At 38.4% G+C, this 72,089-nt stretch overlaps 1 protein-coding gene across 1 annotated transcript; it reads left to right on the forward strand.

Annotated features, from left to right (window-relative positions):
- The first annotated feature begins 25,275 nt into the window (after positions 1-25,275).
- On the forward strand, positions 25,276-39,263 carry MAP9 (microtubule associated protein 9). The gene is made up of 11 exons (XM_054382944.1): positions 25,276-25,329; positions 26,256-26,373; positions 27,580-27,999; positions 29,105-29,361; positions 30,142-30,200; positions 30,712-30,868; positions 31,993-32,082; positions 32,779-32,937; positions 33,387-33,532; positions 33,982-34,114; positions 39,141-39,263. Exons 1-11 carry the CDS (start codon positions 25,276-25,278, stop codon positions 39,261-39,263), a joined length of 1,716 nt encoding a protein of 571 aa, XP_054238919.1.
- Positions 39,264-72,089: the final 32,826 nt, after the last annotated feature.

Genomic DNA, 72,089 nt, shown 5'->3' on the forward strand with positions numbered 1-72,089 from the left:
TCTTTTACCTAGCCAGCACAGACACATATTTCTGACTTGGTAAGCAGGAATGCTGAAAGCATCATTGAGGCAGTGGCTTCTGAATTTCAACAGAAAATTTGTCCAATCAGGAAAACCAGCTCCCAGTACCATTAAAAGAGCTGTAGTAAGAAAGACCCAATATTATCATAAGACCCAATATGTTTCTTTCAGCGGGAAGCTGTAAAACCATCATTTTACATGAAATTCCCTAAATAGCCTTGCTGATGATATTTTTCTCAGTATTTTTTTAAGAGGAATTTCAGTTCTACATGCCAAAGGAGATGGGTTGCTGATTAAAGTTGTTTGATCATACACCAGCAGACTGAAGTCCTCTCACTGCCTGCTCTAAGTGTGGCCACACTTTCTCAAACTCATAGCTCTATTATTTTTACTTCATCCATAGCCTTGTGTAATAAAAAACTAAGTAATTTGTCTGGTATGTTTTTATATCACTATGATATCAGTCCTCTGTTTTCACAATTTGATTTTCAGTGTGTCATTTCCATGTACATTACCCTTTCACACATTCCAAAGTGACCCCCAAAATAATTATGATGAGATGCTCATCCTAATATAGAACTGAAACTGCATTCCCAACATGAAGCTGCTTTTAAGTATATATTTAATGGAACAGCTTTCTTTGAAAACAGTAATGCAGTAATTTATTTGGCTGGTACTTTACTAATGCTACACACATCTGTTCAAAGGAAAAATTTATGTTGGAATAATTAACAATACATTGTCACAACTCATTAGGATCAGCACACGAAACTATTGCTGTAGGCAACACAAGTGTCACAAGTCAGTGGCAAAGGCACATCAATCCTTCTAATCACAGGAGAGTGAAAGATGAGATTTCTGCTGATCACAAAGAACTCTGTTAGTTTAAATTTAGTATTCATATTGATTAAAAGATTTTCCACTTTAATCTTACTTAATCAGATAAAAAGACTTGGTACCATGTGTACAAAGCAGCATCTAAGATTTCCGGTAAACTGCTGCTTAACAGAATATATGCAGAATACATGCAGAATACAGTTCTCATTTCCTTCTCATGGGAGTAAATTACATTTGTAACTACGACATTCCTTGAAAAACAGCAAAGCTCATAATAAACTACATATTATGCCTTTTTAATATACATCATAAAAGTAGTGTGAACGTGTGGTACCTTTTTATTCAATGGCCAGAATGGTAACACTGAAGGCAGTTAAAAACTGTCCCTTTACTGAGGAGGCAGACGAAGATAGGAATAACATGATTAATGTGGCTTCCTCCAAAATGTCAGAATGCTAGGTGCAAGAACGCATGATTATAACTTGTGCAGTTTGATTATATTTTATATTTGTGCAAGGGTTTCAGGACTGTATGAACAGACAGCTCACCATCTAACTGGTTATTCAGTCTCAGAGCTTGCACAAACAATAACCTGGATTTATTCTTGCAGAGGACTGAGGTCATGTCTACACCAGAGATTTCTGGCAGGACTATGAGCTGATTACAGCTTGCACATATTTAACTGGAAGGACACGTATGCACTTGCTGAACTTTCTTTGCCAGTGCTGAGTGTCCTTCCCTTACGTTCCATCTAGACAAAAGATACAGTCTATATACTTTCTACTGAACTCAGCAACTCTGCTGAGCACAGTTTCTCAGGATATCTCAAGAAGTGTGTTGTGGGATAGCAACAAGGAGCTCCGGTTGGAATTTTCACAATTCTTTCTCACAGCCCACTATGGTTTTCCTATTCTTTTGATGTTCACATTTCTGGTTTAGATTTTTTTTTATGATGCCTCTTCATCTTTGTTCAATCTCTCAGTCAAGGAAAGGTCCCCAGAGAGATAGATAGCATACCAGATCCCGCTTACAGACAAAATTTCCCTGCAGACTCTACTCCCAAGGTAGCCAGTGGAGCTGTGGTAGACACCAGGTGCAGTGGCTGATGATGGCAGTGCATGAAAAGGGCAGAATATTCTAGACGTGTTTATCAATGCTGCACAACACAGCAGCAGGAAGCAAGTGTTACAGAATGTGCCATGTTATATTGCAGTGCACATCTAGGAAAATCATCAATGACCTCCACTTTCACAATGGCTGAAGTGTCCTCTGGCACAGAGGCCCTGGTGACAACAGATGGAGGTTGCTCACTTGCCAACCCTCAGTCCAGATGCTGACTCAGTAGGAGCAAGAAGGGCCAGGGAGTTTGCATATAATCCCTCTCTTAGCATTGATATGTGTCCTCAATCTGCTCTGGTATAGCACAATATCTTCACAGCCTTATGGATGCACATCCTGCTTTTTTTTTTTTACATCCAAAATTTGCTCCGTTTGACCAAGATAGTTACCAAAGCTTAATGAGGTGGAGGGTGGAAAGCCCAGCATTGGATCAGATTGTCAATCAAGTAGGCCAGGACTGGTGGCAACTGGAACAGGCATAATTATAACAATGGGACACCTGAATTTTGGAAGATGCAAAAGTGTAGTGGCTAACACAGTTTGTCTCACTACATTGTGCCTCTGAGTACATAGGAGCAGAGGAATAGCTACACTGACTCAGAGAAAAGGTCTAACCAGGCTTGCACTTCTCTGAGAGTGTCCAACAACAGCTGTTGAGAGAAAAAAAGACCAGACAAGTGATGGCATTTCTCCAGAACACTCTCCCAGCCTCAGGACTTCCTAGGTCAGAAGTTTTCACATTGTATTTCATAGTCTTTGATTAAACCCTTTTCCAGTAATTTTCCAGTAATGTGTGCTTTTTGAAACCATGTAAAATTTTAGTATCCATAACAAATTGTGGTAAGTTCTACTATTTTGGGGAGAGCTTCCTATGGAAGTACATTAGTGAGTTTGCTTTGGACAGGTAACTAATTTAATCTGATGCTGATTACATTTTATACTGAAGGCAACAGCAAGAAATTGCTTACTATTTACTGTTTCATGGCCATGTGGGACTTCATAGTCTTTTATGATAGCATTCCAGACTTATGCAATGTGGATGCCTCATGAGCAGCATTCATTAGAGGGGGTAAGTATGTGATACTACAGCCTTATAAAATATAAAATATTTTCCACCAAAACCAATAGCTATGCAACTCTGTGACCTACATCTGTGGATTTAAAGAGACAGTGCTGATCTTACATATGTCTGCTTCCTTGGCTTATACTGACTAGCAATAGAAAACCATTTGACTTTTTTCTGAACAGGGACAACAAAGCTGTTGAATGTGTATCAAACAGACCTACAAATCCTCAGTGACTCATGGCTAGCCTGAACTGTAATGAATAAATTTTCTTATTGCTGTTACTGTATAGTGCATTTTCCATAATATTTGTGGAGTGAAAACTAACCTAATGGAGAAGTGTAGTGTAAGGACTGCTGGTTTTGAATAACCCAACACAATCAGAAGAGCTCAACAAGACTGTAAAGATGCCTTTAACAGTCAGTCAAAACTGCATAATATGCTGCTTTTCTCTGGTTGTTTACATATCTGGCTTGGATTTTTCATAACTTGTAAATACCTGTCATGAATAGGGTAGAAGGGATATTAGAGCGTGTAAATAGGAATGTCATGCTCGTTAGCTAGTCCATGATTTGCAAACAAATTTATATCAAATTGTGATAAACAGTGTGTAAATTCACTTTAGAGCTTATGAACCTGAACATTAATACTTATCCTCCCCTTCTCTCCCTTCCCCCCCCCCAAACTTACACAGGCATCTTAATGTGTCTGTTTTCTGACACATCCTGTATTTTTTCACACAGGGCAGGATATGTGTCCTTATAGTTATTTGTCTTATCCATGCAAGTTCTGTTACACACTTCTAGACTTTCCACAGTGTTCACCATTCTTCAAATATTTTTGTACCTTCTGCTTTTCTTCAGCCATTTTGTACATTAACCCTTCATGCTTTTCCTTGGATTCAAGCATGCTCATCTATTGTATCATGCATTCCTTCTGATCCCTACTGTTATGTGGGACAAGTGCTGGGGATTAAGGGTGTCTGTTTTTTCTGATTTTCTTTCTAATCAAGATCACTTAGTAGGGAGCCCTGACTTTGAAAAAGACAGAGAAGACGTTGAATAAAATGTCATATGAGGAAAAATAAAAAACACCTCAGTGAAAAATTGAGAAGGATTAGATTTGCTTCAGGGCTGTTTCACAATTCAAGCCATCACAAACATGAAGGCACTCCTGAAAGCTTTTCTGAGAGGTGTTTATGGCAAGGGAAAGGACTCCCAGGGTCTCTGGAGACATACTGGCACCAGACTACTAAAAGAGAAGTAGGCAGAGGTGATTTCTGACTGCTGCCTGTAGTTAATCTGTTCATAGCTTGAATGTGGGTTTTTGCCACAGATCCTGTACAAGATTGTCCAATACAGACCTACATGTTTTGAAGTCCTCCTGGTTATCTGAAGAGCTAATGTACTCTTCCCTTTGCTTCATAAATTGATTATTACTGAGTGCTTCCAGGAACCATACCTTGCAGTCAGAAAGGGTGTCCTCTGTCACTTCTGGCAGTGGTAGTGGGGATCCAAACATGGCTGGAAGTTTTTTTGGCAGCTGGGAATGTTACGGTTTGGAGAGAAGCACCAGATTATCCTTCACGTTTCTTCATCTCAAAGTGCAGCTCAAACAGGTGATGTTGTTTCTTGTCCCTGATGGCTGAATAATTATGTTGTTTGCAGAGTTAATTTTACTTTGGAGATAGAAAGTTGTTTTAACCAGCATGAATTTTAGACAAAAACTTTACATGCAACCTGTTTGAGAAATTTTTATAAAAATTTCTGCAAAATCCCATAGTCCTAACATACAAGCACAAAATAGGATTATTTGCCATGCTGCAGATCATGACTGATCCTCCAGTCCTGTGCTTTGTATTAGAAAGACCTTTTATTTTATGAAGACATGAATATTCCAAGTATTTCTTGATTTTTCTTTTTTGTGAAAACTAGATATAATAGAAAAACTATCACATTGATACTGGTCTCACTTGGTTTAGGAACTGTGCAGTAAATACTGTAAACAATTAGCAAATCAACATTTTTATTTGTTTTACATGATCATGCCCACAACATAATGTGCCAGTTTGGGAATATTGTTCAGAAAAACACTCGAGGGAGGAATCTTGGCAATGACAGCTGTATTAACAAACGGCAACAATAACGCATATGCTTTTACATAATTAGGATAATTGGCTTTATTTTTTAAAGCACAGTTTTGTTCTATGGATTAATTGAAAGAGTAAACATTCAGGTTACCTTAAATTATTCAACCCTTGTAAATCTGAACGTATCTTCTCAGTATGCCCATAATATATAAATGTTTACCACAACCTCACTGTGGTAGCTGCTGAATGGAGCCTTTGATAATCTGGAAGTACTATTCAGCTTCAGCTCTTCTATATCTCCTCCACTCAGTTTCCTATTGTACCCCATTGCTTTCCTGCCTCTTCCTAGCAAAGATCCACTGCCTGGCCTTCTGCTTCTCTTCTGCTTCCTGCTTGCTGATGCAGTGATTCACCACCTGGTCCAATCTCTGATTTACAAGTGTGTTAGGTAGCCTACAGTCAATGAAATGAAGCAGTGAGAAGGACTGCCAGGATAAATGAAATAAACTTGTAATTTACCCATCTTTAGAATCTAAACCACAAAAAAATCTCTATTACCCAAAAGAAATTTGGTGGTAATATTTCTTCCTTCTATGTGCACTTGTACTTCTGTTTGAAATAAACCTGTAAAAATAAATACAAGTAAAATAATGAAGTCAATAAACTTCCCAGAAAAAGAAGGATACCACCTAACTTCAAGGAGAAATGGATACTGAGAAAGAAAAACTAATTAGTAACTTTGCAGTTAAGACTTGATTTTACACAGAAAGTGGCTCCACAGTGTAACATTAAGAGATCTGAAGAAAGGATGTCAGAGAGAGGCAGATGCATGGAAGTGAGATTTTAAAGCAGAACCAAGACAGCTGGCAGACAGAAGAAAACATATCAAAGCTTTCTGTAAAAATTCCGGGCTTGACACAGGAGTCAGTGCAAATCAGTCTTGGTCCCTTGAATTTAGTGGAACTATATTCTTTACAAAAGCTTATTGTGAGCGCATCTGCCCCTTCTGCTACAATTGGATGGCTAAGAAAAGAGCAGTTGGGCTGACTAGCGATAAACTTAAACATGAGCCGTATTTTCTAGGCAAAGTCATAGAGGGCAATACATATGTCATTTCCCTGTGTAACTATATGTCCAACCTTTCTTTGGCCAGCAAGTGGCATGACAGGCTTTGCAAAGGTGCTTCTGCCAGTGCATCATCTTGTAATGAGATTTTACCACAGGAAAAAGAAAAGCTAATTGGTATTCTTTTAAAACTGCTGGCATGCACCCACCTATAAACCAACTCTGACAAAATGTTGTATGCTTTATTTCTGGATCAAAACATCTCTAGGCTTTATTAATAAGGCTCCATCTTCAAGAGTACTTGCACTCTATTTTCATTCCTACTACATACTTACGTTTTATTTTTCCATTCTTGTTAAGCATCAGGCTGTGACAAGAAGGTACGGCATCCAATGGAGCTTATTTTTGTTTCCTTTCAAAGTTTATATTTGGAACTTTATTGGGAAGAGGGACTTGGTTTTACTTGCTAGCTTTGTAATTTTGACTGACAGCTGGGGTGACTTTATGATCCTCAGCATGTGCATGCATATCTCCTGTTATGTGTGAGTACACTTCAGTGGTAAAAGTGCACATTAAAACTCAAGTCTTGTGGAGGTCCTCCTTCTTCTCTGTACACAAAATACTGCTTGTATATATGCTGTCCCCCTCCCACAGCAAGATAAAGAGGCTTAATCTTCTCCTGGGCTCTGCGTAATCTTCTTTTACCTCCTTAGCTTTGCTCCATATAATGAAAGTGACATCACAGGGTGGCTTTTTGCCTCTTTCCACATTACTTTCAAATTAAATCATGTCCTAAGTTTAGAATGTTTAGAAGGATTTTAATTTTTACTTGGCAATTTTAGTTTGCATACATCATTTGTATCTTTTTCTTGGGATTTATATTTTTAGACCAGTGACCTTTTGGATCTATGATTCATGCTGATTTAATTTTTTCCAGCTGGTACATTTTTACTTAAGCTGATACAAATGTGGTGAAACCGCTACTTTTGCAATGAAACCAGCTATTACACACCTGTGCTCTTTTTTTTTTTTATTTGGAAATACTTAGATTTCTTTTCTTCTATTTTCTACTTTTCCCCAACAAGTCTGTAATAATCTTTGGGGAAAAAAAAGCACATGTACAAAAGTGCCATCAGGAGCTATTCCGAATCAGATAATGCCATTTGATTTATGGTGGAACTACTAAAAGTCAAACACTCCTTCTGCTTATTAATGCAAGTAACTAAGTGAATTAAATATTATATGCATCCATCAGACTACAATAAGCTTGGAAAAAATAATTTTGTGATTCCTTGGGTTGTAGTCTACACACATCTAGTTCTTAAACCCACTCTGAATATTATCAAGCATGTCCATCAGCAGCTGAGCATTCAAAAAGATAAATACAATAGCAGGTTATTTGTCCTCTGAGGAGCAGACCTGAGCTTTTAATGGGTTTCTTTCACAAAAGCCTGTATGTATAGAGTGTGGGAGTAAAGAGCATCTGCATGCTTACACTATCAGGCATGTTACCTTCCCACATTCTTATCTTGTCACGAGAAAAAATTGCATTACCATCTTCAGCCCTAGTCCCCTCCCTGAAATCTTCCACTTCTACAAAATCCACACAGGCACACAGACTCACTCATTGTTTGAGAATTTGGTTCACCCTTAACTTTTGGAGAAGAGGCAGGCTTCACTTCCATTTTACTTGTATAGTCAGGAAAAAACAAACCAGAACAAAACAAAAACCTCCTTGCTCCCATATTTTTTTGCATTAAATGAAAAATTATAAATAGTAGCATGAAAAAGAAAAGAAATAAAACTGTAAAGTAATTTGAAAATTAAGGTCTTGGGAGAAAAAAATGGAGTCTCTTGGTTTAAGTTAAAAAGGCAACATCAAAATTCACAATCATATTACATGAAAAACGTTAGGAGAGAAAAGTAGCCAAGAAAGTTTTTAAATTTTGACCCTCATTGCTTATTTAGTGTAATCTGCGGCAAGCAGCAAAATCCATAAGGAAGCAGCAAGATACCAGCCAAAAAAAGACACAGGTATTGATACAGACAGATCTTAGAAACTGAAATTTGAATGTGCTTTAAACATTTCTGTTTGCAATTATATTAACAACAGACACTGGAATTTTTTTTTTCCCAAATGTTCTCTCAGCTGAGTGCAAGGTTCTTAATGGGTTTGTATTTCTCATAAACTCTTGTTGTTTGACATGCTTAGGCTTGTCCATTACTTACTCCACATGATCCACAAACCCAAATAGAAGGCTAAAGCACAGACACCCATTGCAGCCAGGGTGTAAATTGTGTATCTTTTTGGAGGACAATGGTATTAAATAGTTTTACTATACAGAGTTCCAGATATTTAGCTCATGGGAGTGAGTCTAAGTGCACAAAGAAGTGTTGGTATTATTTTCTGTAAAAGGCTACTTGGAATGCTTAAGAAGATGGCTATATAAATCAACAAGTAATCAGGAAAGACTGTAAATGCAAAGACATCAGCTGGCTGTTATTTTGAAGGACACTGTCACTTGCTGAAGTATATCTGAAAATGTAAGACACTCAGATTTTATATGCATTATCAGAATAATGTTACTTTAACTACTGGTTAATACCTGACTTCCACCATTAGCTACAGTACCAGAGAAAACAAGAAAACACAGACGCATTGTTTTGAAAAGTAGAATCCGTCCCCTCTTATTTGAGTGACAACTCACATGCTATAAATAGTAAATATCTGACATAAATAGTTTGCTAACCATCTATGATCTGAATTTTTCTGGGAAAAAATGTTCAACAGGTACATATGAACAATGGTTGCACATACAGAAAACAGAATATATATATTTCAGAAAGCTGTTGGGCCAGCTTCTCCTGTCACTCTTGTATATGTCAGTGTTAATTTTTTCCATGGATGTGCTGCTTACATCTGTGGGATCACCTTCAAAGTGAACAGATAACAGAAATGGCCTTAATTTTTAGCAGAACAAATGTTAATGAAGAAAAAAGGAGCTGTCCTTCATTGTAGTAATAATACTTGCTACAGACTGACTGTGAGCTTGCACGGCTCTGCATCACTAAAAGTCTTAATGCAATTACCATTTTAATTAAAAAACAAAACAGGTAGTACAATAAAACGATTTAGATTAGAAGGGAGTTCCAGAGGGTTTATAGTCCAAACACCTACTCAAAACAGGATCCAACTTCAAAGTTAGGCCAGGTCAATGTTAGATCAGGTCAAAAATGAAAATAACCTGGTGACCACAATCATGATGGTCCTCTGATACTTTAAAGTTATATCAAGTCCAAATACCATTTAAAGCACAAGCGTTTATTTGAATGATTTTAAATTTTGCAACCTGCTTTTATCACCGTTGTCAAGATTGACTAAGCATTGGCCCTTCTCATAGAGAGAAGATGATATTTAATCTTGGTTCTCAAGTTTAACTCTTAAAAAATTCCAGATTTTAACTGTTGAGTGTGTTTAAGAGGGCTTCAGTATGGACAATGCCAAGTAATGCAACTTAACAAGAGTATTGCTTAACACAAGAAAAGGGCTTAGACTAAATACTAGGGCAATGTTTGGAATCTAAACACCAAGGTTTCAGGTTCCATGTAAAAATCCTAGAGATTCATAAATATTTCAGGAGTAAAATGAAACTAAGATGTAAAAGTGGAATGGAAATAAACAGAGATCTTTACTGTGTAAATAGAGTACCTTAACAGTACTAGCAGCTTGACACTCGTGCTGCTTAGAGCTGTATTTGCTGTAAAACTTGCAGGAAAGATGGAACTTTAGAGTTTAGTGAAATATAGTAAAACACATTAGCTAATAAAGAAGAGATGACAACATTAGTATGAATGACTCAGAATGATCATTGGTGAAACAGTCAATATGAAAAACTTCCTAAAGTAACATTTTAAAGATAGGAATACAGAGAGTCAATACTTTAAATTTGCACTGATATTCTCAGTTCATATCAGTTTTAGTATCTGAAAGAATTGAATTACAAGTGAGGCTATTTTAATTTAATTATAGAGTATCTCTGTCATAAAATCTAAGCTGGAGAGTGGATTCTGCTCAGCTAGATAATTCCAAATGAATTAATCAGTAGTCCTACAATTAATTACTCTAATTAACAGACTAGGCCTTAATAGCCACTTATGCAATTGTTTGCTGCACACTGGGGAAAAGGGCTCTGCAGGGTTGCTGCAGATCCACAGCACAGATGGATAGGAGGAGATAAAAGTGTTGGAGACTGAGTGCAAGGGAGCATTATCCTCCTAGCAGTCTCTCAGAGGTAGGGTCATACAGGAGAGGTACAGTCCAGCAGGCAGGCTTTGCTGGAGCAATACAAAGGCAGGAATAGTCTTCCCAGGCTGCTCTGGGGCTAGTACAGCAACACATTAGTGACTGCTATTGCTCATTTGCAAATTGATGAATAACAATCTGGATGAATGTGTTGGTAAGTGATAGCATTTAGTTTTTAGAAAAGAACTTGGGGTCAGATGTCAAGATTCTTGTTCACATGAAGTTTAAAAGGGTGTTTCACCAGAACAAATGAGAGAGCACACCTTAGTCGTGCATATTTAGACCTTTGGTGTTCAGAGTCCACAAAATTTTTTTCTGTTTACAGCATGCAAAAAATGTATACTAATGGTAGAAGAGTTACCAGTTCATGAAAATAAAATTCAGCCTTTGTTACTACTGTGGTTTAGTGACTTGCTTCTGATTAGGGATTAGAAATGCTCAGTAAGGCTCTCGCAGCCATTAGAGCTTTAACTCCTTGCATTTTATGTGACATGGATTAGGTGCTACTATTCTTGGATTAAAGAAAAATATGTAAGGACAGATGACAACTGAGGAAGAGTAATATCCAGTTTCCTGTATCTGGAGTAAATCGAGGAATTTATGTCTCAAAAGAGAAACATTTTATGTCAGTGTGAGTTGAAATTCCCCACACACACCGACAATAACCAGGCTAGCTCAGTCTGGAAGCGAATGAAAGCTGTATTTACAAACAGAATCTACAATCTATGATGAAATGCAATGAATATGTACAAATATACAAAATTCACATCATTTACAAATATATGCAATCAACAGAAAAGCACAACCAAGCTCCCTTTGCTTCCCCACAAGGGGACCTTTCCCAAGGGGCCTCCCTCCCAGACCCCCCTGGCAGAAAGCAGAGTTAGCTAAAGCAAAACGTTGTTAACTTAGCTCGCCAAGGTCAGTGTGTTATCTTCAGCCAGAAGAGAAGAAGAAACAAGAACCAGACACCCCTGCAAGCTGCCCCCACTGCAGAGTGCAGAGTGCCCACTTTGTTTTGGGTAATAGTTCTTAAACATTTCTATCTATCCAATGGAAGTGTTTAGAACGATCATTATTTTGCTTTCTTACACCCCATAGTGACTTATTTACACTCTTTAACTTTCTCTGCTTGAACTTTGCAAAGGAAAATTGAAGAGACAGTTTCAAACCATCACACATTTCTATTTCTCATGTTCTTATACAACTTACATTGCACTTCTGTTTGTGGTCACAATAAAATAAAATCCCTTTAAAGGAAAACTTTCAAGTAGATTTTTAAATGAAAGATGTTCATTTTTGTGTCCTGAGTTTTCAGTTCTGTCTGGGGTCTCTACTTTCTGTTTGCAACCAGTTTGCTGGAGAGATGTTCAAATTCAGCTATGCATTTTTAACATTGAAATAGTAGAAATAATCTCCTGGCATAGCAAAAAAATTAATGGTTTTACTATGTTGTGGTGAGGAGAAGAAATTAAAGGTATAGCCTTAAAACTATCACATACTAATAATATTAAGGACTGAAATTTCTCCTTGTTTTCTATTTGTGGTCAGCAGGAAGTGTTCTGTCTCTCCTAAACCTTGTATTGTGGCTTCCCTTATTCCTAGTACAAACAGATTCTGTGCAAATACCAACGCTCAAAAGAGTGGTGAGGGGGTGTAGTGCAAGAGTCACTCCACAGATCATTAGAAGAAGAATTCAGAGGGCTATTAAATACAAATAAAAAGCCAGTAGCCACAAACCCCTCTGAGATATACACAGCTATAGGGTGAGAAAGCTTTCTGAGGAAATAGTGTTCTATATGCTTGCCATGTTCTTTAGGTGCTATCAGTGACTGAAATAGGATGTTGAAGTAGATGATCCCTTGATATAATCTGATATTCCTACCATTTTATTACCTCAGCTGCACTAAATGACATGGACTGTATTGAACAGTGTGCAGTTAGGGAAATACTAGAATTCAGAAGAGCAGCTGCATCACTAATCACATACATATCCCTTACCACATACATGAATCTACTGTAAAGACCAAAACTGAAAATTAGTCCACAATCCAATATTCAGTTTTGCCAGTATAAATAGATTGGAAATAACCAAAACTCATATAGTTGAAGGGATAGATCAAGTGGTTCAATTTCTCACACTCTAAATCCAGAGAGAGAGTTGTTTTGCCTGTAAGGATGTTTTAGATTGATGTGTTTATTCCAAGCCTAGCAAGTATTTATTGAGAAGGACATTCTGCAGAGAAATACAGGTTACAAATATACTGCGTGGTGATTACCGAGTATGACAGGTGGACAGAAAGTCAATTGCCAAAAAAGTATACCTTTAAGATTTGAGAAGGAGTTTTTATGCCTCTTTGATTAGTAGAAGAGAGATTTTATTTAAAAACAAAATACAAGTTCAAAAGTTCTCTTGAATTTGAAAAGGTAGCAGCTATTCAAATGTCTCCAATTAATTCTACAAAGGCATGACCTCTTCCACATCTTTGACAAGTCCAGTTCCCAGAAGAAAAGCCTACATGGCCTCATGGCTCTTCATAAGAAAAACATCTTGGGAAGGATATGGCTGGCTGAAAGATCTAAAAACCTGTGTGGGAGAACAAGGCAAAAACAGTAGAAAGAGTTGTTTGTAAAGTCAAATGCTCTATTCCTAAGTTCACATGATCCTGGTAATACATTCTGACATCCTGTGCTGTAGAGGCAGATGCCTTAACTTGCCAAAAGCGGGTAAACCAACACATTTCTGGACTCTGCTGATTATTAAGAACATTCTTATTATCTAATGCAGGTAAAGTTCCTGTGCATGAGCTGCACCTTGTTTTCTGGAAGGAATGCAGTTCTGATCCACAGTTTATACTTAAAACAGAAAACCCTGAAGTAACTATGACTTTCAGAAATGTGGTTTCTCTGTGGACTACAGCCAATTACCTGTAGTGCGATAACAGAGAGGATGTATCTGTCAGTGTCTTCCTTTATTACAGGCTGTTTGAAAAACTGATGAAAACATTCCTCATTTTGAGTGCTCACCACTTCCAATACTTCATTTTGTTAAGAATGTCTTTGCTAAATCTCACAGGAAAATGACAAAACACTGGTGTTTAGAGGTTCCTTCCAGTAACTGTGATCCTGCTTCTTGGAAATAACTGGAAACACTCTGTTGTCACAATTAATGAACAAAGGAATGTTTTCTTAGACCCTGCATATGTTTTGATAGCAGTTACAGAACACTAAGTTGTCCCTTTCATGTGCAAGACAAAGTTTTACAGTTCAGTTCTTTTCTGATTACCATTTCTAACCTAGAAAACAAAAGTATTATACTTTAAGACTTCATTCCAGATGAATGTTTACCTAGGTATTTCCCATAAATCTAAGGACAGCAGAATCCAGATACTTTAAATATAATTCTCCTCAGACCATGACAGCACTGACATCTGCCAAAAACTTGAATCTTAAAAGTGTGTATATTCCACCAGTCCTCTTTAATAGACTACGTTTCTCATCACCTCAACATAACTTTAGAGACTGCAGACATCACAAGAACCTTTAGCACATCATTAGATCTTTTCACACCCCATTAAAAGAAAGGAGAAAGAATCTGGACATCTGAAGCCTCATCTCTACCCTTCAAAAATATATTCTACCATTTTTAAATAAGTGAGAGTTGCAAAATAAGAAACAGTAGAGGAGAGAAGTTAAATTAAAAGGGATTAAGTACTACATCTGAGTTCAACACACTTGGATGGTTCCCCATGGAATATGCTATGTTTTTTGTCCCATGTAAAAGGAAGCCAAAGATAATTATAGAACATGGCACTGGGCAAGCAAATAAATCAATCTTTGCACTGCTGAATTCTCACATTGCAAATTAGCAGCTATGGGTCTGCTAGCGTTCTATTACAACAAAAGGATACCAAATGTAAGTATAGCTGCTTATTTTAGGATAAGAGGATGTATTCCAAAAGGAAATGTCCCCTTCACAAGAATTCATATCCATGGACTAAATCACCACACACAATACTGTGCATTAGAAGGAGAACCCAGTATATAACACCACAAAACCCCACTCCCAGTATCTCTGTATAATCTGTATATGCAACACATGATTTCAACACTGGAAATATAATCTCAGATACTGAGGCTGACATGGTATTATATCCTGTATATTATAATGTGTAGTATAATGTGCATTCAGTCATCTATGTATACATAAAGGGATTATGTGTGTGTGTGTGTGCATAAGAGAGAGAGAGAAAAAAAGAGAGAGAAAAACATGCAAATAGTCTTCCAAGGATAAATTTCTACAGCAGATAGCACTAAAAATTCCATGTATCTGAAACTGTGAAAAAAATCCCATACAACCGTGGCACACCCCAGAACCTGTAGCATAGAAATGGTGCAGTCATCTCCATATGCACAGGCCAGGTTGATTTGAAGACTATTTGAATATTCAAATTTTCAAGTTTAAGTAGTCACATTGGACATTAGCTTGTAAAAATGCATCCACTTGGAAAAATTGATGGCAAACTATTGTTTTTTCTGTTTGCCAGCAGCAAGTATTTTCAGGCAGAAATGGGAAAACTCAACATCCAAAAAAATTCCAAATCTGTGTAGAGACTGTTTTTGAGGCTAAGTACTGTATTCTGCAGCATGTACTCTAACGTTCAATTGCAAGACTCTCCTGTAAGGATCATTTTCCTTAATTTAAAAGCCAGGTAAGATTTACTTGCTCCTAACTAATTTGGCTGCTTGTAAGAATCATTCCTTGACAGCATCACACTTTGAACATATGACATCCTCTATAATGTCACCAGCACTGTCATTACAGGCAGGGAAAGCCACCATCTGAAAATGAAATTTGGGCCAGTTACTTTTTCTCTCCCCACTTTGAAGAACTGCAACTCATATAGAATTTTAACTCTGTTTAGTTATTTAGCTTTGTTTCTGCCTACTTGGCTGCTCTCAAGAGTCGGTGGGGTGGCACCGTGACCTTGAGGGATGATTCTCATTCCAAAACACTGCAGGATTACTCCATTTTTTTTTTCAAACTAATGCATTTAGCAAAAAAGAACAAAATGCACCTCCCCTACTGCCACTCACAATCATACTCAGATGCTTTACTTCCTTCATTTAAATGTCTAAATACCTTCTTGGATTTTATTTATTTTTCTACATGTTGCATTTAACTGCAACACAGGATAGGTTTCTCTAGCCAGCTAGCTTCTAGTACAGCTAAGGTCAGCTGCTAAATACATATGCAGAGTTATCAACAGGATTTGTACAGTGTCTGCAGTCCCAATTTCATTAGGCTTTTTATCCGTATTAGGTAAGATTAAAGCTAGCTAAGATAGCTAGCAGAGGAGGTGTTGAATTGTGTGAGGGCACCATTTGACTCAGAAGCACCTTTCTATGCTCACTTAACAACTTTGCTGTGCTAAACGATTCATTACACGGTATTAAACAACAGATAAAAGAGATAGGAACTCGATACCTGAAGAGCCTCTTCTTACTGAGATAACATAGCAGGAGAGAACTAAGAAACCCCTCAGCATTGTCCAAGCTCTGCCCCTTCGCACTGTAGTCCTGTAGCTAAAACCAGTAGTGTAGAATTAGGCCAACACTCAACTTTAAATATATCTAATGCATGGATTAGCATAATATGAAAGCCACTACCTTTTATTGCTCTGAATCCAGTTTTCTTAAGCACATATAATGGATGTTGTACTGCTGGAAAATTTTTTTTCAGGGTTGTTTTTTTTTCAATGAGCTACACACTGATTGGATTGTATGAAAAAGTGGAACAGGACTTTCATAAAGGCCTTCTTTCAGCAGCTGACCACTCAAATTAGAACAAGGATTGATAAAGAAATAGATTGGTTTGGGTAGATGCCCACTGATTTCCAAAGATCCCTTGGTGATTTTAGAGAGAAAATGAGATCTCTAATAGGTGCTCTTCCACAGTAAGCCATTAGCATCCGTCAGTGCTGCCTCTACTCAAAAGTGTAAAGTGAACTGTACTTTTTATCAGCACTGCCTGAGTTGCATGGTGTTTCCCAAGGCAATTCAAAAATAGTAAATTATTAAGAAAGGCTGAGGGACTTGGGTCTTATTAGCCTAGAGAAGAGAAAACTTAGGTGTGATCTTATCAACGCTCATAAATACTTGAAGGGTGGGTGTCAGGAGGATGGGGCCAACCATTTTTTTCAGCGGTGCCCAGCAACAGAACAAGAGGTAATGAGTGCAAACTTCAACATAGGAAGTTCTGTAGAAACATGAGGAGGAACTTCCTTAAGCTTATGGTGGGGGACAACTGGAACAGTCTGCCCAGAGAGGTGGTGGAGTCTCCCTCCCCGGAATCTTTCAAAACCCATCTGGACACAATCCTGTGCAACCTGCGCTAGGCAAACCTGCTCTGGTGGTGGGGGGTGTACTGGATGATCTCCTGCAGTCCCTTCCAACCCCTATTATTCTATTTTTCTTTGATTCTGTGAAATAACTGTGTGTTTCAAAAAATAAAACAAAACAAACAAGAAAAAGAGGCAACAATCTTGTCTAAGAAAAAGACTGCACAATCCATTTAGTGATTTACTGCAATGCAGATGGATCTCACATCATTAGCAAAAGAGTTTTAATGAAACATTTCAACTTTGAAACACTGCATAAAAATATCAGCATGTAATCACTACCTCATCTTGATCTGCCTTCCATTATTCTTCTAGAGAAAAAAAAAAAATGTTTTGATACAAGACAAAACACAGTTCCCAGCTGTATTTTGTCATGAAACGGCTTTCACAGCTCACAGCTCTACCATCAGGAAAAAGATTCTCAGCAGCTGGGTAAACACATTCTGCTTTGTTGATGCTGCCTGTTAATTGTGCATCTAAAGCTTGCCAGCGTTACAGAACTATAAAGCTTCAGAAAATACCATTGGTGAGAAGTGCAGTTGCTATAGTATGGATAATTCATAGGCAACAGATGAAAAGGATCATGCTGGTTCTTCTGATGAAGTATTCCAGGACCTGTTTTCAACACAGAGAGAAGTGATTAAGTAGATAGGAAGGCAGTTCAGTGCATAGTTAATTATTGTAGTATAAATGTGTGTGTGTGTGTGTATATATACATATGGACTTATTGACAAGTTGCAAGCGGTTTTTAAACCATTTGTTTTAAATAATATGCTTTAACCTCAGGAAAGAGTAACTTCAGCATCAGCCAGTGTCCCCTTAAAGGTACAAGTATTGAAACTAGGAAAGAAGTTAACTTTGGTCATGAAAGTTCATGTTGCAAATGGTATTCCAGATATGGTTTTAAAATACAATATTCAAGTATTAATCTTTGTTTGTAATGCTTCAGTGCATAGGGTTTGTACTTAGAAATGCTTGCATGCATCTCAAACATTCAGAACATATCTTTGTGGCATAAGGTGTTGCTGGCAGGAGATGCCAGCATTACTGCTGACTGAATTGACTTAAAAAATGGAAACAGTGCAGTGCTTAGCATGATTCTACAGTATGGAAACTAAATGGCTCTCCTTCACACTTCCCCAAATAGCCTGTGTGTACCTAGATAACTGAAAAGGCAGTCTCCATCAGCTAATCTCAATTTACATGTGCATGAAAGTGTACTTAGAGGAGTCACCATCCCTTTCCTGAAGAGTACATAGTAAAAAATACTCTGACACAAAGAACTCAGTTGTCCCTGCCATTCCTGTGTGCTCTCTCCTCCTCATTGTATCCAGCCCAGATCCCTTCTGCATCGAGGTGCCACTTCTTTTTTCTTTACTCCTTCCTGCACTCTGCAAGAGGCCCTCTGGAGAGAGCTTTCGCACTCAGACCATTGCCCACTCTCCACGTGTTTCTGGCATGCCCATTTGCTTCTGTCCAGGATTTTCTCCTGACAAAACTGGCTGAAGAGCCCTGGCACAGAGAACCAGTCTTACGATATCTTTAGCTAATCCCCTAAACCAATGACTAATCAATTTGAACAAGAAACAGAAAATGGGAAGAAAAGATCACTCAAAGTGCAGATTTAGGCTGATGACATTTGCTGTTAAACTGAAGCTAAGTAATCTTAGCAGCTGAAAAAATTCCAATCAGTTGCAGGGCCTATAAACTATGTCACAAGACGGAAGGAAGGAAGCATGAAGAACAAGCAAAGATGAACTGTTAAGCTCCTTTTGCAAATACAGAGTTTGATTTAATGTTCCAGATTACTAACTTTCATTATTTGATTCCAAGTGCTGAGGTTAATCGACGCTTTTCCTTAACAAGTCTGAATAAAACGTTCTTTCCATAGCTCTTGTAAAGATGACATAAAAATACACAGTAATAATAGTAGGGAATGTCGACATAACCCTTAATCCACAAGAAAAATATCATGAAGTAGCATGGCCCCCATAGGAACTACATAAAATCAGTAGCTTGCATTTTGCAGGTCTCTCTGGTGTTACCACTGCAGTGCTCAGTCAGCAGCCCCAGACATGACCAGTGGACATGTGCTGGGTGGCCTAGGAAGAGAAAAAGGGCACATATATGTCCTCCCTTAAAATGGCTATTTCTTAAAAGAGCAGTTGAGTACAGTGTAGCTGAAACAATGCAAACTAGGGCCCCAATCTACAACATAATCAGTGATCCACCCATTAATATGCTAAACAGACATCATGAAATGCCCAACTAGATGTTAGTCATCTATTTATTTCTTATGAAGTGGGTTTGATGTAGCTCTTTCTCTATATTATCATAAATGCATACCTCGTCTGTTGAGTATGCAGAAAAAATGCCATTCAACGGCTCTTTTACTAAAAAAAAACCAACCTAACAACAAAAAACAACAACAAAAAGGCAGCTGTAGCAACTGCTTAAATCTTCTATCAAGCAGAGAAATACCCTGGATGTTCTAAAGATTCTTCTGCTTCATGTGCAGCACTGTGTCTGAGCACAGGCTGACTGAATTTTTTTCACTTATTAAGGGCACAAGTCAGTGAAAACCAGACATACTAGAAATCCTCCAAAACTGCAACACCATAGAACTTTTGCATGCCTTTATATCACTAGTACAGATCCTGAGACTTCTATCTCTATATATTAAAAGGGAATAATAATTCCTATTCTCAGCAGTGTAGCAGGGAAAACTGATAACCCCCTTGAAGACTAGGAAGTCCTTGGATATTGTAGCAGTGAGCTTCCTGCAGGTATACTGATAGACAACCCAATACATTTGGAAAACATAAAAAATATCATCTTATATGGTCAATTATAAATTAAAAAATATTAAGCAAAGCGGTCAGTGTGCTGTCTTTACTTTTGCCACATTTACTCAGCTGACGTAACCATATATCTTTACTTGCTGAAGTTACTTGCACCATAAAGTTCTGTCTTTGTTAGGATACTGGTAGTAAAATCCAACCTGGCAGCTATATTTTCCTTTAAATCTTCCTGCTCCATTGCAACCAGAATAGCACTGAAAATTAAAAGGAGACAAGGGAGGAATATAGATGTAAAGAGCAGGAGCAGACATTACTATCGTCAGTGAGAAATTAGCCAGTCAATCTTCCTGACCACAAAGCAATTTAATTTGGCCTCTTACTGCATCCATTTTTCTCTGATTAATTTTAATGATGTCAGACTTCTTGTTCCCTGGGGCTAGAAGTCTGTGGGACATTGTCCATGTCTTTAATCCAAGGTTCTGTGTCTGCCTCTGTGGTGATCCTGCAGGTGGAAGCAGCTGGAGACCTGACACTTTTCAAATACACAGGTGATAATCTGACAGGTTTTCTTCCCCTCTCTCTGAAAAGTGCCATAGCACTGAAGGCCTGAGTTACTGCTCAGCACTTAGCAGCTGTTGGCTTTTTCTGACAGTATTAATACAAGATTAGACACAGAGATGTTTTGTGAGACATGTTTAATGAAATTGCAGGTCTGCAAGGTTTCTATCAAAGATGTTTATTCAGCCAGACCTTATGTCTGCAAAACTTTGAAAGAATGTATCTATATACAAAAGATAGTAGCCTTAGTCATTTGCACACAAAATGACTCCACTTGATGTGAAAAATTTGCATTTTCTGACTCCCCTTACAGGAAGTCTAATCTGCTGTCACCAACACATACAAGCTCTGTGTTTGAAAACTCATTGTCTGTTACTATGACCAAGCACAACACTGAGACAGCTGTGTCTCATTCCTGCGTGTTCCAATGCTTTTCCTTAAAATCAAGTACTATCAAGAAAAAAAGGAAGCTTAAAAAAGAAAGCCCTATAATAACTTTAATAAAGAAAGGAGCAGTTTCTCCCCACCCCCCAAACCCCCCCTTTTCAGATCTCTACCTCCATCTGCTGCTTCTAAGTCTAATGCTCAGAAATAAATTAACAAGTCAAGAATACATGTATTCTTCATAAACTGCTGTATAAATTAAGTAGTTGTGAATTTATTCATCTTAGTCTCTTTACTTTTGACCCAGTTTGTCAGTCTGTTATCTCAATATATATGTTTACTTCTATGTCTATTAATTTTATCAAATTCAAGTGCCCTGGTACTATGTCTCTGAGGGCAAGAATCAACCATGTGAAGCTTGCATACCTCATTATCATGACAGTATCTTCTTTAACTACTTATATATCAGGATCAAGGTGTAAAAGTGAGAGGATGATTTGATGCCAACATGGATTTCTCTCTGATTTCCATGACACCACATTTTACGAATATTACTATGTTAAATGTATTAGGAATGCATTATTGAAAATGTAGCTACTTTCTTCTGGAAACATGTTAGGAAACCACTCTCCAGTAATGTAAGAAATATTTGGGGTTTATATCATTAGACTTTCTGCAACAGCAAATGATGAAGAAGAGGTCAAGATAAATTTTAAGCTGATATTTCAATTTGACAGTTTCTAGTCCCAGATGTGCTTAAAAATATAGTTATTTTGTAATCTGTTGAAATATAACCCCTCTTCTCTATGTAGGAACCAAGATGTGTTAATCATTGAATAATGACAGTTTCTTTTAGGAAAATAAAAAAGAAACTTATATTTTTAACCTTAAAAGGGGGTTTTCCATGTAAATAAAGTAAATAAATAAATAATCACTTAAAGACTATTTTATAGTACAAATGCAAAAGGAAAGGGGAGACAGATCCTTGATTTTGGTATTTTCCTACTCTTACCTACTTAGCTGTTCAAACTAAGCATTAGTTTAACCGTTGTTTTTTATTTAGAAAAATTAAGTCAGATAGTCAAGAAATACACCTACACCTGTCTTTTCAGAAGTGACTCAGAGGTACAAAAAGATATTTTTAGATGGAGTAACCCAAATCCTTCAGCTCTTGCAGAAGCAGCTGTGGAATAATCCAGGGATACTGGTAGAGGACTGCCAATATGAATTAAGTTAATTAAGGTGAGCTGTCAAATCTTTCCCAGTTAGACTGGCAGTGTCATAATTTGAACAGGTTGTTCTCTGAGAAAGAGTGTAATTTACTCAAAATAATATAAGTGAGAGGAACAAAAGGCTGAAGTCCTATTGTGTATTTCTCTGTGGCTGTTTTTGTAGTTACCCCAGAGCAATTTTAAGCTGGTTCAAACACCTTTGGGCCTCTGAGTAGCTGAGGTAGGACAGGACACATTGCAGGCTACAAACTCACCGAGGAACACACACAGCTTTTTCTGTGCTTAGACAATGCTGACTGTTTTCCCAGCACAGTGATATTGGTCTCTCACCATCTAAGGTAGCAGAAGTCAAGGCCAGCTCAGACAAGTCTGTACTGGATGACTTGCAATGAAGGCATCCCCAGCATATCTAACCCTAAAGGCATAAAGTAAAATATATTTCTCATTTTATTTCCAGATAAGCAAAAACCAGAACAGTATCTTCTGATAGGACAGCATAGCCCTGCAAAATATGGTACATTGTAATAAATTATTTCATGTGAACTAAGAGGGAAATGTGAGAAAATTAATTTTTAATGTTTGTACTTTAAAATGTCTGGGAAAGTGACCCAGAGGTAAAAGATCTCACTGCTGTTTAAAACTGAAGAAACTACTTGATCTGTTGACTATGTTGCTCTCCTAAACCAATGCAAAAACAAAGAGCCAGATGCACGTGTAGCTAAATGGCTAATTCCCACTAATGTCAAGGACAGGTATAGCCATTTGTGAGTGAAGACTATTGAACCCAACACCAAAAATCACTTTCTACAGGAATATACACCAACTCAGGCATTTTGTCACACCATTAATTCTCAAGCATAACGATTGACTTTGGGAAGGAATATCAAAGAAAGCAGAATACCCTTTTTGTCCAGTAAGGGGGTTTATATATCTTGGCTTAAGGTGATTTACAATATATGAGTTTAGACTTTTTTTTTTACCTGTGTCATTTGTTTGGATGAAATCCTGAATTCAATCATACAAACTCTAGACACGTGAATAAAGTAAACCACTTTTAGAAGTAATTTATATGCATAGGAGACACCCATCTGACAAACTCATCATACCTGACTTCTTTCTGAGTGTAACACTGTTCTTGCAGGTCAGAATTATGTTGCAGCATGATAGGTAGTAGAAACCTCTAAGTTTATTTTACCCAAACTAATATAATTGCTGGGATTATTTAGAGCATTTTTCTTGATGTTCTATATTTACTTGAGAGAGAAAGAGCAACTTTATGGTCAAGCCCATCCAGTTCATATTTGTAAAATATTCATGAGTTATTAATCAAAAATCAGATGTTGGGGATCATTTTCATGCTATAAAATCCTCTGGGTTTTGTCCTCAATAAGCCTTCTTTCTTATTTTTTAAGTAAATCTCTTAGAATCCTTTATATTTATTCTGAAAGCCCTACATTCATATTTAGACATAAATCCTATTCACCTTAGTGGGTCCTGATGGGAATTTTGCCTAAAATAAGACTAGAAGATGGAGATCTGATGTTCATGTGTTCTGACGAAAACATCTTCATACATTTTGAGTGCTTCAGTGCTAACAGTATTGATTTTTTTTACTTTCCCCCACATCCTACCAACTCAATACACTGAATAGTTAATAATGCAGGTGATATGACACACCATTGTCTGACTTATATAAACAACATAACTGAAAGTAAATCTTCTTCCTTCTGTATAGCTTATGCAAGGCTCAAACACTGATCTAAATGAATACAATGTCTTTCAAAAAATCCCATCTAGACCAGCAAACAAACAAAACAAAAAGCAAAACCCCAAACAAACAAAAAAGTACAAACCAGAAAATAACAAAACCAAACAAATAAAACCCCCAAACAAACAAAAAAACCAACAAAACAAACAAACAAAAAAAACCCACCAACTTTTAATTGCTAAAATATTTTGCTGCCACCTGCTGGAATTTAATAAAACGTGCATTTGAATTGTTACGCACATAATTTAGCCTTCAACAGCAATTGCTATTATTACAGAGAAAGAATTCATATGCTTCCTCTTTATTACTTTTTAAATTCAAAAGAAATATGTCCAATTTCACCTTCCACAGAGAGATGTAATAGCACAGATTAAAATTTAAGGCTTTCTTAACTGAATAAAACAGAGGAAAAATATTGTGCATCAAGTGGAACTCTGAACAAATGCCATGGATGATCAGCAGATCAAGTATTATTTGGTCACAAAGAAATTATCGATAAAGAAAGTAAGGAAGTGCTCAAAGATAATCATCCACAATTAATTGTTACTTTAAATCCAAGGTTACATGGGGCCTCTTGCCTTCAGGTGTGCTGTGGTCTTCGTATAACAGCACAGCTTTTCAAATATAACTCTACATAAACAAGAAGTAAAAAAATCCTAAGGCTCTGTCCTATATATTCCCTTCCTGTTTCTGTCAGATATTCTGCACAACATGTGAAATTGTAACACACATTTCGGGGAGCATTAATTGTATGCAAATATAACACCAGTACAGAGAGCATGTCAGAAATTCTTTATTATCACTAAAACAACTGGAGTACTATTTTAGAAAAGGAGCGATTACAAGCATTTAAACTGGAGAACAAACAGGAACGTCCACATCTGTACATGATCCTAAAGCCAACAGTATTCTCTTCATGTACAAGATCAATATTCCCAGAGCATCCTGGGGTTTGGTTGCCTCCATCACACCACCTTATACAGTGGACAGATGACCTCTAGGACTGCCAGCTCTGCAGGGATGTATGTTGCTTGGCAAAGCATCTGTTCAGCTGGGGCTTGGGGCTTGCCAGGTGTGTTGCACAACTGCCTTCTGGGGAAATAAAAAACAGGAGGTGCAAGCACCAGGTTGTTTACTTCTATGTTACTGTAATTCCTACACCTCTAAAATCTCATTTAAACTAATGCACAAGTGCTATGAGATTTTTTTTTTTCCCAGAAAGCATGAGCTTGTTCCTTATGGAAGGCATTGCCCTTGTCAATACTTAGATTTCAACTGCAGCTGGTTTCTGCCAGGCACATGAAGCCTGACTTTGGCCCAGGTAAAAAGTCGCTCCGCAATGGCAGAAGACCTCACTTTTGACGCACAAACGTATCTGTCACTGCTGTCTGTGCACGGAGTCATGGAAAACAAAGGGCCTCGAGGTTAGGGGCAAAAAGCAGCATAAAACCTAAGGTCAGGGTGCCACGGCTGCTCGCCAGCCTGCCACCTGAAGGCGGAGACGCTGTGGCGGCAGTTCCCTTTATCCGGTGTTCGGCGCGGCGGCGTTGCCAGGCACCGGGCAGCGCCGCGGTGGGCGGGCCTGTCGGAGGGCAGCTGGCGGAGCAACGGGCGAGAGTGAGAGGCCGCCGCCATGTCGCGGGAAGGCGCCGGCCGGCGGGCGGGCAGGAGGCGCAGTGCGGTGCAGGTGAGCGGCGGCTGCAGGCCGTGGGCAGTGGGCAGTGGGAGTTCTCTGTGGGGCCAGGAAACTGCGTCGGAGGCGTTTGTCTGCTAACAGGTTTCCGCGACTGCAAATGCAGTAATTTGTTGTTAAAGGCAACGCAAATGAAAAAGCCGATTTGAGATCAGAATAAAAACTGTGAAGCAGGTTTTCGTTTCTGTGGACATGGGAAGCTGTTCCCGTGCATAACGTGGGAACCCAGTCGATACAAGAGATGAGACCCCTGGCTTCCCTGTTCCTAGCCCTGCAAAAATGGCTCTGGCTGAAGCACCTGCTGCAGCCAACAGCAGGTGCCTCGGGATGAGCATTAAGGCCCATGTCAGACAACCTGCTCTCAAGCCTTTAGAGGTTTGTGGCTTAGGGTCTTCCAATCTAGAGATTCTGCTGCTTTTCTTAACGTATTATTAATACATAGGGGCAGTTAATTTCTGAACTCATGTAAACATGGGGTGTCCATGATGTCCTGCATCAGCGGTGGCTTATGTGAAGTTCTTCCACCCTTTTGGACCTACCACCTGCTTCAGGTTGCTGTAGTACAGCAGTCAGTGAAGAGATCTTCCCACTGACCTTGTTTTGTGTAAGTGTACAGACCTTTTGTTGATTGGAACATAAAAAGGGGGAAAACATGTCATTACTGACAAAAATGGAAGGGTGATCCTCAAGATACACATCTTATGAAGAACTATAGATTAGTACTACATGGAGTTTGGTGGGTTTTACATAGCAAAACCGAGGGAATTATGATAGAGTTAAAATGTCGTATTGTGCTTACACTTCACAATACCTTTTAGGTAAACAGGTTAATATCTGTTACACATTTTTACTTATGTATGTGTGGGAGGGGGTAATTAGTGCTGAACTTGAAGAAGTGAATTTTTCCTTCTGTGCAAAAGTTATTTGTGAAACCATTTCAGGATGAGCTACAAGAAGCAATTTCTGCTCATGCAGCAAAAGAGCAAACAGCTGAATATTCAGATGACTTTGAGAGTGATGAAGATGGCATGTTAAATGGTAAGACAGAATAAAATATTTTTTTGTTGTATTCTTCCCTTTCTTAATTCCTTACTAGATCACAGAGAATCTTTGGGAGTCAATATGTTTAATGTTTCAAGATTTCACACTTTAACAACTTCTGAATCACTTAGTTCTCCCCTTCTAAGTTAGGAGCAGAATTCCCAGCGAAATTGGTACTGGTGCCAACCTGGTAGACCAAATGCAGCCTGTATGGTTCCCTGCAGTTGTGGTGCCCAATTTTCCTCCTTAGCCATATTGTTTACAGTGAACGTCAGTGGGGGCAGAGGGAAAGCCATGCTGCTTTCTTACTGTTTTTTTTTCAGTCTGGAAAATCAGAAAATAAGGGCTGCAGAACGCACTGAAGTGTACTTAAACCAGGAAGAGGTTTTGTCTGCCTGTTTGTCTTGGGTCAGGATGCCTTTGATGTTTGATAATGTTTCTGTTTAATGTGATTGGCCAAATGGCTCTTCTTTCTCCTAACATGGTGATGCATGTTAAGGGAAGTATGAATCTCAAATATAATAATTTTTTTAATGGACTTCCTCTGGGTCATTTTTCATCCACATCTGACACATCTTTTTAAAGTTTGTGGAATGCTTTGATTTCCCTTACTGATAACATTTTTTTAAATAGCTATACCTGCATTAAATGTGTTACACAGCTATCACAACATTCTTTTTGTTTTCTTCCACAAGCGCTTGACCTCTGAAGTAAGGTCAATTAGAAATAACTATGGGAAGATAAAAATGGTTTTGTTATACATGTGAACCTTAGCATTGGCACAGATATCCTTTGTGAATCTTCTAGTAGATTTCACATGGGACGGAAGTGGAGAGGATAAAAGTGGAGGATGAATTCTGGTAACCAGACATGCTTAGATTTCTTGTTGACATGCTGCTTCTTCTTATGGCATCAGAGACATAGATTTTAGAACGTATTTTAAGTTGTGAGACAGACGAGTTAACCAGTGAATATTTGAAGTATTTGTTTGAGATTGTGTCTGTGGAAACAGAATACAGAAAAGCAAGTAGAATAACAACCTAGTTTGATTGCCTTGCAGAGTTCAGTGATGCAGAAAGAAATGCTCAGAGACTTAAGTCAGAGAGTGTTACATGAAATATACTTTTAAAATATAGAAGAGTTTTTATGTCTTTTTTTTTTTCACTTGTCTCAAATGGAAGTTGATAACATGCTACTTTTCAGGTGCTGGGGAAGAACTTAATGAAAGCAGTTTGGGTGCTGAAAGCACTAAGAAATCAGTTGTGATAGAGAGTCCTCTCTCAGATGATGATTCCTCACAAAAGGCAGATTTGGAAAAGGAAGCTGCTGATGACTTGCCTTTATCTTTTCCTGAAGAAAAGCTTCAGCAAATAATGCTTTCAGAAAGTGAAAACACAGAGGATGACAGAGAACATGATGAAGAATGTTTGGACAGTCAAAATGAGGGTGATGACAGAAAAAATAATGACGAATGTTCAGCTGCTGAAGTTCCATGTGATAATGGTGGAAGTGACCACTGTACTGACTTACCTATTCATGAACTACAGAAAAAAAGCAATCAAGAGGAACACAAACCAATACCAAAGCCACGAGTGCACAAAACAGGAAGTGCTTCAGCATCAGGTGAAAAGAAAGCAGCTGGATGTTGTACTTGCTTAGCCACATTACAATATTTTAAGGTGTTGTAATTTGGGTTTTTTTCATGTCTCTGGTGTGAACTACTTTGACTTTGAATTATTCAATATTCTTCAAAAAACAGGCCCACAGGAGAGGGAGCTGCAGAGTTTCCCCTCTGCATAGCACATAATCACACAGTCTGTAGAATCCATGCACTCTTTAATGGAAAGATCCTTAAAACAGTCATCCCTTCTCTATGACTAGTGAAATTGGACCACAGTGTTCACAAATACAACGTTGAAGTTGTGGTACTGAGATACCATAATGCTGTAATGTAAGCAAAACATCCTACCCAGGCTCACTCTATTGTACACTATGCAGAGAGAAGCAGTCTTCCATTTGTATCTTCACCAGTAGATATCTGAACAACAGAAGCAAAAAAAATTCTTACAACAGTGCTGTGTTAGGTACATGCCTTCTTCTACATGTATGAAAACTGACTTTCCAATTGCAGATAAGCCCTTGAATGCAATTTCAATGTATACAGAGATAATGATAAATGGAAGAGATTAGTTTGTAGATTGTCTGTGTAGAGATTGTATAAGAACCTTTATAACTTTCATTAAACTTTCTGAAAAAGTGGCTGAAACTATATATAGCTGTTTGTATATGGCCTCACTGTGATAAGGAAGCTGTGATATGATTTAAATGGCTTCTTTAACTGAAAACAGTTGAATCTATTGTGGTAGAATCATGTTGCATACTAAAATGTCTCTAACTACGTAGATGTCAGTAGAGCTCTTGCTGTGATTGTAGTGGTTTCTGCTCTACAGCCATGTTTGGGTGGTAAGGCAGATGGGAAGTTTTGCCTTTGTCATGCTCTTAGATTCTATTTAGAACTTGTTGCTACTCCAGTCTTATGTTCAAGTACAATCCAAGTGAATACTCTTCTTACTAGTTCATGTAGTTCTTAGAAGATAGTATGCAGAAAATGCATTATCAAATTCAGCAACATGTTTCATAATCAGATGTTTTTGGTCCAGAAATAGCAATACTCAGAAACAATGACATTCTTGTTAATGTGTCTCCTCGATCTTTCTTCTTCCATTAGGTCAAGATCAGAGCAAGATCAGCACCGGTGACTTGAAACTGGAGGGCAATAGTAGAAAATCCCCTTCTGCAACAGAAGTAGTGACGACCACAGAACATGAGAAAACAAAGAAATTAGAGCTGCCAACAGAAGAAAATTCAAATGAAACACTGAAAATAGTGGAAGGGCAAATAGTAACTGATACGATACAAGAGGTATCAGTGTGTGATTGGTCCGAACATGGGGAGGCAAAGAACACTTCAGATGACTCTGTCAAGGTATTATTCACATGTTTTTTTACCACAGTTTAGAACAATGTTCTAGAAGCACAGTAAAAAGTTTTGTAAAGTTGCTTTTGGTATCTTGAATAGTACTCTGTAAAGTTAACAATTTATCTCTGGTTTGTAGAACTTTGCTTACAAATTCTGTATAGTTTTATGGAAGGTGTAGAGAACACCTTTTACACAAATCATTTATAGCAGATAAGGGTATTGTGAGCTCAAATGTCAGATGTGAGGCTAGCTGAATTGCAATAAGCCATGTATGTTGGTAGAGGATGGAATCAGTGTGACTTGGATAAGATGCGAAGCACTTCATGCTTTATCACAAGAAAGCTGTAAAAGCTACATATATAGTTTCTAGATACAAAAAACAGTTAAAAGAATGTTGATACAATAACAGGGAAACCTACTGCCCAGCTGGGTTCATTTTATTCCTTTGTGCATCTAAACTATAGACTGTAGTTTTACATAATACAAGAAACATTTCTAGGTGCCAATCCAAAAAGATAGAGGCATTCTGAAAGTTTGGTTGGTTTGATCTGGGAGTTTTTTTACTGTCTTACCCTGTACTGTAGTCCTTCTATATTAGAATGGCTTTCTTGCATATTTTTCTAACACCATAGAATCATAGAATACCTAGAGTTGGAAGGGACCTATAGGGATTATCAAGTCCAACTCCCAACATCCCTTTTGGCTTGTAGAAATCTCCTTCATCTTGATCTAGTTCTGTTGCTTGAAAGACCATATATAATTTTATTTTTCCTTCGTATTTCTTAGAAATTAAGTGAAACAAAGGAAAGAGTTCTGCAAAACCCAAAAGCTTCTTTATCTGGCAGGTAAGAGAAGGATGCTATCTATCACAATCTGTATTGTAACTGACCTTCCAGTGCTGCTTTACTCTCGTTTTCTGTTGACATTGTCTTTACTTCTGAGAATCTCTGACTATTTATGGAATAATATATGGCATGTTATTACAACCTTTGGTCAGGGTTAGATCAGATCAGAGTTCCAGCCTTTTGCCAGTGTCTCTGATGAGTGTGTGCTACTGGATCTACCAACGAATCCAGCCCATGATGTCTTTAGGGGTTTTAAGCTGTTTTGTAAATGAAAGTGTATGGAATTTGTAAGCTTTTTTGGTCTGGGTATTTTCAGTAGTGGCAGTAATCAAGCCCTCTGAAGAAAACAGGCTTCTTTCTCCTTTTGGTTTTCCCTGTTCCCAGTCAAGTGCATGTAAAACCAGAAACACAGTAACTTTTGGTATGCACTGTAATAAAAGGAACACTACTTGGTATCATCTACAATAAATGGAAAGTTTTTGACTGTATTTTTGTCTTGGTATTTTTATAGGTCTTCTGCACCGCTAAAGAAAAAGGCAAAAGCTGTTCCTTCAGCTGCACCTGTTTCATCTCAGTATCTGGGAACGTTAAAGGTGTTGGAGGATAAATGTGTGCAGAACAGCACAGAACTTAACAAAGCAGATAGTTTACGAGCAGCTGTTTTCCAGGTAGATCTTAAAAAGAATCAAAACCTGAACAAAAGAACCAACCAACAGAACTATGCATATGAAAGTCCTCTTAGAGGAGTCAGCACCTTTTTTTTCCTTTTTTTTTTCATTCTTGAAATCAATGTTTCTGAGTGTATTCCATACATATGCTTATGGGTGTAATAATCCTTTTATTCTGTTAGCTATGCTTTTTCATCAAATTATGAACTAATAAGCTAGATGACAGAGACATGCTATAATTCATCATTTATTGCATCATTATGTTCTTGGACAAATACATTATTTTCCTTTATTTCTGCTTTTACCTGTTATGTTCTTTTCCTGTTATGTTCTATTGAGTTGGCTTGCAGGAAAGGTGAAAACAGTTCTAGTATTCTCTCCAAAAGGATAATTTATGTGGAGTCTGTGTAGAATTTCCTTAGTTTATGCCTTCCAACAGATTTTTGCTACCAATCTAAGTGAGAAAAAAACTAACCAATGATGTTCATATTAGTATGTGGTTTAAATACTTGTGATGTTTCTAGAACAGAATTTAGAACCTCTAATCCATATTTACATTGTCTCTAATTTTTAAGGTAACATAGTCTTTATTTGGGACACTTGCATCTCTACGCAGCATACCAAATGTATAATTAAACCTTGAAAATGTAAGCTTGATTCTGCAAATGGCTCATAACACTTTATGGACACCTGAAGTCTCACTCTTCCCAGTTGGATTTAACTCTCTTTAATGACAAGTATTTGCAAGACAATAAATTGCATCGCTATGTTCCAAGTGATAAGAATCTTTATTCTGCTCTGTTTCATGTTTGGGGGGGTTATTTTAATGCTTACCTTTTTCAGTTATTGATTTGGGTTTTTTGGGGTTTTTATTTAAGATTTGGTTTTAAAAGATCCTAAACTTTTTCATGTTTTGTAGCTAGGATTTTAGAACCTTTGACTTCCTTGACCACAATGTTTGTGGGATCACACATTAGTCTTATGGGGTGGTTATCTAAGTAGCACATGGAATAATTAAGACAAATTTTAGTGGTCGTTATATTGATGCTGCTTTAATAGTATTTGGTTGTTTTAACATAACTTTTTAAGTTATACCCTAAAAAGTCTTCTAATGATTCTTACAGAATTGGCTGGAAAAGAAAAGGGCCCTTCTACTGGAATTAAAGAGAATTGAAAAGAAGAAGGCTGAAAATCTAAGGAATGATACTGAAAAGGTTTGTGTACATCTTCTTGTTTAAAAAGAAGATGACAGGCTATAATTCTTTGAAGCATGCTTACCTCTGCCTTCTGCCCAGTTACATCACTCTGCTATTCCAATGCATCTATTTTTTTTCTAAACAGCATGAGGTGAGTTGAAACAGTAAACGACATGTCCCACTTGTTACAGTTGCTGTGTAGTGTGTGTGGCTGATCCTTCCCTACACGTTTATATGAGGTATGGTGAAAGTGCGCTGCTTAGATTAATTTCCAGGTTTGCTTAAAGACTTTGGGATGATCAGCTCTTCAGGTGTTAAGTTTAATTTGTCATGCTGGACATGAGTTTGCTCCCTGTCTCAAGAGATGCTTCTCTACAGAGGATTGTATTTTGAGTAGTACCATTCAGAAATCTTAGATTTGGCCTTTAAGTGTTTAATGTGTTTCACTTTGAAGTATTTAACATGTACTTCATGTTCTTCTGTATATGTTTTGCAGGAGTGGTTTGTCTCATTTTAAGTTAAATTAAAAATTAGGAAAAAAAATGCTCTATGGATTTCAAAGTTAATTTTGAGTATTACTTGGAATGTTGTCTGCAAATTAGTTTCCATTTCTTTATTGCTTCATCTAATTCTACATTTGACAAGGAGTTTAAAACATAGTATTTCAATGATGGTTTTAGATTTAAGCGTAGGCTGTTCTTTTCAATCTATAAGGAAGCTGTTAAAAGAGAGGAAGCAATTGCATCTTTTGAAGCCTGGAAAAAAAAGAAAGGAAAAGAAGCAAAGAAGTTAAGTGAACAGAAGAAGCTTGAGGAACTTAAAAAAAAGAAAGCAGCAGAACAGAATGAGGAGAAAACAGAGGCAGCACACAAGGTGATGTGAAACATGTACATGAATATGCATTGAATGTGGTTAAGGAGATTTGAGGATAATTTTGATTAATCCATCAAAAGGTGAAAACTAGATTCTAAATGTAAGCATGGTTATTTTTTGGAGAAAGCTCATATTAGGTTCTGTTCTGTTGGAAGTATGTAATGTTTACATTTGCACATCAAGAGGCGTTTTCCCATATTTGGCTTCTATTAACTGAATATAAAATAAACTCCATATAAATACATTGGCAAGGAACTACTACCTTCTGGGAAAAATATTTTATTCCTTTTTAGGTGTAGTGATACTCACTTCTAAGCAGTGCCACAAACAAACATTCCAGAACTGGGATGTGTAGAAATTACCAAAAAAAAAATATACAGAATAGGCAAGTAGAGTATTGACAAAAAGGTGAGGGATAAGATTTCTAATGAATCAGTGATTTTCTTTAGGCATTTGAAAAATGGAAAGAAAGAAAAGTGGAATATTTAAGAGCACAAAGCAGAAAGGAAAAACAGTCTGAAAGAATCAAAAAGAGGAAAGAAGAGGAACTGATTGCAGAGAAGAGGAGGAACAGCATGTCAGCAGTTGAAAAATGGTACTACTCCACTGGGTTTTGAAATATCATAGTTTCCCCACTATTTGCTTATAAGTGCAGTAGCTCTTCTGTGAGTGCTTCATGTGCTTTTAATTGGGAGACAGTGGCATGCTTGTGACCTGGCTCTTCACTCCCAAAAAACAACCAGGTATATCAATAAGAACAAGCTGTACGGCTTCTTTCAGTTTATGAACTTCAATGCTTACCTCTCCAAAAGGCTTCTAAACCTGGTACAGAAAAGTTAGTAATATAGTAGATGAAATAGTAGGTTCATTTATACCTTGGTGATGTAATACATAACAGTGGACTTAAAAAAATTTTAAATATACATTCTAAATCTTTTATTAAATGTGTAAAATATCTCTTTTAACTCAATTTGGTTAATCTGTTGCAGATGCAGTATTTAGTCATTGCATGATGATTTCCTGTTTGTTCTTCTCACTATACAGGAATGAAAAAAAGGAAGAATATACAAAACAGAAGAAAGCAGAAAAAGTCCTAGAGAGAAGAAAGCAAAAAATACAACAGGCAAAGAAGGAAGAAAAAGATAAAAAGGCTATGGAGGAATATGAAAAATGGCTGGTATTTTTTTTTAACTTTGTTTTTTGCACTTTATCAAACTCAGAATGATTATTGTGGTAATGAATGGGATTCCTTTTGTATTATAATCCTCATGTGGCTTTCATGCTGTTGTGAAAGAGGCCAGGTGATGGCAGTACTACATAGCTAGTCCCCCAAAGTTCTTGAGAAAAAATTATGATAAAATAACAGTGGGCTTCATATTTAGCATACATGGGAAATATATTTCCTCTAGCTACCTGATGCAGAATTTTGAATTCCATAATTAGTCTTCATTTTTTGACATTCCATGTCAGGAGCAACCACCTCTGAAGGACTGACTCACCACAGCACAAAAGCTGCAAAACCAAGCAGCATCACCAGCTGCAACTGTGAGAGCATATACATCAAAGGAAGCATTTTGAATAGAGACTTGTATATCTTAAAATTGATAGCATCACTTATAATGATGTTTGAGATTATTTCCATTTCTTAGAACACTGATGTTCCCAATTACACTTTTCCTACGACAGTGTATTTTAGTCATAATTATTAATCAGTAAACTGATCTAGTTTACTCTGGTCCCCACATTAACCAGTTTACTCTGTTTTTTTCTGTGTTACAGAAAGACAAACTAGAAAGATAAGTAATATTCTTAGCACATATTGTTTTCTTAAAGGTATATGACTTGCTACTGAAATCACCCAATGACACAGTCGTTCATCATACTGACTTGCAAGGTCTTAGTTTGAGGTGGTTTCTTCTGTTGTCTCTTTCCTTGTGATTTCTGGCATGGGTCCTGTACGTATCATATGTTCTCTTGCCATTTATAAGAATGGGATCTTGCAATTCAGCTGGCTTAAGGTCCTTACAGAGATTGATTTGTAGTGTCAACAGCTTAACAAAAGGATTTCCAGAGTCTTGAGTGGGCTATTTTCTGAGGGGAGGGGATAGATGAGAACTGAGACAAGCAGGCATGTAACTGTGGGACAGATTTTAAAAGGACAATCATCCTTTATTTGGCTAATTCAGAAGTATGCAGTTACATAAAACAAGAGCCTTCTCTGTGTTTTCAAAGTTTTAGTCTTAGATTGAAGTCAAAATTTTAAAGATCTTTTTTGAACTGATCTTCTGTTGGAATAGCTCTGATTTCTATAGTCATCAGTAAGAAGTGTTTTTCACATTGGTAAGAGGTGTTTTCTCTGTTTCTTTTTATTTCCAGCTGTGTTTCCAGCTGTGTTTCCAGTTTTTTGTCAAATGATTGATGTCTAATTTTAGATTATTTTTCATTTAGTCGATGTTCCTGGTTTCTAGTGATGGAAGTATTATGCTTTGAGTAGCATCTGATACTCTGTCCCAGTATGCTTTACTTGCTGGAATTATCCTCAGTTACTGTAGGTATACTGAAGCATGAATGTTACCTCTACTCTGCTCTTGTAAGACTCCCCTGAAGAACTGTGTTCATCTCTGTGACCCCAAGCTTTAAGAATGACATCAACTTGCTTGAGCAAGACCAGAGGAGTGCCATGCACGTGATCAGGGATCTGGAGCACTTCCCCTGTGGGGATAGGCTGAGAGAGTTGGGGTTGTTCAGCCTGGAGAAGAGAAGGCTCTGGGGAGACCTTATAGCAGCCTTCTAGTACTTAAAATGGGTATACAGGAAAGATGAAGAGGGACTTTTGGCAAGGGCATGTGTTGAATAAGACAAGGGGTCATAGCTTTAAACTGAAAGAGGGTGGGTGTAGATTAGTTATCAAAAAGAGTGGTGCCACACTAGAACAAGTTGCCCAGAGAAATTGTGGAGGTCCCCTCCCTGGAAGTGTTCAAGGCCAGGCTGAAAGGGGCTTGGAGCAGCCTGGTCTAGTAGAAGATGTCCTTTCCCATGTGGGGGAATAGGAACTAGATGATATTTTAACGTCTGTTCCAACCTAAACCATTCTATCATATTCTGTGATACCAGTGTCTGCACTTGTCATTGAGGTGGACCTATTCAGAGGAGTAGAACATGGAGGAGAATCATGCAGAAAGTTTTTAACAACAGATAAGTAGAATTTCCTAGATGTGTTATATTCTCCACTTTATGTGGTAAATGTTAATCTAGTATGAGTTGATGAGAAGTAAAGCTGCTCAAAGATCTCAAAGATCAACATAGTAAGGTCAAATGCACTAGAATTTTCAAATTTTGCATGCTCAACACCTATTTTTGGCATTCTATAGCCATTTAAACACATCAGGAAATGATGTACTTACTATACCAGAATTTTAATCTGGCATTGCAATGTTAGAAATAAGGCTGTTATTCTTTTTAAATGTTGTAAGGATTCTGTAGCATTTAAAACTCTATTATGTGACAGTCATACTGCTAAGGAATGTGATCTTCTTAGAATTTTGCATGTGAAAAATGTATTAATCTTACAAGACTGTTGAGTAGAAATCTTCCACAGAGAAATCAGGCCATACGATCACGTTGATCTGACATATGACAAGCTGCAGTTACAAATTTCATCTTTCACTATTTCTGTTACTCTTCTCCTGTTAATGCAAGTAACATCTTGCTTACTATTTTAGGAAATATTTGTATGTGTTACGTCTTGTGAGAATATGCATGGTGGTTAGGACTAAGAAAGTTAAAAGCTCTGTGTGTGTTGAAGGCAAGGAAGAAGCCAGTAAGTCTTCATGTCAAATTGATTCTGTTAAAAGGCAGTTAAATTAACTCGGGACTCTTTCCTTGGCACTCGCATTCATTCATGAGAATTGTTTCTTCAAACTCAAACGTTCAAACCTGAGACTTGATTTAAAAACCCAAATCAAGGTTCGTTCTTTTTCTGGGTATATATTTATATGTTTTGTGTTGGATTTGGACTTTTCATACATGAGTCTGTTGTGTGACGTATTCAGTGAAGAGTGCTTTATAAGTTTAAAATAAGCACATTTCTTTGTAACATGATTTCTCAAAGAGTTGCAAATTCCTCTACAGTAAATCCTATGTTTAATGAGTTTTGAGTTACCAGTCCTGATTTGTCTTTGAATGTCAAATACAGATTCAGATTCTAAGATTTGTAGAACATGATTAAATTTTGCTAAAAATCAATTGGCTGGACATGTGCAAATACTACGAAATAGGAACATGGATTATACATATGTTCCATTATAGAGCACATTATTCCCAAGCTTGTCTGTGCTGCTTGCATGTATCTTCTTGTATTTTTTTTAAATATCCCTGATAATGCAGACTCCTTTCCCCTTAAGGTACTAATCAGTTCCCTTTAAGAATTCGTGAAAAAAGTACCTCTAAAGTTGTTCTAAATACATAAAGCCACCAGTTTTGTTCATCTGAGGAAGATCTCTATGAAAGGAGAAAGAAAACAAAAGTGAACTATGACAGAGTCATAGTCTTACAGGGCTACAAGCCCAGTATGTCTCAACTACTACATGTAACCCAGAAAGATAGGGTTTGTGCAGAGAGATAATATTTTCTGTTATATTGTGATGAACTTCTGTATCACTTGTTTTAGTAAAGGGCATTACTTCCCTGTGCAAGCCTTGTTTTTAATCAGTTTTACTAGTATCGACCTGAAATAATTGTGTTTATTTAGCCAGACCAGAGATTTCTAATTGAATTGGATCTTCAGATTTATGCTAACAGAGACCTAAAGGGCCCAAATTAAAATCATATTGATAGGGTTGATGTTTCAGTGCATGTTACGCTTTCTTGTACATCACACATAGACCTAACATTAGTACAGTTTGACTGCTGCTTATGTGTAACAAGAGGAAAAGGTCAAGCTCCCTTTTTTACAATAACACTTCTATCCCTAATTACCAGTCTACTCCCTTGGCTGTTTCTACCCCACTGTCTCTTCTTATTTATCAGTGACATGCAAACACTGCTAGGATCTTGGGAATCTGAGGATATAGAGTGTCCCTCACAGGGATAGGATCATGGATTAGCTGAGAGTGCCACTTACCTTACAGGTATCTTCAAGGAGCAGTGCTTCCACTGCAGTGCAGTTCATACATGTAAAAATATGGTGCTTCAAAATACTGCCTCGTAGGCTGTAATAGAGGAAAGGACCAAGGTTGAATTTTACATAATTGATGATGGTTTTAAGCCTGCATATCCACATTGCATCTTTGCCACCAGGGATATGTGTGCCAGTTGTTGGTCCTAGGCATGAATGCACTGTTCGTGTGCCAGAACGCCAGCTGCTCAAGGACCCTTTATCCACCTCTCAGCTGGGGCACTATACTTTATGCCCTAGTCCATAATGTCAGCCCTAGTTCTACCAAAATAGAAACTACTTTAGGTCAGTGATGTTCTCAGACATGCACCTCAAACCTGCAAGTGTGACACGAGGAAAATTTTGACCTGTAAAGAACTCTCCAGTGCACTAAATTGCTAATGCAGATGCATCTTTAGATGAAGATTCTGGCAATGGTGAAATGACAGTCATCTGTGCAAAGAAGACTGCTTATTTCATACAGAACAATATAAAAATTAAATAATTTGGAACTATTTTTGAATGACAGATCTCTTGAAAATTGCTTGTTGATCAGGCACATAAAGAATATTGCACGTGTCTTGCTTTTCATTCATCATTGTAATTGCCCATTGCTGTTTGAAACAACAGAAAATATCATCAGAACTGTGCAGAAATTTCTTTATAATTAAATTGTTTAATTCCCAGTTAGCTCTATTACAAGGCAAGTGTGATTTAATAACTACAAACAATTACAATGATGCATCAATGTTCTCGTGTAATGAGAACATGATATTTAGCACTGTGATTTAGGTATCCTCTTAAAAAAGAATTAAGATGAGATTAATTGCATACAAGAGAAATACAGTACCTAGTCCAGTAGGCCTTCTCTTGGGCTTTTAAAGGGAATGCACTAAGTTCCAAAAGGCAAACCTCCATCGCGTGTTAACTTTTCATTTTAACGATGCATAGCAATAGTTGTAACTTTTCTCTTGGTGGAGTTGGGCTTTGATTGTTTGTTGATTTTCTTTTTCTTCCCCCCCCCCCCCCCCTTAATTTTTATTCTCAGGAAAAGAAAGAGAGGAGAGAGCAGCTTGACAAGAAGCAAAAAAAGTTGAAGGCTGCCCATGGAAGTGAAGTGCCTCCTCCCTGGAGTCCACCTGGCAAAGTCACATATTCAAGGAATTACTGAGCAGTCCATTGCCTTCTGTAAGAGAAGATAGTATGCCAAGTTCTGACAATGGGTAGTCATTGTTTCAGTAACAGCTGATTTTCACTTAATCCATTATTGATTTTGCATCCTTCATTTTGAGTTTATTTGATCCCTATAGTTTAACTAGATTAGTTGTCCCTTTCTATTGCTTTAGAAAATGTACTAATTTTTTTAATTCCACATTGTACTTAGTTTTGCTAAATCCTGTGTTACTTTGTTCCTTTTGGGGTGAAAGAGTATATCCATCATATGTGAGGCTGGACTGGCATTTTTTTCAACCAATAAGTAGCAAAATGATTATTTGTAAGCTACTAGGCCATGCTGCATGGGAGTTAAATCTAGAAAAAATGCTTTGTGAAGGCAGGGGGATGAGGGGCAAGGAACAGAAAAGCAGTCTGCAGGGGCAGGATGGTAAGAAGCCCCTCCAGCAATGTGGGGAAGCAGGAGGAAAAGAAAGTTGGAGCCAGACCAGGTGGAGTGGTATGAGATATACATACCTGTGAGCCAGCTTAGGTCTGCTGCCCTGGCTGACTGGATGCTTGCTGATGGCCTGCTAACCATGGCTGACCTGTGATTCTATCCGAGCAAAATCAGGACTGTGGGCAGTCTAAGAGGTGGGGTAAAATTACAGATAGCAGCAGAAGTAGCACAGTTAGAACACAGGCAGAATGCTGTGAAACTGCCAACTCAAAACTGACCCACTTAAATTTCATGGAATAAATGTTTAATAAATTCAGGCATGCAGGCTAGAGTGATGATGGGCATCATTGCTCCTCTAGGGTTCTAGCACTTGGAGCCTTGAATTCAAGTTTAGTCTGTTAAGAAACTATAGCTAAAATATCATGGGAAGATGAAATGTGTAGTAGACAGCAGAGTTTTCTGTACAGCTGTCATGATCAGGTCAGGAGAGTCTGAGGCAAAGCATGCAGCCTGTGAGGAGCAAATTGTCTGGTTCTTTATTTTCGCATTGTCCAGTCAGAGCAAGTAAGAATCTTTCTATTCTGACGGACCCACAACTGAGAATTGCAAATGAAAACTATGATAGAGCAGTGACAGAGTTAGAAAAGGGTTTGTCATGTGCCTGTGCCTAAACTGAATACTGCATCCTTAATGGCTTTAAGCCTTTAGATGATCGTGTAGAAATCTTGTGACAGGAGATGTATGTGGGAAGATGTTGCTGACATCTTTCAAAGGAAGGATCTACCCAGCACTTGCATAAATTCACAACATTTCAATTAGAAAAAGATGTATAAGGTCTGAAGACATGGAGAAAAATGTTGATGCAAGAGTTTGCTTAACTTTTATAATAAAATTTTGGGAGCTTTGTCAAATTCTACTTTGTAAAAACTTGGACATGCACGATGCAAATGCTCTAGAAAAAACAGCTGAGAAATACAAACATGTACATTAATTTATAAAAACTTGTATAAATCCTGTTCATATATTTATTGCTGAGAGAGGAAAAATATTTTGTGTTTAATAAAGTATATTTTAGTCTAATGTCCTCAATGTTTTAATTGGATCCTAGGATACAGATCTTTATTTAATGCATGTGGATGAAATAGGTGATGTCCCTAACCACAAGGCTTTGTTTATCACTGATACGTGGCAAGTAGACAGGGAACTATCCTGCTGAAGTCGGAGCTTCTGCCAGTACAGCACTCTCCTCCAGCTCACTGACAGTGACTGGTGTACTGCCACACCAATGAAAACAAACATTTATGGAAGCAGGGGTTTCCAAGTCATAACCTGGAAGATGATCAGTATCTCATTTTTCCTGAAGTCTTTCATTTGAAGTTACTGCATTGGTGGACCAAAGGGGCAGGTTCATGATAATTTTTTTTCTATTCCAATTCACTCAGTCTGTGTAAGAATGATTTTATGTTGTTATCCATCATACCTTCTTTTTCTTCCATATTTACAAAATACTAGATCATCTTACCTGGTATGTACGTCATGGACTGCTGCATTTCACCATTTTGTGTTGAACTGAGTGACAAGGATGAAATAATTTGGATTGTGAACACTGCTGTCTGCCTTGGCTGAGCGAGCTGGACTTGCTCCAGTATTTCTCTATCTTTCCTGCTCTGCTGAGCCCCAGATGCAGTCTCATACCCAGATGCCATCTCAGCCATGCCAAACAGGGGAGAACAATCACTTGCATCGATGTGCTGGATACACTCCTGCTAATACAGCCCACGATACTGCTGGCATTCTTTGCTCTAAGAGTCCATAGCTGACTTAACATTCCACTTCCTGTCCTCTGGTACTCCTAGGTCTTTTTCTGCAAAGCTGCTTTCTACCCTATTGGGACTCAGCCCACCCTGTTTCATGGGGTTATTTAACCCTACATGCAGGACATTGCCTTTGTTGAATTTACAAGTTCCCACCAGCCCACTCCTCCAGCTCCCTCAGAAACACCCAGCTTGGCTCCATGGACTTAGCTGTGTCCATTTCACTGAAGTGCTCTCCTATTCTGTCTTCCTCTGCAGTGCTTCAGTACCTGAGGGCAGACCTCACCAGTAAAAAAAAACCCAAAACAAAACAGAAACAAACAAAAAAGGCATCAATTATCTCAGCCTTTTCCATGTCCTGCATCACTAAGTCACCTGTGCCCCTGAGCAGCAGGACCATATCTTTCTTTCACTGTCAGTGTACTTACGGAAGCCCTTATTACTGCCTTTCAAATCCTGTATGAGCTTTAACTCCTGCTGAGTTAAGACTTTAATAAATCCCTCCACACTTACTCAAGTAATGTCTCTATGTACCTCTTGTGTTGCAAGTACTGTCCATCATCTGTGTGCTTGCTTACTGTCTGACCTCAGGCAGGAGAGCCCTGTTCACGTGCAGTAGCTGCCTGCCACACTTACTCAACTACCCACATGTCAGAATGGCCTGTTCTTGTGTTCTGACAAAGATGTTCTTGAAGGTCAACCAACTCTCCTGGGTCCCTTTGGTCCAGGGCAGTCTCCTGTGAGATTCTTCCAAACTAATCCCTGAACAAGCCATCATCTTCCTTCCTGAAGGCCAAGGTTGTGGTTCTACTATTTATCTTGCTTGGCTCTTAAATGCCTAAAGCTTCACAAACTGAGTTACAGCAGCCAAGCATCAGCTTTTTCAACCCCCTGCTAGTTCATTCCCTGTAACCATGCAATAATTAAGTTTAAGTCTCAAGAACATAGAATCAGTCAGGGTTGGAAGGGACCACAAGGATCATCTAGTTCCAACCCCCCTGCCATGGGCAGGGACACCTTACACTAGATCAGGTTGGCCAGAGCCTCATCCAGCCTCATCCAGGGATGGGGCCCCAACCACTTCCCTGGACAACCCATTCCAGGGTCTCACCAATCTCATGATGAAGAACTTCTTCCTCACTTCCAGCCTGAATCTCCACACTTCCAGCTTAGCTCATCAGAACTTCCAACTTCAGATTTTCACTAAACCACTGTTTTGTAGATTTTTCTAAAGGATACTAAAGTAATTGCAAAACTCTTAACCTTGTTATTTCAACCTGGGGCATGGAGAAGTCTGCCCATATTAACAGCATTCAGGCAGGTAAGCTATGTTTTCAACATAGTATATAATTCTAGCACTTATGCTCAAAAGAGAAGTGTTAAAAGCCCTTGCAAAGTGTTTTTCTTCTGTACTACCACTTCATTTATGAATAATCTTCCTGTGATGCTTTTATTTCTGGGTAGAGTCAGACTAGAACAGTGAAAAGTTTTTCTATTCTTTTTTTAAATTCTTCATTTAAAGAAGCCAGAACTCCCATTATAGGTTAATTGTTTTTCATGAGTGGGAATATAAAATTTAAATATATTCGTTTTCATTAATATAAACTAGGATGTCCAGTCAATGATGATAACAAATGATAGGAGGATAACATTGTTTTCAAGCATCATTAACTCTCAACAAGTAGAATGTTCCACTGTTTAACTGTTTTAGTGCCCAAAGGTATCATAGACATGAACTTAATAACCTAATTGATTTATATCTTCCTTTGCACCTCTTAACATAGTGTAATACACTGGGGACCTATCCCAGACATCCTCAATCTGTTTCACTTTCTTGAAGAAGCACCTGCAGCATTATGGAGCGTAAACTACTTTTTTAGCAACCCTGAATTCCTGTACACTTCTTCATATTTCTAATACTGAAGTATAATGAAGATGTACAGAGGAAATTTAGCATCTAGCCTAACAGGCTGGCTGTGAAACCCTGCTCCCATCCTGAAGGACTTCTAGGAGAAGTTATGCTCCATGATCCACACAGGATGGTATCTACTATTCCCTCCACACGCCAGAAATATATTTTCACTGACAGCTCTAGGTAAAATATGAACAGCAGTTAACTCAGCCAATAATTATCCATCAAAGATAACATTCTAAACCTCCCAGATTTGACTTTTGTCTAAGTAGACCCTTGTGACAGTTTTTGTTGCTTAGCTTGTCTACCACTGAAGGAGAATGCTGTCCTTGACTGAAAGGGGAGCAGAAAAGATTATACTGCAAAACTCAGGGAGCAAAAAGAAGACATTCAGGCTTTTATGTAAACTTTTTTTGGCTGTCATGGTGAAAGAATACCAGTGAGAAAATAAAAGCAATCAGTACTGTCATTACTAATGTCATCATTTGTAGAAACCTTAGTGGTTATGAATGTGGTGCTGAATGCTGCACAAGCGAGGTATAAAGATGACTTGCCACAGAAGGCTCTGCATTCCAGAAAACACATAATAGAGATTTAGTCAAAAACAGGAGGAGACTGAGAATGGTCTTGGGAAGGCAGCTTCAGTTTCAGAACAGCAGCCAGAGTACCGTTGTATCAACAGCTCCTGGCAGTTTGATTTCACAGTCCAACAGCTACTGTCCTTGCTTGCTCTCTTGCCTTCAGCAGATGAAGCCAATGTGCTCATTTTCCCCTTGACTCTTCTCCTGACCATATTGTCAAGCATAGTTAGGTTTCCTTTCTTCTACTGTACCAAATTTCCTCTTTCCTGTGTAAGACACCAAGTAATTCTGTCCATTGTTGCAGTCATATAGCACCTCCAAAAGAGATCAATCTATTCAAAGAATGAATCTGCTGTCAGTATTGCTGTACAATTTGCAGTATTATTATAGTATTAAACCCTAATATCAGCTAGATACTTGTTTTCCCTTAAACAGATGGTAGTGCATCAAGCTGTTAAATTTCACTGCAGCAAAAATTACATTCTGCTTAAAGTTTCTATTCCTCATGTGAATCAATAAAATGTAGGAACACTGCACTAGAGAAATGCTCTTTGGAAACAGCTATGCATTTTTAACCTATCCAAAGAAAGGGCTCATGATAATAACTCCTGATTTTCAAGGGCAAACAATGTTTTTTAGCTTACCAGGTATCACTAGAAAGAAAGATTATGTGCGAATAATATCAAGGCAATGGTAGGTGGAAACAACAGGATTAATAGCTCAAGGCTCAACGTAGCAAGTGCACATTAAGTCTTTCATAATGCCTGTCTACTGATTTGCAAGTCAAATATCCTTTATGCTGTTCTCTTTGTGATTCACATTCACCTTTTCTCATGCAGATATTTGTTTTAAATAATCCTGTACACTGGTTAAAGCAGTCATAAGAGAAAGAGCAGAGAGAGTTTTGCCGGTACATGTAATCCTTGCTGTCAATCTATAAATTACATGTAGAAGTGAAATTATAACATGGGCATGGATGTAAAACAGAAATTGATAAAAAAAATGTAATTGTCAAGACTGTATGACTTGAAATTACTGCCATGAGGGGGGGAAATTAAATGTGCAATCCTACAACACCTGCTTAGAGCCTCTGCATTGAAGGCCACTGGACCTGGTTTTCTGGGTTCATATAAAGGTGTGCCAACAGGCCATGCCACAGAGCTGCAATGACATCCCTGGCTCCTGCACTGATGGGGTAAAACAAAGAAAAATGAAGTTTGGCCAGTGAGGTTTTGTATAGGCTCCACTCTGTTACAGGCTGAATGACTTTTCTGAACTGCCAAAATCTGGGAAAATGTCTCTGAAAACGCTTCTGCCACAGATGCCAGAAGAAGAGTTACCACAGGCAGGTTGTATTATTATAATGGCTAGCAAGGCTCTATTTTCATCAGTTTAAACATTTATTCCTTAAAAAAAAAAAAAGTGTGGCTACAGTAAAACACTCCATGGGTGATAAATGAGTCTTACCCATCTTTAGCAAAACAGGCAGCCAAGCATTAGCACACATCATAAAGGCTTCAGTTTCTGTGTCCTATTTTGAGCTAAAACTAATTCTGTTCAATGATCTTACTTTTTAGTTTGGTCTCTTCTGAGTCACTGAACTTTCTGCAGCTGACAACATGTTTTTGTAGACAGTATCTGCTTCAAGCAATGATAATCCTTGATGTTTGCATCTGGGAAAGAACAACCCCGTGTACCAGTATAGGCTGGGGACTGAGCTGCTGGAGAGCAGTGCGGAGGAGAAGGACCTGGGGGTCCTGGTGGGTAGAAGGATGCCCATGAACCAGCAATGTGCCCTTGTGGCCAAGAAGGCCAATGGAATTCTGGGGTGTATTAGGAGTGGAGTTGTTAGTAGGTTGAGAGAGGTTCTCCTTCCCCTCCGCCCTGATGAGGCTGCATCTGGAACATTGTGTCCAGTTCTGGGCCCCTCAGTTCAAGAGGAACCTCAATGAACTGCTTGAAAGATTCCCTTGCAGAGCCACAAAGAGGATGGAATTGAACATCTCCTTTATGAGGAAAGGCTGAGGGAGCTGGGGATATTTAGCTTGGAGGAGACTGAGACGCAACCTCATTAATGCTTACAAGTGTGTGGAGGGCGAGTGTCAGGAGGACTGAGCCAGGCTCTTCTCAGTGATGTCTGACAACCGGACAAGGGGCAACGAGTGCAAGCTGGAGACTAGGAGGTTCATGGGAATTTCCATGGAAAAATGAGTGCTGGAGACAAACCTTAAACAGGGTTCAAGGTTTCTGCCTGTCCTGTGCCACCCATCTCACTCCTACCCTTCATAGCCCTTTCCTCTTTCTCCATTTACCTCAGTCATGGCTTCACTGTCCTGGCTCACAGATGGCTAAAGCCCTGCCTGCTGGGGAGCCTTAAAAGCAATCATTGTACATTTATAACTAACCCAGTTGCCTCAATGAGTGGCAGCACACAGCTGCCCTCAGGGGTGGGCATGGAGCAAACAAGATGGCAGCAGGGAGAGGCAGTTCTGGGCTTGGCAGAGCCTGCTGCGGAGAGCCTTTTTGCTGATACATATTTATTCTGCTCAGGTACCTTTTTTCCTGACTCTCACTAGAAATATTCAGGTATTTCTTGTGGCCACTGACCCCAAGAACAGAAGGTTTTTCTGGCCCCAAACTTTTTGAATGCAATTTAAAAAAAAAATCCCAACAAAGTACACTACACTTCATTTCATTTCTAATATGGTGTATGTTTCAGTCTCTCCTGGGAGCCTTATAAATATGATTACAGTAAATATTTCACTTATGTCGCATTCAGTCCATTACACAAACCCTTGTGTGATCTGAGACCCAGACTGACAGGGCAGACAGGGTTGGCAATTTTCCCACATGACTGTTCAAACAGGGCTAAGTGCTACTTCTGGCTGGTGTTCAACCAGTGAGGAACAGAGCACTTTGGGCAGATCAGTAAACCCAGATCCCATGTTCAATTATGGATGGGGAGTGTTTTGACTGAAACTCTCAAAACAACTTTATTTACTTCTTCTAAGAGGGAAAGCTTTGTAAATATATATTTCTGAATTATTTGAATTGCCATGCAACCTGGAATAAATGTTGTTGTCTTCCCTTCACTGCCCATGGGAAGCTGATTTTTGGCTGAGATTCACTTTACAAGCTAACGAGGGAGAATACATTAAATGGCAGTAACAAGGACAAGCCACGGATGATCCATTACCACTCCTTGGAAAGCAGCTGGGAGAGATCTCATTCACCTGTGCCTGTACCTGGGATGTGGAGTGTCAGTCTTTGCCCTGAAGGTCTCCTTACACTGGTGGGATCCTGCAGGTACCTCCTGCTCACTTTTGTTTAGCACTCAGACTTAACAGTTGTAATGCACACAGCAGTTAGCATCAATGTTTTACTTTAAGGAGCGTCCAAGGCTAGACCTTGGAAACCTACGCTTCCTTGAATATGGTTGCACTGCCATATTTGCTAACGAGTGTGCACCAGGAACTGTTTATTTTGATTTCATTCATGCTTTATTTTGATTCACTGGAAAAATAGGTGTTTCTTCAGGCAAATAGCAAAGAAAGTTTATGAAACTGTACTGACAATGTTCTAGATATGTGTCCAAAATGTTGACTCCTGCATCTAATGGGGGTTGTAATATAGTTTAACTCAGCTCTTGTATCCATGTGGCCTCTTTAGTATGTTTGCTAAAATGCTAGGAACACAAAGTTTGCTGAAACAGCTTTTTTAAGGGAGGGGTGTGTGAGTGTGTGTGACCCAAGCCCATAGATGATTTACAGTGCAGCATTTGGAAACTCTAAAGCTGCCTTCAGGGTACTGCTGAGAAGCCTGGTGAAAGAGCTGGCACGCTGATGTTTGGTTTCACCCCGGTGAATCCCTCAGGCCAAGTTTGAAGGTGCTCTGCCAGCTATGTTGTCTGTGAGGGATCCTAACATCCCACCAAGAGCAGGAATGGAGGCTTAAGAGAGATTACCTACATACGCTTTACAGGGTCATTTGTGTTCGGTAGTAGCTGGCAGATTCACACATGTGAATGAGGGACAGGAACCTGGGGAGGTGGATATTCCTAGAAAGCCTATTCAGATGATGGGGAACAGCTGCAGTAGCTCCTTGATGGTATCCCAGCTGTGGGAACTGAGAAGTAACAAGAACTTTTCAGCTATACGTATGTTCAGGTATAGTCTTAACTCTGAGTTTCACTCTTCGTGCTGGGAGTTTTGTGGTGTGGATCCTGATCACTCCTGACCTGCCTCCTCTTTCAGCTGGGTTTTCCTTGCTGGCTTAGGACAAAAGTATCTTGCTTGACATGAGTGGTATGGGAGTCCTAGGAACAGGAGGAAATCTTATGGGCGATGTCCAGGGAACATGTATGATGCCAGTGTTGCATAAAGGAGATGTGAAATGGAGGCTAATAGAAGGGGTCATTGAGGAATAGGATAAGCAGCACTAGTGAAAAGTATGGAGTGGATGTCACAAGTCCTTTTTATTCATTACTACCTACATTTTTTTCTGGTTTACACTTCTGCCAGCATTAGAGCTGTATATCTGGCCACTGTAGTTAGTAACAACTTTGTATTTCTACAGGAATTTCCCTGAAGGGAAGTAGGTATTTAAGTAATATTGCAGAAAGGCAACGAGTCTAGGATTTTTGTGGTGTTCCTCCTGAATACATACTGTTATTATTCAGTCATTGATTTTCCAGTGGCATTCCTGTATTCCAAAAAAAGGAAACATATAGATGGAAAGGGGACAGACTATCCATGGTAAAAACCTGGGAAGTGCTGAGAAGGAAATATGGTGAAGTAAATCTCACAGTGAGCCTTGCCAGAGGGAGTACTTGCTATGAAAGTACACAAATTAAAAGGACAAATAAATGTAGCAATAAAGGAAGTTTTAATTAAATGAAAGTATAGAAAAAGAGAAAAGCTGAATTCTGGTACCTAAAAGAAAGTATGAAGAAAAGGTTAAGATTAAATTGTTGGTATAATTTAAAAGGTGGGTGACACAAAATGGATTAAACATGACTAAGAAAAGATTGTGAAGCTATCCACTCAATGGCAAAAAGCCAGAGGGAAAGCTTGGCCTGCCTGTGCTTGGTGGAGAAGCTATAGTGGCTCCAAATGTTTATGTCTATTTCCCAGAAACTGAATTATTTTATTATTTCTGCTAATTAGATGGCATTTCATAATCTATTTTTGCTAACTGTGATGATATCAGATGGTCATGATTTGATTGTGATGTTCACATGTTCTCAAAAGTGTGGTTCTTTGACTGCATAACCACGAGCCCAAAGAATCGGCAGTGAAACAGTCTCATGGCAAACGTAGTTCGAACAGCTAAAAGCATGCTTTACAATTCGAGCTAGGACATGACACTATTAAATTACAGCACAGCACCCTGGGAGCTGGCACAGGCACTTGAAAGTAAGATTCCCACTTGCTGAGGTGTTATTTAATAGAAAGCTTTAAAATCAGAAAGGTTGGAAAATCTTCACAGCCAGGGGAAGTTGAGCGCATGTTTGTAAAGTATTTGGTAAGACATGACCCGAGAGACAGCGTTCCCTTTTAAAGTGACTTTTTTACTCCAGTGGGTAACTTACAAAGCAGGACTGTCCTGTAAGGAAATGAGAACTCTCAGGATCTTCACTGGAGATATGTCCTTGGTCTGAGATCCAAAATGGGCCTCGCTATTGATGAATGAGTCCAGACCACACCAATGAAAATGACTGAGCAGAGCCATGACACAAATAGCATCTGAAGGTGTCTCTCCTTTGTCCTTTACCTCTTCCAAGAAACTTGGAAGCTGCACACCACTCTTTAAACAGAGTCATAGAATGATTATGGTTGGAAAAGACCTCTAAGAACATCAAGTCCACCCATCAGCCAAAAATACCACGGTCACAAAACCATGTCCTGAAGTGTGCATTAAAAATTAAATCTTTAATCATGTCAGTCATAATTCTATGGGCAGCTTTCTCTGTGGAGCTCATGCACATAGTGTCGCCACATAAAGATGCTTTGGTATGGAAGGACAGTGGACATGATGCCTTGTAGACCTTGGGATCCAAACTGAGAATCTGCATTATTCTGAGTGCCCCTCTCCCTCCCGCTTCATCTATTTTTGGAGCTATCTAGTGGCAAAAAGTGAGCAGGCCAGGCTTCAAGAGGAAGCCAGCAAGACTCAGTGCACCTAAGCACATCACTTTCTGGCATTAAAGGTGTCAGTTTAGGTGATGCTTTTCATTTAGAGCAATTGAAGCAAATTATCTGCTAGTCTCTGCTAGCATCTTCAAGTCAGCTAAATTCGTGTTGTTCTTGACTTTGTCATGATTTTCTCTACCTGTCACCCTACTACCTTCAACAGAAAACGTGTCACTGGTCTCAATGCTGAGCATAAAATAACATGTACCTCTTTGAATATGGCTGCACAACAACTTCTTGATACTTGCATTATCTGTGTTAAAGCAGCAGGAAACTAAATTAATGCAAATATCAATTCTCAACACAGCACAGGTGGATATGTGATATCACTGTCCAAGGGAAAAAAGGTACATTTCTGACACCTCCCTAATTGTTATGCTTGTTGTCCTGTTGAAATTGAAGGCACCGATGGTGTGCAAGTAAAATACTACAGGTATTTTGAATCTGGGTGAACTGGAGGCAATGAATGAATATACAAGGTAATGGGAAAGCTCAGGGCACCTGACTTGTCTGTGTCCCTCTCTTCCAGTTAACTTTTAGATAGATGCCTAAACATAATACCAAAACTATGAAAATAGCTACTACTTAAAAGTCGTTCCAGGGAAATATGGACATCAGGAGAAAATTTCAAACAGCTAGGTGCCATCATGTGTTATATTCTTCCAAATAAAATACAAATTAGGCACAATACCATTCTGAATGACTCTCTAAGTAGAGGAAAACATATATATATATATGGTACCTTTAAACCAAATACCAAATACTTGAACATGTGCAGTAACAAACCCACAATTCCTACATATGTAAAAGTGTAGGCAAAGGAATCACAGAATCACAGAATGTTAGGGGTTGGAAGGAACCTCAAAAGATCATCTAGTTCAACCCACCTGCCAAAGCAGGATCACATACAGCAGGTCACACAGGAATTCATCCAGGCAGGTTTTGAATATCTCCAGAGAAGAAGACTCCAGGTTAGCTTTCCTGGTCAGGCTATATGAGATATTTGACGTTTATTAGCTGCCATATTTTCTTTTTCAGTTGTAGTGTTTAAAGCAACAGCAGTGCTTTATTCCACCTAGTGTCACATGAGCTTCAAAATATATGTCTGTAGCCATTTCTAGACATAATAATCAGTAGCTGTCACCTGGATGATCTAATATGAGAAAACCAAGAATCTAGAATAGCAAAAAATGAAGAACCTAGTAATCTGCACCACCGAGGTGTATCCAGGTGTCTTATTCATTTATGTGATCATTCCTACAAGAAAATCCTGCCAAAACATGCACATTACAAAAAAGCAAGAAGGACATTTGTGTCCAATTTTCTGACAGAGAAAATCTGCCCAAGTATTTCTACATGGTGTAGCCAGACAACTGAATTCCTGGTTCAATTTAATGATTAAATGATATACAACAAGGATTTTGTCCAGTCATGTCTCTTCCCATCAGCTGTGTTTTAGGGAGGTTTAGATGTGACTGACAGTCTGGAAGATTTTTATAAAATGTCAGGTTCATGTTTGGAGGTTTGAAAATAATTTGCCTTCTGTCAGATGCTGAAGAGCAAAAGTTCTTCCTCTGTAGCTCATACTCTGTTTCTAATCAGTCAGACAAAAAAAAAAAAAAAGTTTAAAGGGTTGGGAGTACAGTCATCAGTTTAATGGAAAGCTGTTCAAACCACAGTAGTAGAAGTAGTAAAGAATATGATTCTAGGGGAGTGAGTAAAACTATGAGGGGGGGAAAGGGAAGCTCTTTCTACAGGACAACTTTAAATTGTCTGCCCTTGAAAATAGTTTTTACTTTATTAAGGTTTTATGAAGAGGAGAAAAACAAATCAGAACATGAGATGGTGGAGTCTAGCTGGTTAAGTATGTTTTGTTCAAATGCAAAATACCATTTTACTACAAATATGTCTTTCTAATTGCTATAGGGTGTTTAAATGTAAGGATCTTCAGACTGATTGAGGGTGAGCTCATGCTTACTGCAAGGAGTATTGGCTAGTTGTACTGCCCTGTTGTTCCTTACTAGTCAACGTCCGGACCTGAAGAGACCCTTGAATTCTGCTTTAAAACAGCAGAGAATTGATCTCTTTAAATTTATCTTCAGATTAGAGCTCATTGCTACAAGGGTCAGGTCATCTGATAGGCCAACACCTGCAGATATTCACTCAGATCAGTACTGATCAGTGCTGACAAGCGATCCGTTGAGCAGGCAGCTTTCACAGACTGTGCATGAAGCCATATGGCACAGACTTACGGAGCTATGCAGATATTCAGTCTGCACTCAGAGTGGTTAATGCTGAGGTCCTACTCTCAGCCACAAGTCATGCAAAGTATTTCACAATCATTTACACTCTGGCTTAGGGCCAAGAAACATTCCCTGAATATGCTGATCTCTGTTCAAAGTAAAACTTTTACCAAGAGCAGGTGAGATGTGTTACTATCATTCTTCAGGAATATGTCTTGATTTATATCATGCAGGGTGATAGCTAGTTCAGGGAAGAACCCCAATGGCTTCTCACCTGGTCTTGATGTTCCTGTTTCATTTTTTTGTTCCTCTTTGTTGTCTCTCTTCCAGTTACTTTTCTATTGTCAGGAGTTTATCTTTCAACCATTTCCAGTTGTCAGCCTCTAAAATGACAGGTACTGGAATAGTTAATGCTTACACCCATAATTTACTTGGGCTTCAGAATGATTTTTTTTTTTTAAAGAGAGCAAGGAAGATTTCAGTACCCAGTCATTTTTCAAGCTCTCTGTAGGAAAGTAGAGGTGCAGTAAGTTATACCTGATTTATATCTGGAATGTTGTTTCTAAAAAGACTTGAATTTGCACTAGTGTGTGTTAAGCAGGTCATAAATACTTCCTGGAAAGGAGGGATGATTTGAAACATGTTGCAAACCAAAGAGTCTCTATCCATATCAGCTTCACAGAACACCATATATCTGAAGTTGGCTGCTGAGCAGATTGCAGTAATTTTTTAAATGCCTTTTAGTTGCAAAGAGAGCCACAATAAATGAATCATGATGTTAAAATCAATGCCCATCAGTTATGTGAAGGAAGCCTTCGGGCAAACCTTGCCCTCTGTTAAGATGTACCAGAGCTTAAATTTTCTCCTGCAGACAGCGCTGGAGCATGAGGCAGTTGCTGTGTTTGCTCTCCCCCTCTTCCTTCTCTGCCAGGTGGTCTGCAGCCCCTCTGCAGCAGGGTGGAAACCTATTGTGAGAGGCAGAGCCATGAGAGGAAGAGCCATGAAAGGGATATGGGAGGAGGAGGAGAAGAGGTTCATGGGGGGCAATATCTCAGGGGTGTTCCTGTGGCTGTGGTGCTGCCCCTCATTTGCCTTCACGAGAGTGACTTGATGTCCGGTGTCGCTGCACTCCCTGCCATATGACTGATGTAGTTCAGGATTTAGATGGTGCTCTATGAGAAGGTGCCTTGCCATCATGTTGACATACCTGGAAGAGGCAAGGGAAAGAGGCTTACCTCATCTTTCTCATTCACATGGAAACATCCCTAGCCTTGTAAACAGAATGAGATTAAATTTATGTAGTGAAATGCTGAAAATTAAATTCTCTCTATGGTCAGGGTAATAGTGTAATGCTTCATGAATGTTCAAAACTTAATGGAGCTTAGTCTTCCTTCTCATGTTTACTGGGAGAGGGAACATTTGTATATTGCAATAAAGTGCTGCTGTTCAAAAGCAATCAAATAATGAGTGACTGGATAAGTAAAAAAATATTCACAGTCATATGGTGATTTCATAAAATTATGTTCAAACTAGATTAAATATGAAAGAATATACTAGTTTAGAAATCTTATAAATAAGAATTTATCATTTATGTTAGAAACAAAAACAACCCACAACTCTATATCAGAAAAATAAAACCTGATACAAATCTGAAAATTACTGTGTATGCTTTTACTGTCTGTAAAACTGACAAAGGAGAAATTTCTAAGCCTCTGATGAATGATCCCTTCTGACCTTTAAAAATGCTCTTCTTATGAATAAACACTTGAAACTACAGGTCATTTACTAGAATGAGGATGTACTGCTCTAGGTGTACTTATGAGTAATTAAATGATCTCTGCAAACTGATTTGCCATGCTGCTGACATGTGTGTGGGAGTCAGTAAATGGCTCAGTGCATGACAATCAAACTAAATTTTTATTACAAATTCTCTAGAAATTTTGAAACAGGCTACATTCAACCAGATACTCAAGGACTTTAAATGAATTACAGACAGAACCCAGGTATTACCCTAATACGTGTCCTAACTACTGAGCTTCAACATTTTTCTGTTACACTATCTTAAACTTTCCTTCTAGTTAATAAGTTTGACTCCTTTGGGTAGTTAAAGGCTATGCTAATAACAGGCAGCTCCAGGAGGGCCAACCAAACAATCAGGAAGGCACTCTTCAGTATAGATTACTCTCTTGAAGCAAAGTAATACCTCTAGAGAAAAAATAGTCTGTGCATATGGGATGCTGAGCTTGAAACTGGCAGGTACAGCTCCAGAACGTGATGCTGAAGTTTTTAGCTCTCTGAAATCATAGGCAGGGATGTATGCTCTGACAGCACCAGTTCAAAAGTGCTGGCTGTTGGGAGTCTGAGGGGAGTAAGCTAAATACTGACCAGGCTTCCCCTAACAGCATCTCATACTGCTCCTGTGTTTACTTAGTGTTAAACAAGAAGACAACCTTCCAGCACTGTGTTGTTGAAGATTAGGATATGCTAGAGAGTGTGCTTCTAGAATCTGTTTTTCCTATAATTTGTAGATTTCCTTGTCTGTAGACAACAATTTGCTTGGCATAATGCCTATATAGAATCTATGGGTGAGGTACATTACCATCAGGCATCATGTGTGGACCTAGACATCTAGCAGATTTCAAGCCTCACTGTAAAAGCCTGAATAAGCCTGAACATTAGATAACATAATGACTGACTTAAAAGTGCCTAGATCCTTTCTGTCTTTATTTCATCACACTGGTAGCATTTAGTGGCACATGCAAAGTGAATTTTATTTTCCTCAGTCTCTTATCTTGCTAACAGGTTTCCAGATGCTCATTGTGATGCTTATATTGGGATGGCTGTATGGTTTTGCTGTTTTGATTTTTGACTGTGCATGGAGACTGAGATTTTTCCATCATAATAAATTATCTTCTGTATTATTGTCAGACATAGCTTGCTTAATTCTATGTTCACAGGAAATTTAATGCTGTATTTGTTTCTGGGATGTAGACTAAAGTGGACAGGAGTAGAAGCTTCAAGTACAGACAACCAAGTCTTTTGTGTAACAATGCAAACAATTATTTTATCATATGCCAACTTTGCCATATTTCACAGGAACAAGTATAAACTGGTTGAACTCTCCATTAGCAGATAAGAATCAAATTCTTTTAAAATTTAATAGGTATTTGGAAAACTAACATTGATTCCCAGGATATGAGAACTTAAACTATATGCTTCATTTAAAGCTACTGTAAAGTAACTTGTTGTACACTGTTACCTGAGTGTTCTACATTCGGCCTTTAGTAACAAAGTAGATCATGCATACTGATAACATACATTCAACCAGTCTGGTTTAACTGTCTGTCCACACAATAGACACATCTTCTTTCATCCAATAGAAAGAAGTTTTGGAAACTTACCTGAATGTTCTTAATATATGTGTGGCCATCCAGTGCTGCAGTCACACTGCAGAAAGAGAGCAGAGTGCGCAGTAAGACTGGGTGAGGTAGGAATGTGAGACAGGAGAGAGAAGCAAAGCAGAAGAGAGCTGCCCCTCATATCTCATCTCTGCACCTCTGCCGTCTTTACAGATAGCAGCTGCTGTATTTATTTTTTAACATGCTTGAATAAATGCCACATATTTGTTGAGAGGCACAATGCGCACAGACACTTCTTCCGTACCCAATGTGTAGCACACAATCCTCCATCCTGGCCTCTTTAACAGCTTCCTTGCTACAACTTCCAACTACATCTTATGGGTGCTTCCTTTCTCAGATATTTGAGTGATATTTCAGCAATTCTACCAGAGCAACACATTTTCAGAAAATCACAGAATCTGGTAGGGGTTGGAAGGGACATCTGAAGATCATCTAGTCCAACCTGCACCTCCCCCCACCTCCTTCTTCCCTACCCCAATAAAGAAGGTTCATCTAGAGCATGTTTTGGATATCTCCAGAGAATATGACTCCACAGCTTTGTGGGCAGCCTATTCCAATGCATGAGGTGATGAAAAATAGCTTGCTCATGCCTTGATACTTACCTGCTTATAAACAAGTTATTAATGTAAGTAAAACATTCTCCTTCAACTTCTTGCATTTAGACTCAACTATTAAGCCATTGTTTGTTTACACCAAATCTTTATACTTGTCTGACACCTTTATTTCACTCAAACACTAATTTAATGCCACACTTCCTAAATGAGGAAGGATAATGCAGGAGAGGCATCACTAGCTGTCAGTAATGATGGCCTATGAAGGTAAGCATTATGTTCTGTGACAAGAATGCAGTTGGACTGTCTGGTTGCTCAAATCAGTTTCCAGGAATAATTCCAATGTGTTTAAACAAGACCTAGGAACTTCCCATGGTAGATTGAGTCTTAAGGTCTTGTATTCCATTTGTACTAGTGGCTACTTGATTTGTCATAGAAAGATGTAAGGGGATAGATTATGCTAGCTATATTGGACCATAATGTAACCTCCATATTATTTATTTCATTTGTAATAGCAGTAAGACTTATTGAAGCGTGATCTGAAAAAAGTTTGCAGATACTAGGGAGAAAATTTGGGATTAAATGAACACAAATCTTAAGCTGACAGATGTAGCTTTTCCACTTTTAAAAAAGCTAATCAGAACTGTTTCTAAAACTACAAATGGTGGTTTTGTCATGTGTCTTGGTTTTCTTGCAATATTCAGAACTGTGCTTTGTGTTGCTGTAATATCCAACATCTGTAGCAAATTGAATCCTTCACATTCTGAGTTTTAGCATAAGGAGTGTTTCCATTCCTTCGAAAGTTATTTTGGTGGTATCATTTCACACAGCTGTGTGATCATAGGAGGTATGAAATTAAATAGAATGTATTCCTTAACTTCTCCAACAGAGCTTTTACAGCTTTGGGTGGAGCTGATAACATAATGTTGTTTTTTGATGCGTGAAATACCATTTAAAATTCCAGTTTTACATTCATTTCTAGGGACATACAGTGACTGTTTCTCCATCAGAGATTCAGCGTAACTGTCAGATGTTTGGATCAGTCCATATTCATCATGCAGCACTCAGCTACAGTTAGGAAAATATGGCAAATTTGATACACACTTCCACCTCATTCCTGTCTTACACAAGGTAGTAATGAAAATGCAAAGAGCTCAGCAAATCGTAAGGCTGAACTTTGTGCAAAGACGTTTTGATGTTTCTGAGGCTATTTACTTCAAGGCAGAGGGTAACAACAAAGTGTTCCAAACTGTTCTATGATTCTGTGTTTGTATTAAGTATTAGAGGGAAGTTGGTTTCTTTTCTGAAAATTTAAAGATTCTGCAGACGGTTCTGTAATTTGGATTTGGTATTTCAAAAAACTTGCTATAGAAACAGCAAAATCAGAGGAGTCAATGAAAGTTGTTGTCTGTTATCTGTAAAGCTTCTCTGGTATGTCTGTGATAGTAGCTTCTGCTGCAGCATCCCTCTTACCTAAATTCTTATGTCTGTCTTCTTCAAGCAAAATGCAACTAAACTTTGGTCATTTGACAGCATTAATGAATACGAACATGATGAACCTGGCCATTAAGAAGATAACAGTAAATTCTGCCTGAGAGGACATTTAGAGCATAATTGCCTGCATACTTATTACTTTCTTACTGCAGAATTTTGTCTGTCTCAGAGAAAGATGAAATATAGAATTCATTATTTCCGTCAGATCTGCTTTGTCATCTGCTTAATCACTGCTTGATTGTCACAATGCTGAGTTCTTCAAGTTTGAGAAGCTATCTGTGAGCTATCACAAAAGGGAGTGAAATTTAACAGGTTCTGCTGTTTTGTAGTTGAGCTTTGCCTAAGATCAGCTGTGCCTCATGGTGCCTAGTCCCTTGCTCCTTTCCTTTAAGCTATCCCAAGAGCCTCTCCCCTCTGGCCCATTTTGGAGTCACTGTCCCTTGCACACAAACATGCCCTGTGTGTCATCAGTGTGCATCTGTGATGACTAAGCTGGACTGTTCAGCTGGACCTGGCTTGCGTGGTCTGGAACCAGACACTGTACTCCTGACTGAGGGAGTCTGGAGCAGCAGTGGCCAGTGCTGGTGTGATGAGGCTTGTGCTTGGTGTTGTCTCCTGTGTTGTTCTGCAAATATGAATGGCTGCACTAGGTGAAACTGCTGTCATGACATTTGCAGTTCCACCTTGGTAGTCAGGGGGAAGACAGTGAAGGTGAAAAAATGGGACATGCTCCTACTGACTTTCAAGAGTTAGGGACATTAAACTACATTTGGAGAACACTGTTAGCAGAATCATGCCTGTGAACAACAATGCTTCCATCTCATTAGTTTAAACACTTCCTCTTTACTCAAAATTTTGTCTCTCGCAATGCCTCATGGTTCTGTGGATTCTATCCTTTAATAAAAGGAGACTAGAAATCTTCCCTTTGGAATAAATATTGAAAACTAACAGCTGCCTTATTTATATCTTCAGCTATCCATACTGTCCAGCTTATAAATTTTGCAAGTTAAGAAAAGACTGAATAAGGCATCAGGCATAAGACAAATAAGAGGAGACTATAATGAAACATAATCCTTCATGCTTGGCTTTTAAAAAAATGTTGATTAAGATATTAATGAATGTGCATGTACATATATTCCTATGTGTCACAATTCTATGTGCTTGACCACTCTTTAGAGCTTTCTCAAGAGGAAATGTGTGTTGCTAACAAGTATTTAGTTCTTTAGTTTCAAATAATTCTAATAGAGCTGACAGTGCCTCTTAAAAAACAAAACAACAAACAAATAAACAAACAAACAAATAAAACCCAAACAAACAAAACCAAACCACTCAAATTTTGCAGGCTTTGAAGGCACTATAACTGTTGCCCCAAGATGGATCAGAATACTTTCCTTTACAGATTTAGTATGTTTAGCTCAAGTAAATGAGTGCTGAGGCTAACAGACATGTAGCTCAATGGGAAAAGAACAAGGGCCATCACTTATCTCTAAAGAAATTATTCAATATATCTGCTAGACCAGATCCTGTCTCATGCATATGTGTCTAATACAGTCTGTGTCTAATACATAAGCCATGAGGAAAAAGGTGAGGTTGCAAATTTCATTAACCAAGAACAGACATTGCATTAATAGTCACAGAAGAGTAAGAGTTGATCTTATTGTAGGGAAAGATTAGGTTAAGGATGACTTGCACCAGATACTCTCTATACATATTGCAAATGATGAAATTTAAAGTTGATTACACAGGCATCAGAACTGCTAGTGATGATCTTGGAGTCTAGAACAGGTTTTAAAAATATTTTCTTACAGTTTGAACTTATCTTGGAAAAGTCAGGAAAGAAGAACAGCCAATGAATTTTACAGCTGTCATTGAAACTTAGATCTTGGAAAAATACCAGAATATACTCAAACAAGCAATTTGTAGGCACCTAGAAAATGACAAGGATATGAGTAACAACCAGCATGGATGTACTAGTACAAGTCACATCAAGCTGATCTGATTTTCTTCTCTGACAGGGTGAATAAGGGAGAAGCTGTAGGAGTCAAATAATTTGACTTTTACAGATTTTTATGCTCCCTCATCATGGAAATACACAGTAGGTAAGACTATTAGGAAATACAGACTTAGTAAGAAATATCTACTCTATATTAGAAAACCAGTGCTTTAGCATCCAACCAAAAGGCTATATCAAACATGATTCTTCAAGAACCTTGCTTGAGTCTAGTATTCAGTATTTCATCAGTGATTTGGATAACGGAATATTGGTTTAACTATGCAGGTAATGTTAATTCAAAAGGCAGTAAGCATATTGGAAAAGATCAGGTTCTCAGACTCTTATCTCCTACGTCACTTGAGATGAATGCCAGCCTTAGAGGACAACACTGTGTGGAAAGCATGACTGCAGGAAAGGATTTACAGAGGATTGCAGTATGACTCAATGGTGTCATGTGGTTGGAATGAGACACACCAGAGTGGATTCATCATCAAAGTCTTGAAATAGGAGTCTCCTACTCTGTTCAGCACTGAATTCTGCAGATCAGGACAGTTTGGGGTGAGGAAAAATAACTTCAAATTTAATTATGAGAAAACTGAGGCAATCTAAGTCTTCAATTACATGAAGGGTTGCAATAAACAGAATTAAATTCCCCTTCATGTGTCGCAGGTAGAGCAGGTAGTAACAGACTTAAAATGATAGTGAACAGACTTAGGCAAGTCATTAGAAAACATAAGAAAAGATACTTTAGCACTGATATTGGCTGGGCAGTGATGAGACTGCACGATTTCCATCTGGTGTTTGTTTTAAAAAAAGACTCAATAAGTAAATGGGATGACAGTCCCCTCTCTGGGCCAGAAGATAGGCTAGCTGATATTGTGATATCCATTTCTGCTCTTCCAATTTCTGGTCCTATGAGGCATTTTCTGTGGTAAAATGTGTTAAGAATGTTATCTAATTATATGAGTAACTTGTGTGTTAGGTCAGCTAACTTGTTCCCTAGCAAAACTGAAATAAACCGGAATCGGGTTGAAAAGTTGGACCTAAATGTAGGTAAAATATTGTAAGAGCCAAGTACACAAAGGAAGTTATAGAAATGCATATCAGCTCAGCATATTATTGCAGCCAGTGACCACTTGAAGGCTTACTTTCCAACAGTTATGTATCAATCACTTTGACTATTTAAGAAAACTTTTTTTCCCCCTTTCAAAATGTTCACATATTGTACCAAGATCAAATACTTTAAGACGATTGATGTTGTTCAGTCCTCACTAATACTGAATCTGTAGGCACTACTTTTGTAGAGAAACTGGGTCATTCTGCAAAACTGAAGAAATCCCTTTAGGTTACTAAATACCTTCTCACCCCCAAGTGCCACAGATCTGCATTCTACTTTTGGCCAGGGTCTACTGCAGTGAAAAATAACTCACTTTTTTAATAATAAACAGACAGCTTTTCAAAAACATAGCAAAGTGCTATTTTAGAGAGAGAGAGAGAGAGTCAGGTAGTTGGTGACTTGTTAATAAAGTAACTCAAGAACTAATTTAATTTAATTTTTCTTTAAAAACAGACTGAAGGCTGAGAGATTTAAAACTGCAAATATTCATGGACTTTATTCTTCATGAAGTCATACTCTAGAAATATTTTCAGTATTTGTCAGCTTTTAGTTAAAAAATCAATAAATTATTCTCCCTGCCCCTTGGTTTAAAATATAATGATTTGAACTCTGTATTTTTTCCTCCCTATCATTCTATGTCTTAATATTTTGGCTGTGGTTGAAAGAATTCAAACACTTTATTTCAGATAAATCTACTCAGACCTGTAGATAATTTAACTGTCAGAGATTTCTATTAGAAGAGAAACTGGGGGTTGCAGAGCCTCTGAGAAAAGCCTGTGGTTTGAATCAGCTGTTACCTGGCCTTCTTCACTCCAACAGATACTGGACATCGTCATGGGATGAGTTGAATCTCCATGCTGCAGTCATGCTAGCTTCAAAAATGAAAGTACTGGCTGGAGCAAAGTATTACGGGGCTCGAAGTTCAGATTGTAATATGGAAGTCTTCCTGTTGCAGTTGCTGCTTCTGGGTTCTGCTTTGGGTGTTGGCTCCTTTCTGCAGGCATGGTGGCAAGGTGGGTGGGAATCAGGTAGCATGCCAATTTGGGTTTTCTGTTTTATGCTGATTTTTCCTATCCTGCTATGAAAGGCCGTTGTGTATATTAGCACTGATGCCTTCCTATTGATGCCTCTGTCTAAGTTGGTGAGAATGTGAATTGCAGCTGGACAAATTGTGTTTTCCTTTCCATTTGATGGCACAGCTCCACAAAGAAGACTGTGACCTTCATCTAGATGAGGAGCCTTGACTACTCATGCAATTACAATAATTATCTTCAAGTTGCCTGCAGTCCTGTGTGTGACTTAATACAATGGGGACAAAACTGTGTAGGAGACGTATTTCCCTAAATCTCTTTTTCCACTTTAGGAAGCCTGAAGATGTAATAGCTGTTATGTGTATGTACACTCACACACATCTTCTGACGAACATGAACTTCAACTAAGTGTTAACAGCTATCTCCTGTAGCTTGTTCTGGCCAAGGCTACTGACTGACTGAAACATAAATATGAAGTTGTAGATCATGAAGAACCTTACCTTAGTCTTTAGCACATCAAAGAAATAATTATGAAAATGCTGGAATCAAAGAAGGAAAAATTATTGAAGTGATCCCAGAAAGTAAAAATGACACCCAGAGTTTCAGTTACTTATAGTACTTTACAGATACTTAATAGTATTAACAGACTCACTGGAATGCTTTTGGATCTCAGTGTGTGCTACGGCAGAAATGTATTATAAATATCTTTCAAGAAAACATGAAGGTAAAGGTCATGCTACACAGCAAACACCTATAATCTAAACTATTGCAGCTCAGTTTCAGCCAGAGAAAAAAAAGTTTCACTTTCTTTGCTCTCTCACATTACTTTTCATTCTTAAAATGTGGAGGAAACTAACATTTCAGGGTCCTGACAGTAAATTGAAGTGAAAGAAAACATAGTTTGTGATGGCCCATTTGTACCTTCAGAGAAAGGGACACAGGCAGGATTCTGAAATAATGTGTACTCCAGTGGGTATGGAATCATCCCTCACACACCTACTGGTGTGGAAGGGGTGAGGCTTTTGGCACACACACAGAGATGCATCCTATGCATCACAGTCACATCTGGGATGGTTAGTGCAAGGCTTTAGTGACAGCAAGGAGGTGGAAATATGCCACTGTGTGCATTCATTCCCTCAGCATCTAGGTAGTCTGCACATTGGTGATCTTTTTTCACACATGAAAACGTATTCTTTTGTAACTGAGAAATAAAGGTTTGCTTCTGCTCAGTAAGTACTGAAGATATAAGCTCAGTGCTCAAGTCCAATGCTCAAAGTCAGCCAGGATGCAATACCTTTAAATGGGATTTAACTGAAACTGTGTTTACACAAAAAGAATTTTTTTTGGTGATTGACATAATACCTAGTGAAAAGAGGATGTTCCAATTTGTTCCCTCCAGTTTGTTCCCTCCAGCTGGTTCTTCATTGCACGAAGTACTTCCTGTGTTCTGGAAGAGTTTCCAGGTATCTCTGGGCATGGCTTACAAAACCTGGGTCATTCTGGTTTCTGTTTTTCTAGAAGAAATGTAGCTGAGAAATAACAGAGTTTTGGGTGATGAGAGAATGTGTAGAAGACTGAAAGTGAAGTGAAAATTAAATGCTTCTGATTTTTTAAATAGAACATAAAACTCAAAATTTGCATTCCTCTATAGCACTTCAAAAGTGTCTAAGTTTTACTGAATAGCACTTACTGTATATATGAAATCTATGCTTCTTCAGAGCATTGAAAGACTCCATCATTCTTAGCATATAAACTAACCTATGACTAGGTTAAAACATACCTGACACCAATAATGGTCCTCTTCTAAAATAGCATTATTGCTGAGATGTTCCTAATATTGACCTTCATTAAAATTCATTTGAATAAGGGAGGTAGAAGTCAAAATAATTTTATAATTTATGAAAATATTTTGAATGCTCATGTTTGGAAAGCCTACCTCTTTGTAGCATTTCAATGGGCAGGAGCACAATGCTGTGTAAATGGAAATGTAAGTGTGCTTTTCCAGGATTTTTAATAACAACCTTCCATTTTAGAGGCAAGAACAGCCCATGGAATTACAAATCGTCCAGTTAGTCTCTGCTTCTGCTTTGTGTTCTGTGTTTTCTGTTGTCATTTGGTTGTTCTATTCTGAACTATTTTTCAGGTAGGAAGTGAATGTCAAGTGACTTTTCATTTGGTGTAACAGAATGCTAAGTACTGTAAACCTCTGACATGTACAGCCATAAAGTTTTGGAAGTATACCTCCCAAACTTCTGACTATACCTCAGGAAATGAAAGAATTTTTCTGGGCTGTTTAACGTGAGTGACTGCAAGGCTTGCTGCTAGCAATTACAATGTGAAACTTCAAACAACCATTCCATATGTATGCTAAAACTGTTCCTTCAAGTAATATTCTTCATTTCATGTAGTCATCCTTCATTTTTCAGAAGCATAAATTTAATTCAACTTCAGGTTCACCAGATTCCTCTCATTTCAAGATGATCTTACAGCTGCTCAAAAGAAAAAATGGAATAAAAGAATAATGAACAATTACCATTAATCAGATTGTGACCAACTGAACAGAGTAATCACAGTCTTTGAACATGAAACCACACAGCAGTTTTAAGTGATATTCTTTCTGGTAAAGGGTTTTCTTGCTCTGCTGTGTACTGTTGCATGCCTTCTCTTTACCTGCTCTGGATCAGTACAAGTAAACATGCCTAGAGTGGGTGTCTAAATTGTAGTTTCAGCAGTCTCCCAAGAAGATCTTATGGAGAGAGATATCATTGCTCCAGGTATAGCATAACAAAGGGTTTTGCTTTCCTTGGCAGATTTTAGCAAAAGGTATTTTTCGATCACTGTTATGAGATCCACAAAAGGGGTTTTGTTCATGAAGCAAAAGTGATCGATAGAGCTGTAGCTTCAGTTAGGGCTTCATCACATTCACTTCTTCTTCAGTCTGGCAATTTTTGGATTGATTTTACCTCACTATCAGTAATACGTGATGGTGAAACTCTTTCTGTACTATAGTAGTCATGGTTCAAAAGTGAAAGAGAAATTAAGAGCACAAGAAAGTTGCAGCTATCTAATACTGGAAGATTAGTAAATTGCTGTAAGTTTAGATATAGGCATAAAGCAGTCTTAGTACCCAAATAAGCAAATTATTTATACTTCACTTAAAAAGAAGTTGGCTCATAGAACTTGTCCTCATGCTAGCATCTGCACATACATGAGAAACAGCTATGCCAATAGAGTTCCAATCTCCTTAAAAATCAAAACCTAACGCTGTCACATGGGAAAACTTGTTGCCTAGAAATGTCACTGTTTAGACATTGAGGAAAAATGGAAATATGAGATACTCCTGGCTTGTGGCCGCCTCTGATGCCTGAGGCAATCTTTGTCATTGACAGATAAACTATCTGGAATGTCTGACAAAGCGTATAACATATTAGGAGAAAGAAGGGGCAAAGCAGTCGCTAAAGCTTTTGCTCATGCACTGCTATACAGCCATATTAACAGACAGTATGACTGAACAAATAACCTAGTCTGGCATCTGATGATAAGAAACTGTAAACTGTAGCAATAATTATGGTTAAAATAACCTTCCCAAAGGGGTGTGCTCCTCAGCTGATGCCTATTCTTCCCATCAGAAGTTTATATATGATCAATATGACCAAGAGACCTGAAAGCAAATAGCAGCATTGCAATATGCTCCTTTTTTGTGCTCCTGCTACCAAACATTGCTGAGAAAGTCCTGTTGTTTAAAGACTCCTGGGTGTGATCTGCCATTTTAGTAGATCTGCAGCACTTGTTTTTGATGCCCTACTACACTTAGAACACAAGACTGACTTACAGAAAAAAAGTATAAACAATTTCTTTCCTCGTAGATTGAGGACTTTTTTTTCTTTTTTTTTTTTTTTTCCTTTCTTATTCTGGAAACAACTACAAGTTAAAGCTGTGTCTTTAAGGAAGAGCAATCTCTGGTGTTATACTTTATATTGATGCTTTGATGTTCCTCTCCTGTATGCTGATATCTTTTTTTCCTTGGATTCACACCAGCCTCAGCTGCAATACTGAATTGGGCTTAATTGCTGTATCTGAAGACAGTGCAGTTGCAAAGGTCTGATCCAAGCAAGACAGCTGCAGGATTTGGACACTGGACACTTACTGAGTGAAATGACCCCATTTTACTAGATTGAATGGAATCCTATCTCTGGCTGAGCAATAGCTGAGTTGTGTTGTTCACACTCAGCTTCCCCCTTTCTACCTTGCTTCATTTAGTTCTTTTTCCACAAAGTGTACTTACTCTGGTTTTCACTGTTGTGAGACGCACCTGATCCTTTTAATGATTATATTATTTTCTAATGCAGTATCAGAGGAGTTACAGCCATTCATTTGCAAAGCAGAAAACAACTTGCATTGGTTTTTAGCTCCTTTGGGTTACAGGATCTCAAAATTCTGCAATATTCCAAACCTCAATATTTTTCCAGGAGGGCTTACATTAAAAAAAAAAAAAAGTAGAAGAAGATACAAAAATTTCCTTTTTAAATGAAGGAAAACAAACCAAAACCAATCCAGTGACACCTTATTCGTTTTTTATTGGTCTTTCATAAAAAAAAAAAAAAAAAAAAAAAAAAAAAAGTCCTGGACAGTTGGTAAACGTGCCGAAGATTTAAATTACTGGCTTAGGTCATTTAAGGTCTCTTAAAGGAAACAGATGTGATGTACCCTTTGTTTGAATGCCAGGACTTAGGTTGGAAAGCTTGGGGAATTAATGAACTGTTGTCAGGAGGATCCAGGAACGAGTGGGACTTGCCTGTATCAACCTTTGGGGAACTGTTTTACACCTGCTGCTAATCATTCATAGATGCAGAACAGACCTCAGAACAAGCCTAAACAGGCTGATAAAAGACATGATTTAACGACCTGTTTTCCCAGGCTTATTGAAGTGAACTATAAAGTTGTCTAGTTATTAATCTCTGTAAATTGACTAGTAGAGAAGCTGTTTATATTTGGACTTTGAGATAGAGATGAAAGCGTAAGAGCAGGTCTTTAGCCCTTGAGGGGACCCTTGTATTTCGTTGCCTGCATTAACTTACTGATTAATCTCTTGTTCAATTTCCTGTTTCAGTGGAGTCTAGAAAGGTGACTGGCAATTTAGCAGCACTGATAAGTGTTGGTGATTTAGAGCATTGCACTGCAATGCTAATAACTGCTCAGAATTCTATAGAATGAGTACTATAAATATAACATTAAGAAGCAAGTTTAGCCTTAGATTCTTCAGGAACTGAGATGTGTGTTATGGGTCCTGTATAAGTCAGATACCATTGATTTTTCTGGGTGAAGATATCCTTAGGAGACAAAACCCCTTGAGAGAGTAACTTCAGAAGACATTAAAATCACATATGAATTATAATGCCAGCAGACTTCAGAGTTATTTTTGCTCATCAAAGGCAAATTTATTTAACTGTATGAAGGCAGAGTTCAAGCTATGTATTTCCCTCAAGAGTTGGGGAGCTGCTAATTCAGGATAGTGCTTTAATGGTATAGGTATATTGCAAATCAGTTATAAAGTATCAATAGCAGGTGATCTAGTTTGAATGGAGACAAAGCATACATGGACAAGGTAAGTCTGCTTTGATCAGTGACTGACTGACATTGATCAAAACTGATACATAATGTTGTGAACACAAGTCCTTGGCAGATATTTATAGATTGCTCTCCTGAGAGTACGTTGTCAAATGCATGAAACAGCTGTTTCCCATTTTCTGCTACAGTCATTTTAATGGTGTTTTTTTCAATGAGATCCACATAAATTCTCAAAAAGTAGAGTGTACTTGCACTTTGCTTGTCCTGTTTTGTCTCTGTTGTCTTCTGCCATTAATCTGAGAGACAAAGTAACATAGATGAACATACTACCTAACACCTCCATCTTGCTCTAACTGTCACTGGCAGGGTCATGAAAGTCATCTGTTTGTGTGTTGCTTGTTGCAAACAACTGACTGAGCAGCACTGTCACTTGTGCAGTCAGTGGTACCGGCTTGTACTAACAGCTAACCAGCAGTTCTCCAGAAAAAATGACTTATACCTTAGGGAACAGCTGGGGAGAAACATTCATGATCAAAAAGATGAAATCTGTATTTATCGCTACAGCTTCTGTAATCTCAGACATTGTCTTTTTAGGCAGTGGGGCACTAATCCAAGCATTCATTTCTCTGTTGGCTGTGCCATTCAGCAAGATAAGCTCAGATGGAGTGGATGCCATTTAGTGCTGCCTTCCACTCACCTCAGGGGCCATCTCTGTATTCCTGCAGGCAGTCCTGGTCTGCTGCCCTTGGCTAGTGGTAGCTGATGCAGTGCTGTTGCTGCTGACAGACCTACAGAAGTTGCTGCTGTGATACCCTGTTCAGGGATGAAAGATCTCTTTTCTATTACTAGAACCTGCCACCTGCTGAACATGCTGCTGATGCTTGTTACTGCTTATCACCACCCTAATATTTCCAGTGGGATTCCCCTCTTTCAGGAACATGCACTTCTTTCTGAAGTGACTTTATATTTTAGAGATAGAATCATAGAACGCTTTGGGTTGAAAAGGATTTTTGAAGGTCCAGCTCCCCTGCAGTGAGCAGGGGCAGCTTCAACTAGATCAGGTTGCTCAAAGCCCTATCCAGACTGACACTGTTTCCAGGGATGGGGCTTCTACCACCTCTTTGGGCACCCTGTTCCAGTGTTCCACCACACTAAAAAATTTCTTCTTTATATCTGGTCTGAATCTACCCTCTTCTAATTAAAAACCATTACCCCTTGTCCTGTCACTATAGACCCTACTAAAAAGCCTGTCTCCATGTTTATTATAAATCTACTATTTGCTAGCAACCTGTCCATCTCAGCTTGGCACTTCTTCCCACAGCTTATCAGAAGTAAGCCTGATATCTCACTCTATGCTTCAAGTTTTCCCAAAGTGTAACAATAAAAAGACATGGAAATAAATGCAAAGTAGATTGCATTCTAAAGAGTTGGAGTGGAATAAAAGAAAAATAAGCTGAAAAACAGGTATTTGAGTTTAGTATATAAGAGCTCTATAAAAGTTTGAGCAAAATGGCCAAATCAAGAGGAGTTCAGAGCTGTGCAACAGGTGAGGGATGGCCTGCAATACTGCAGCTTGAGGCATACGCATCAAAAATCTACTTTTGCTTCACTCTAGTGCCAGTCTCTTTCTCTGGAATCTATATCTTCCATGTTTTGCCTTTCTTGGAGAGCAAGCTGAACTGGTGGGATACCCATGTGGGTTACACTGATGTCTCAGATAACTTCTACCAAAACAAGGTAAATACACACAGAATGTAGTTCATGCCTAAAATAGTGAGTGTTAAGGCTAGGATTGCCTATTGCAAGCATGTGAGGAAAGGCTACCTTGCAGAAGAGAGTTTTCTTCCTGCCTCATTCATGCATTTGCTACCTTGCGTTGTTCACAAACTTCACTTTCTCACATTTGCTTAGTTTTCACTAATTGTGAATAAAGTTGTCTTTGTTCACTTCCTTTCCTTTCTTTCTCATGGATTGAAGTTTTCTCTTTCCTGTACTCTCCAGTGTCCTCTACCATCATTCACTGAGCAGCACCATGTGTAGATGCAGGGGCAGTCTCAAGATCTGTTTATCATGAAAATACTGAATGCAAATGTTTTTGTGATAGTGTTATGTGTTGATATAATAAATTTGTGAATCTTATTTTTCCATCATAGTCAGGATGCTATTCTTACCTTTCACTCCAATTACTGCATACTCTAACACACTGTGAATTTTTCCAGAGCTAGTTAGATGTTGGAATGGAAAAACTTTCACAACCTTTCCAAGGAAATGATTCAGTAACTCGTGCCCATTTCTGGCCAGTAAGATACTGAAAGAAGTTTTGCAAAGAGAAGACGCAGCAGGCTTACTATAACATCAAAACATCTTCTATTGTGAGAGATAGGATTTAGGAGGCACTGTAGTGTTGTATTGGGTTAAATTATTTTGGTTTTCTGAAGGGAAAAACATAAATGTATTCCTAGAGCCTAATTCTAGCCAGATGGGATTTCCAAAGCCATTTGGAAGTGCTGAGTGCTCTGAGTGTCCACTTGCACCAGGAGCTAAGTTCCTGTCAAAGCCACTTTGAGAATGTTGTCTGTTCAGCCTGCCTCACTGCAGAAATTAGCCCAAAGGGCCTCCCTTTCCCTGGAGTCTAGAATAGCCAAAAAGAGTTTCTAATCAAATTGATTAGATGTCTCCAATCACTACAATAGTACAGTGGGGGGAAAAAATGGCAACATGGTACTCCTGAAACAGTTACATTTTACTCTGTCAGTGTTTTGAGGTAGATGAACCCACCTTAATTTCATGGAGTGCTTTTTAATATGTTGACCTGAGGCACATGATACATTTCCAACAAGCACGAAATGTTGTTACTGAGCCATGGCATTCAAAAGAATGCTTTCATGAGGAACAGTGTCTTCATTACTTGTTTTGTATAAAAATTAAAATTCTCCTTACTTGTGGGAGATCATGGATTTTTCAATGAGGAAACTTAAAGTGCATGTAGTTCTTTGAATATAGCTTTGTGAAAAATACAAGTAACAATGGGGAACAGAAGATCTTGTAAAAGACTTTGGTCAATGGCTTCTCAGATGTGCTTAAATGAACACTTGCTTCTGTATCTGATGGCATGATTCCCTCTCTCAAGTGTGAGAAGCAACTGTTCTGTATTACCGTCCCCTAGTGGAGATCTATATTACATCACTTCAGTGCCTGGACTATTGTCTTTGACTTGTACCCTACCATATTATTGTAATAGACATTGAGAAATGAGGAAACATGCATGAATAAGTAAATAACCTGCCAAACCAAAGCTTTGTGCATATTTCCTAAGTGTAGATGTAGCTGGGACCATCACAAGTGCCTTGTGTGTGGGTACATTATTTATTTGGACTTATATGTGCACACTGGCTTTCCTGCCTCCCAGAATCTGCAGGCTGATTTGACAAGTATGCAGAGCTGTGAATACAGCTGGCTAAAATCCCATTTGACTTCACTTCTCATTTAAGTAAGGAAACAGCATGATGTTTTGTTTCACCCAGCATTGAAAGGAATTCCCTGTCTCAAAGATGTTTTGCTATAGTAAGTGTTACTTACATGTAGAAATTAAATTAAGTGTATCATCCTGCTTTGGTACTTGATTGGTTCCAGAAATAAACTTCTCTCTTTCAGCAGAACTTACCAGTAGGCTTATGCTTCTGTACTGAGCCACAGTTTTTCACTTACTTGAATTGTACAGTTACACCCATGCATGTCAGAGCAGAAACAGAGTCTATAGTGAGAGGATTTGGGAACCACTTACTGGCTTTTAGAATAGGCAGGATCAAGCAAGGAAAGAAAATTTAAGTTTAAGGATGCCCTTTGAAAGTACCAGGAGAGCTCTTGTGATGTAGTGGGTATCAGTAAAGCTGATTTTGCAAAGCTTTTTAGAAACAGAATTAAATAAAACCAACTTAAAAGATGGCCTGGTCTGATCAGGGGCTGGAAGCAGAATGATGCCTGGGCTCCCAACACACTACCTGGGAAAAAAATTAAACTTTCATGAGAACAAGATTGTATTATATTTCAAAGGTGCTTGCTGAATTAAGGCTGAACTTGATATTATTCTTGCCTCCCTCTGGAGGCAACTTGCTGAAGACATGAGAGATACTCCATAGGATGTTCTTAGGCTGCTGACATCATCTTCTCAGCAGTAGCTCATGAGGAAAATCAGTATCCTGGCTGTTATGGTCACATCTGTTGTTTCTTCTGAGACTGCTTCTGGGTTTCTTCTGTTCAGGAATCCTCAATCAAAGCTAAACCAAATCCTTCACCACCTGTCTCTAACACCTACCACAGAACAACCAACCTGTGGAGGGAAGACTAATGGCAGTTGATGTTAAGAACTAAAGTTCTTTGACTGAATCTTTGGAGCTACTTGGCTTTACCTAAAAAGAGTATGTGTTTCTTTCAAAGTGACAGAATTATTTTTGTTGAAAAAACAGTTTCA

The sequence above is a fragment of the Indicator indicator genome, chromosome 8 (assembly GCF_027791375.1).
Source record: "Indicator indicator isolate 239-I01 chromosome 8, UM_Iind_1.1, whole genome shotgun sequence".
Taxonomy (NCBI): Eukaryota; Metazoa; Chordata; class Aves; order Piciformes; family Indicatoridae; genus Indicator; species Indicator indicator.

Excerpts from the sequence above, each read along its gene's own strand:
- MAP9 (XM_054382944.1), top strand. The coding sequence starts at position 25,276 with ATGTCGCGGGAAGGCGCCGGCCGGCGGGCGGGCAGGAGGCGCAGTGCG. Across the intron at positions 32,083-32,778 it reads TAAGGAATGATACTGAAAAG|GAAGCTGTTAAAAGAGAGGA; the intron begins GTTTGTGTACAT and ends TCAATCTATAAG. Across the intron at positions 33,533-33,981 it reads ATGTCAGCAGTTGAAAAATG|GAATGAAAAAAAGGAAGAAT; the intron begins GTACTACTCCAC and ends CTCACTATACAG.